At 47.1% G+C, this 67937-nt stretch overlaps 1 protein-coding gene across 2 annotated transcripts; it reads right to left on the minus strand.

Moving 5' to 3' along the window:
- Positions 1-5689: 5689 nt before the first annotated feature.
- EIF4B (eukaryotic translation initiation factor 4B) lies at positions 5690-58323 on the minus strand. 2 transcript variants are annotated; one of them, XM_069758795.1, is made up of 15 exons: positions 58258-58323; positions 45140-45322; positions 41748-41956; positions 40793-40909; positions 26605-26659; positions 23056-23196; positions 22846-22977; positions 14565-14759; positions 14191-14431; positions 14013-14104; positions 11766-11967; positions 11621-11673; positions 11451-11532; positions 10574-10610; positions 5690-6995 (listed from the first exon to the last, which is right to left on the minus strand). In XM_069758795.1, exons 1-15 carry the CDS (start codon positions 58268-58270, stop codon positions 6921-6923), a joined length of 1827 nt encoding a protein of 608 aa, XP_069614896.1. In that variant the 5' UTR covers positions 58271-58323; the 3' UTR covers positions 5690-6920. The 2 variants fall into 2 exon arrangements, with proteins under 2 accessions (XP_069614896.1, XP_069614895.1); XM_069758794.1 differs by having other exon boundaries at positions 23053-23196.
- Between the last annotated feature and the right edge of the window lie 9614 nt (positions 58324-67937).

The following is a 67937-nucleotide window of genomic DNA, read 5'->3' on the forward strand; positions in this document are numbered from 1 at the left end:
TTCCTGTGACCGTCAGGAAGCCTACTTACCATCGAGAAGCCCAAGTAAAGTGTCCAACCTTCGGAAGGACACCGTCCTCGATATGTACCCACTCGGAGCACTCACTTCTTCCAGATTATGGAGCACCCATTCCGTTTTGTGGACTGGAGCCAAAAGAGATGAGAGGACGATGCCCCTGCAACAGTGGGAATACAATACCCCCTTGGCAACGAGGGAAGAGGATGGCTTGAGGGCAACCTTGCCTTGATGGTAATAAGGAAAAAAGTCTGAAAGAACAGAGCGGTGAGCTCTGAAGACTCATTAGGATGACAAGAACGCAGAGAAAAGGGGAGTGACCTTCCCTGATAGTAAAGTCTGTCCGGATCAAAAAAGGAGTCTACTGTAAGATCCCCAGGACCATTAAGGTCCCACAGATCTAATGGTACGCGGTAGGGAAGAACTGCAGGTGAAGGGTCCCTGCGAGAAAGTCCATATTTCCAGTTTTGTCGCAATAAGACGGAAAAATACTAGTACCGCAAGCGAGAAAAACCTGACTTCCGAGTGAAGTTCCCACTCACTTGGGGAGAAACCCTGACGGCTGAATATGTCAGCCGCCCAGTGTTCTACTCCAGGGATATGTACTGTTGAGATCACCGAATGATAGATCTCGGCCCATCAGAGAGTGCGAGGTACCTCGGCCATGGCGCTGTGGGTACTTGCTAGATGGTTGACGTATGGCACAGCCGTGGCATTATCCAATTGAAGACGGATGGTTGACCCGCGCAAAGGCAGTGGACCTGCTGTAGGATTAGCCGTACCGTTCAGATCCCCAGATAGGGAGAAGACTGGCATTGGTATTCCCTAATAACCATTGGACCAGGAGAAGGCTCTGGAAGAGGAAGGAGCTCAGAGACTTCCGTGTGCCTCCTCGGCACACTAAGCAAGAACTGGTTAGCTGGGAGCCAGCAGGAGGGTGTATACTGCAGGGGAGGCGCTAACTTTCTATCACTTAGTGTCAGCCTCCTGGTGACAGCAGCATACACCCATGGTCTGTGTCCCCCAAGGAGAAATACATACTACACATGATGTACATTATGCATAAACATTTAGAAAGCTAGTAACTGAACTAGGAGTACAACTGACTAAGCTAGGCTAATATAGAGCAGAAATTATCTACAGAAAGCATAAGGCTATGTGCACACGTAGGGGGGTCCACTGCGGGTTCTCCCGCAGCGGATTTGATAAATCTGCAGGGCAAAACCGCTGCGGTTATCACTGCAGATTTATCTCGGTTTGTCTTGCGGCTTCCGCTGCGGGTTTACTCCTACTATTGATGCTGCACATGCAGCATCAATAGTAATGTTAAAAAAAATTAGATAAAGGTTTTATACTCACCCTCTGACGTCCCGATCTCCTCGGCGCTGCACGCGGCGGTCTGGTTCCAAAGATGCTGTGCGAGGACCTTCGTGACGTCACGGTCATGTGACCGCGACGTCATTGTACGCCCTGCTCGCACAGCAACCCTGCGACCGCTGAGAGTTGAGTTTATCTTTTTTTATTTTAATTCCTTTTTTTTTTACATAAATATGGTTCCCAGGGCCTGGAGGAGAGTCTCCTCTCCTCCACCCCGGGTACCATCCGCACATGATCCGCTTACTTCCCGCATTGTGGGCATAGCCACATGCGGGAAGTAAGCGGATCTATGCATTCCTATGTGTGCAGAATCGCCACGATTCTGCACAAAGAAGTGACATGCTGCGGAATGTAAACCGCTGCGTTTCTGCACGTTTTTTCCACAGCATGTGTGCAGCGAATTGCGGTTTCCATGTAAACCGTAAACGCAATGGAAACTGCTGCAGATCTGCAGCTGCAGAAATGCTGCAGTTCCGCGGTAAAAACCGCAACGTGTGCACATAGCCTAAAGACATACCGGCAATGCAATCGCAAGGGGGATGAAGTGCAAGCGTCTTTCCTTGAAAGCAGACTGAAGGAAGCGAAGAGAAAATGGAGGGCGATGTAGGCTGAGCTACCATAATGCTTTGCAAAGGGGGAGAATCAGACATGGAAAAAATAGAAAAAACAGAAATAGAAGTGTGAGGATGACTTAGAATTCCCCCATTCATTTTTCCCATAGGCCGACGTTCTGCTCGGGTCACTCGAGACCGAATTCGGTCTTCGCGGACCGATTTCGGGCCGGCGGCTTCCGCGCTAACATGGGAGCCTATGGAGCGCGCTTTCGCGAAGTGATTCCCTAGGTTGACTACGGGTACCCGGGGTTGCTATCACTCAGGCATGGAGAGGCACCATCAGAGGAGCAAGCAGCACTTTTCTGAAGAGCTTGAGGGCAGTCACCAGTCCAAAGAGTGAAAAATAGGAAGTAAGCAGATCCTACAGCAAAGCAAATAATGATGGTACTTTGAGGCACATATGCGTCACATGTCAACTGAAGAAAGGAATTCTCGTAGTGCCAGTGACGCGACCGCGGATTGCAGGGATTCCATGCAAAACCTTCGTACTCACAAACATAAGAAAAAATACACACCGAACAAAGCAATAGTATATGCTGGTGCTGGGACATAATGTAATACCAAAAGGTAAATTTAGTATTAAATATACATATATACTTGCTTATAGGAATAAATGGCAGACCATTCAGATGAGAGATACCGTAATTAAATGAGTAAAAACCGAACAAGGTCACAAAAGGTAAAAAAAGGTTGTGAAGGATAATTCTTTTTATTGAGACAAATTAAGAAAGGGTAAAAGTTGGCACTAACAACAGAGTGCCTGCAAACACAAGTGTGACCACTTTTACTGATGCTATAATTTGGATGAGAGGAGCATACAAGGCAATAGACCTGTGTACAGCCACATCTTACACGATTACCTTCTTTTAACCCTTACTTAGGCATTTACCACTTACATCTGTTTGTGTACCTTTTTTCTGTTTATGTATCTTTCAACTTCCTTTGACAACTCTTCCCCTTGATACACCTGATTGGTGGCGTTTACCCTTTACATATTTGAGTACTTTACATGTTTGGTACCCCACTACTTGGGTCTATTGCCTTGTATATGCTCATCTCATCCAAACTATCAGTAAACATTGTCACACTTGTGTTTGCGGGCACGGTTTGTCATTAGCACCACCCTTTATTATTTTTGTCTCAAAAATATTTTATCTTTCATAACCATTGTCTTATCCTTTGGGACCTTCTTGTTCGGTTTTTCCCTACTTATTTAATCACAAACAAAGCTGTTGGGTCCCTCCCCAAGTCCAGGATGGACCAAGCTACCCTTTTTGGGAACTTTGAGCAGGTTGGACAACTGTCCCTTAAAATGTTCTGTCTGAAACAGGGTCAATGACTACTTGAAGTTGAAGGTCATGGCTGAGAAGACAGCAAGGTCATGAATTTAGAGGAGGGAGAAGGAAAGAACTTATCTGGAGGCAGGGAAGCGATTTCGATGTGGCAGCTCAGAGATCACCTACCTGGCCCAGCATCGTCCACACGAGATCTCCTTGAAGACAAATGTTCCCCCACCTGAGAAAGTAAGGTTTGGGGGTTGGGTGTTTGACATCCATAAGGTGGAGGATCTGGTTATGAAGGGCTGGAACAGGTGTGCTAGGAAGGTTTAGGCTTGAATGAGTGCTGCCTTTAGTTGAAGGAGAGCATCCACCGAAAAAGGAGTTGTGCAAGGAGTGTAACCTGCTGTGGAAGCAGAGTACTTTTGCCTCCAGTAGCATTATCTCCTATAGACGTTTTCCAAAAAGCACATCTGTGAAAGGGAGCAGAGAAAGGACATTTTTGCACACTGGATCAAAGGGCTAACATCTAAGCCAACTGGATCACAGAGTAGCCATAAAATAGGCAACAGCGCAAACTTCAAGCCATGACTAGAGCGGCCTCATAAGGAAATTTTGAGGCATGTAAGAAATCAAGAAGATCCTCCTGAGCCTCAGAAGAGGTGGAAACCATGGTGCTTCGCCCAGGCCATACATGCTTTGCTGACACAGAATGCCCCAAAAGGCAGGATGTAAGGCAGAGACTGCTGCCGAAAAGTCAGCTTTTGGAAGGGAGTAGTTTTAGCATCTAGCGGGTCTCTAAGGAACACTGCATCAGAAAGGGGCAAGTTAGTGGCTCAAGAGAGACAAGCAACTTGGAGGCTAACAAGAGAGATATAGACTGGCAATTACCGTAATAGAAAAGGGAAGAGGGCCATAGTTTAAGCAACCAGTTGCTGGCAGACTCCTCTTTAGATAAACTATCACCTGCAGTGGCTCAGTCACTAAGAGAAATCACAGAAGAGGGTCTGTGCAAAGAAGTCCCAACTTGTTTGTGAGTACACCTGTGGAGAGCAGGGGATGGTCCTCAAGCTGTGAGACACAGTTTCGGATACTATGTTAAAATGGAGCTGGATAGCATCAGAGTATAGCCAACATTTGTTTGGAATGCCAGTCCATATAAAGCCCACAGCTTACTTATCCTTTCAATGGACTAAAGTAACTAAAGTAGGGGCAGAGTTGGCATATACAGTAACAAGGTATCAGACAGCAGTGCCCCAAAAATGATTAAACCAAGGATTATAAAACTGGAAGGCGAGAAACATCTTATTGTGATCTAATCACCGTGTGTAGAAAGACATTACAGAGATCTATGTATTTATTAGGGATGAGCAAATAGCTTCGGATAACTCCTTGTCCGATTAGGTATAGAGGTTACTGAATAGCTGCCTCGGGTACCCGGATACCTGGAGCGCTCCCAATAATCAGGTGTCCGGCGCTGCAGCTGCATATGTGTCACGGCTGTGTGACAGACAACATATGTATGGAGAGTCCCAACACACAGGCTCTCTATGCACGTGTTGTGACCGTCACACAGCCACGATACATGCAGCTGCAGCGCCAGACACCTGATTATCGGGAGCGCTCCAGGTATCCGGGTACCCGAGGCAGCTATTCGGATAAGGAGTTATCCGTGCTCATCCCTAGTAATTATATTAAGAAAAGGATTCATAGACAAGGAATCTTTACTGTAAGAACACTTTACTACACAATTTATAAAAAAGGCTTAGTCTGCAGAAGAAATAACATACTACAATGCTGAGGTTGTCGATGTGCTGCTACCCTAAAATTGTGCTGATGATGATGCCCAAAAATATTCTTATCCTTGATCCCAGTGATCAGGTCTGTGATGTCTGTAAACCTCAGTGGAAATTAATGGCGCTATACAAGTAAAATAAACATGTGATCCCAGCAGCAGTGATCGTATGAATGGAAGACACAGGCCCCTGTTACGGCAGATGATGGGGGTCTCAAAGGCTGGACTCTACCAATCTAGCAGATATCTACCTTGTAGGTTGATGACAAATGGTTATTCTGGTTACAAGTTAACGCCAAATTCATAAGCTTTTTTAATGCACACTGCTCAGATGGCATCTGTGTGCTGTCTGTTAGATCAAGGAGCCACTGGACCAAACGCAGACATGTCTCATTTTGCGGACTGTTCACGTGAAAAGCTCCAGACTATAATGGATGTGTGTTCTAACCAGATTGAACAAATACGCATGCAAAAAAAAAAAAAAATCAGGTGTAAATGGGACTCAAGTGCACATACATTATTAAAACCTTCCATTCAGTATTAAACAAAACGTTTTAAAACCATATAAAGGGAAGACTAAACAGCAGACAAAATGTTAAAAGCAGGCAATGTACTTTAAAGATTAGTTTATTTGAGGAGAGGGGGACAGAGCTGATAAACAGAAAACAAAAATAAGGAGGGCTGGTAAGGTACTTTACATGATAATAAAACATCTCCCAGAAAGCAGATTACAAATCATTACAAGTTTTTATTATATATTTCCTTCGGATAACACTCCTTTGTGAAGTGTAAAATGTTAAACGAAGTTATCTCGGGCTGGCTCGTGAGTCGGGAACGCAGCTTCTTGATGCACATTAGTTATAAATTAGGGAAGGCCGGATGAAAAGGGAATGAGAGGTATAGAGGATTGCCAAAATTCAGGGCTTGCCAAATGTGTGAAAGGCAATATGCGGATGCAACACTGCCGGCTCCAGGTACAATATATAAAAAAAAATCCTTCTGACGGACAAAACGTTCGCTGCTACAGCAGCATCCTCGAAATCCACAGCATCACACAAAGCCTGGGCGGGGGGAGAGACTCCTATGTATAGGGGGAGTACAGGTTTGCGCTTGTATATATAATCCCGATTCCTATATCACTGGTGCTCCCGAGGCGGAGCGGCTTCGGGCAACTGCTCTTATGAGTGCAAACCATGCGTCTGAAGACATCCCTGTCAGTAGCAGGGCTTCATATAATCAAATTTATATGACCATTCTGTGCTTAAAAAAAAAAAAAAAAAAAAAAGGCATCAAGTCGTCTTTTCACCTCCAGCAAATCTGTGCGGTTGTCTTTTTGGAGGCTGGTAAATGACTTTAAAATAGGAGCTCTAGTAGCCACCTAAATATGACACGGACATAGCAATGCTCCCCGGAAATAAATGGCTTCACTGGCATAAAATGACAACCTTGGTACGACTTGGCAGAGGTGGCTCGGGAAGCAGTCTGCATCATCAGCACGCCTTATTACTACGGTACTCTTGATTACGGCCCCTCCCTGATTAAAGCATTATTGGCGGTCACGCTCCCCTGCACCACACACTGCGAATATGCCCCCTCCTACCTCACGCACACACGGTATAAAGCTGTAGCAGCATGCAAGAGAACAAACAGCTCATTGTGTTTCTAACTGAAGATCATCGTCTGAGGAGTCAAGGTTGGATATCGATTTCTGAGGGGACAGAGCCGAAAGGGGTGTTGCTTGTCTTGCGCTGGCTTATGCCAATGACTGTCATGGAAAAGGACATATGGGAGATTAAAGGAGAAGGGAGTAAGGAATCCATGGACACAGAGCTCTTCCCCATGTTAGTCAGCGTATTCTTCTGGTTCCTCTTCCCCATCCATTTGCAAAGCTGCGTACTTGCCTGCATGGCTGAATTTCTGCAAAAAGAAAGACAATCATTATTAATCACTAGTAGCCAACTTCCAGGGAATTTATAGCCTCAACACAAAGACAAGACACCGGCCAACACAACAATAAGCCACGTGAGAACGATGGCCACTAGAAATCCACGTTATATTAACTGCAGAATTTCCAAAAATCTTTATCTTCTTGCAAGGTTCTCTGCATACCTTAGCTTACGTGAAACTTACTGCAACCTACACACAGGTAACAATTACACTAGTAGGCATTATTTCGCATTACTGCAGTTTTTGGGGACACTAATATAACAGCCCACTAATTTCAGAGAAGTGGGGGTGGGACTACCAGTCTCCCCAAAATTAGGTAAATGAAAAGGTTCAAGTGTTTTGCAAGTGCTGCCCTCCCTTCATTGTTTACCAGGCACAACACCACATACTTTGAAGTGTACCCGTCATGTGAAAAAACGCTATTAACCCGTAGATATGGGGTTAATCCGCAGGTTAATAGGGTTCTGAACCTGCCTGGTGCTGGCACTTAGAGCCCCGCTGCTGGGAGGAAATCAACTTTATTTTACCTGGCAGCTGTCCGGTTTCAGTCATGGAGGCGGTGCCGGTTCAGTCACCACTCTGTATAGAGAGCAGCAGCCGACACCGTGCCTCCAGCCCTGACTGACAGCAGCTCAGCATTAGTTAAGTAAATAAGGCAGCACACTGCAGCGCTAAAACATGCAAACTTGAAAACACGAAATTTGAACTGCATTACTGCACTAGAAATATGAAAAATGAGAGCTTTTAGCGCATAAAAATGGCCAATTTTATGTGTACCTGGTAGCCCCTTTACGGCATCTGTCTTATACCAGGTCCTACACTTGCCTTACCTCGCTGAGAATAAACGTCTCCATCTGAATGGGTACATGTGAAACCTCTTCTTAGACTAAAATTCTCTCTCTCTATGGAGGGGTATTGGACCTGCTGTAATTAAAACACCTGTGGCTAGGAGGCGGGGAGTGCACGATCACAAGGCTAGAGAATACATTTCAAAAACCTGACCGGCACATCCAAACAGACTCAGTGTGAACAGGCGCTGAACCTAGAGTCGCCAACTCGTATATAGTTAAGTAAATAAGGCAGCACACTGCAGCGCTAAAACATGCAAACTTGAAAACACGAAATTTGAACTGCATTACTGCACTAGAACCAATACCCCTCCACAGAGAGAGAGAATTTTAGTCTAAGAAGCGGTTTCACATGTACCCATTCAGATGGAGACGTTTATTCTCAGCGAGGTAAGGCAAGCGTAGGACCTGGTATAAGAGAGATGCCGTAAAGGGGCTACCAGGTACACATAAAATTAGCCATTTTTATGCGCTAAACGCTCTCATTTTTCATATTTCTAGTGCAGTAATGCAGTTCAAATTTCGTGTTTTCAAGTTTGTATGTTTTAGCGCTGCAGTGTGCTGCCTTATTTACTTAACTATATACGAGTTGGCGACTCTGGGTTCAGCACCTGTTCACACTTAGTCTATGTTTGGATGTGCCGGTCAGGTTTTTGAAAAGCAGCTCAGCATTAGACCTGGCTGTCAGTTGGTGCTGGAAGCACAGTTACAGCGGCTGCTCTCTAGCAGCAGGGCTCAAAGTTCTGGTGTCGGGCAGGTTCAGAACGCTATTAACTTGCAAATTAACCCCATAGCTGCAGGTTAATAATTTTTTTTACGTTACAGGTGCCCTTTAAAAGTACCATGGCCTAGTTTACATGTACTCAAATAGGACTGAAAAGTAATGCTAATACAGAACATATGGTCCTGATGAACCATGAAAGGGGTGAAGTGCTCAACAGAACTTTGCGCCCTCCAATAGGCTAATAGGTGGCGGTGATGGGAACCAGACCTCACCCGATTTTAGTATTAAGTGCTTCCTAATAGCCATGAAGCACTGACTGTCTGCGCTGCCACTTACTGTAGAGGAGTTATACAGCTCCCTATGAAAAGGGAAAGGGGTGCAGAATTTTCTGCACAAAATCCGCAGTTGTGGATTTGCCGCGGTTTTTATGCGGATCTAGTGCGGTTTTTGTGCGTAATTGATGCGGATTTTCTGCAGTTTTTCACACTGCGGATTTCTATTATGGAAGGGTGCAGAAACGCTGCAGATCCGCACAAAAGAAGCGACATGCACTTCTTTTAAATCCGCAGCAATTCCGCACTGATTTTTCTGCACCATGTGCACAGCTTTTTTTTTTACATTGATTTACATTGTACTGTAAATCACAGGGCAGATCTGCAACGTTTCTGCCCGTAGAAAACCGCTGTGGATCCGCACTAAATGCGCATCGTGTGCACACAGCCCAATAGTGTTGCTGCAGACATCCAAAATGCTAGCACTCACAAATAACATGTGGTGGGAAATAAGCCACATAGCAGCCAACTTTAGTTGCTCAATGAGTGGAAAAATCCACCTGTCTGCAGTCCTGTGATGCCTTGGGGTTCTCTTCAGCTCAGGCAATGAGGTTATAGGATGCAACACTTACTAGCAGCAGCACATAAAGGCCCCTTCACATTAAGCGACGCTGCAGCGATACCGACAACGATCCGGATCGCTGCAGCGTCGCTGTTTGGTCGCTGGAGAGCTGTCACACAGACAGCTCTCCAGCGACCAACGATGCCGGTAACCAGGGTAAACATCGGGTAACTAAGCGCAGGGCCGCGCTTAGTAACCCGATGTTTACCCTGGTTACCATGCTAAAAGTAAAAAAAAACAAACACTACATACTTACCTACCGCTGTCTGTCCTCCAGCGCTGCGCTCTGCTTCTCTGCTCTCCTCCTGTACTGGCTGTGAGCCGGAAAGCAGAGCGGTGACGTCACCGCTCTGCTTTCCGGCTCACAGCCAGTACAGGAGGAGTGCAGAGCACAGCGCTGGAGGACAGACAGCGGTAGGTAAGTATCTAGTGTTTTTTTTTTTTAACTTTTAGCATGGTAACCAGGGTAAACATCGTGTTACTAAGCGCGGCCCTGCGCTTAGTTACCCGATGTTTACCCTGGTTACCAGTGAAGACATCGCTGGATCGGTGTCACACACGCCGATCCAGCGATGTCAGCAGGAGTCCAGCGACGAAATAAAGTTCTCGACTTTATTCAGCGACCAACGATCTCCCAGCAGGGGCCTGATCGTTGGTCGCTGTCACACATAACGATTTCATTAACGATATCGTTGCTACGTCACAAATAGCAACGATATCGTTAACAATATCGTTATGTGTGAAGGCACCTTAACTGCTCGCAGACATATCTATCAACAGATTCACAGACCAATGTGTGTCTTACCAATATCTCTTGGGGGGTTATGAAATACCTTTAAAAGACATTTTCGACCTTTATTGTGCATGGATGAAAGCAGCGCTATTGCCCCTTTATGGCCATTATCAGTGATGGGGCAGCAACTGGATAACCACTGATCAGTATGAGCGGCATATATCCAAGGGACATGGGTTCATTATTGGGTTTCTATTAGCTACAGATATGGCATTAATTATGATTTGTGCTTTCAGATATCCACATGAACAAGCACCGTGAAGAATAGTATGGATCATCTTAGAGCTACCTGTTCTTTTTCCTTTGAATCCGGATCATTTTCATACCTGGAATATAAAATAAAAGCCAAAAATAAGTCATCCATGAGATAACAGCAGTAAACACTTGGGAGGACCGGGCAGCTCCCGTACGGATCTGCTTTTGTATGTGCTTCCAATGAAATAATTGGGGCGCCTCTTTTCCTACATCTGTGTTGGGCTGTTCTATATACTCTGGAAGTTGGGTCTGCCCCTATTCTGGCTTTGTCCAAATCTGTGCGGACAATAGGAGAATGATAACACCCAGTTGTCAATTTATTCATAACCGTCCAGGAGGAATAACCGGAGGTACAACACAATGTGGAAATAACGGAATCACACAATTATTTTAAAGGGGAATGTCATTATTAACTAAAATATCAGGAGAGCCAACAGATCCTCCCCGATCTGTATAAATCACTATTGGGAGTGATGCTACAGACTCAGCCATTTAGTAAAATCTCACTCACTTTGCTGTTATTGTGATATACTCCAGGTTTTCCCATCTCAATGGAAAAAATTCAAGCCTGTGCTAGGAAAGGGACCCCCAATGTCAGCAAAACGAGGGGAAGTGCTGCTCACAGGACTATACCCTTGTAATGAGGTGAAAGCGATATTCGTAAGTTGTTCAGTTGTGTATAGTGATGCAACTCATGCAAGTGATCGTGGCTGAACGCCCCCCCACCCAGCCGCGGCAGCCCCCCACCCAGCCGCGGCCATAAGATCAGCAGTGTTATCACTCATCTGGCAGTCTTGTGTGTTCAATGATATGGTGAAATATCCAGTCTCTCTGCTTTGGTCCCTAATTTTCAGTCTTTCATCCTTTCTACATGATTTTACAAATAAAAAACAAGACCCCCCTATACTCACATATTTGATGTTTTACTAGGTTCTCCTACGGTACGTCTGCTAGTCTTTGATGCTTCCTCCAAACCATCCTCTTTGTTCTCATCTGCAGTGATATAACAAGTGTGAGTTTACTTTTTCCCACATTTACACTGAACACAAATTGTGAATATGGCATAGAAAGTCCTGAATACCTCGTCTTTCCCCAGTCCTAGGCTGCCACCTATCCGAATCAGGTCTTTCTCCACTTAAAAAAAAATAAAAAAAAATTTAACACCAGAAAAAAACAGCTCTCGCAAACCATATATGTTACACACAAGAATAGTTACTTATTCTTACCTTTGGGAGGACTCTGAACTAAGTGATCGATTGGAAGAAGGTGCTGTATTGCGCTTCACCCATGCGTTTTCCTTGGGGGGAGGAGCAGGCATTACTTTTAATGGGAGATGTGAGTCAGGTTTATTGGATTTTGGATGAGGTTCCTCCTCTTTTCCAAACACTTCATTTTCTACAGATTTTTCGCTTTCCCTTCTCCGTGAGACTGTGGAGAAGAGCATTGATCCAGGTAAAGGTGGGTTTCTAAACAAGATGCTGACTACTATTGCAGTTAAAAACACAGAAAATGCGGGAACCTTAAGGTACCGTCACACTAAGACGCTGCAGCGATACCGACAACGATCCGGATCGCTGCAGCGTCGCTGTTTGGTCGCTGGAGAGCTGTCACACAGACCGCTCTCCAGCGACCAACGATGCCGGTAACCAGGGTAAAGATCGGGTTACTAAGCGCAGGGCCGCGCTTAGTAACCCGATGTTTACCCTGGTTACCATCGTTAAAGTAAAAAAAACAACCACTACATAGTTACCTACCGCTGTCTGTCCCCGGCGCTGTGCTTCTCTGCTCTGTGTAAGCACAGCGGCCGGAAAGCAGAGCAGAGAAGCATCGGGTTACTAAGCACGGCCCTGCGCTTAGTAACCCGATGTTTACCCTGGTTACCAGCGAAGACATCACTGAATCGGCGTCACACACGCCGATTCAGCGATGTCAGCGGTAGAGCCAGCGACGAAATAAAGTCCTGGCCTTTCTGCCCTGACCAGCGATATCACAGCAGGGGCCTGATCGCTGCTGCCTGTCACACTGGACGATATCGCTAGCCAGGACGCTGCAACGTCACGGATCGCTAGCGATATCGTCCAGTGTGATGGTACCTCTAGAGAGGGCTTAGTTTTTGTCAAAATATTTGCACACAAATATCTTAAGCCTTTTTTCTTTACAGCTGTGACAAAAATCGAATATTTTTTACTTTATGCAGCCCTTGCAACTTCTCTTGATTTACAATTTATGCTAAAAATTAAAGTAGAGATTTTCATCAACTGGAACAGCCCAAGATCCAAACTAAGAGACAAGCACCTCTTACGCTGGGCACATCAGACCCCAGTAAGCTTCTGTCTAGGCTACTTTCACATTTCCGTCTTTCCTCTGCTGTCGCAATACATCGATTTTTAAAAATGCAGGATCCTGCATTTTCCCATAGACTTGTATTAGCGACGTATGTACTCACGTTTTGTCCGCCGTGCACTGGATCCTGCGAAATGTGACGGCCCGTCTTTTGCAAAAAAACGTTCAAGGGAACGTTTTTCTGTATGTTGTATCCAGTGTTTCTGACTGCGCATGCCCAGCAGGAAATCTCGCACTCACTCTCTTTCCTCCCCGGGACTACAGACGGAAATGTGAAAGGACAAACTTCTGTCGGTACGTCGTGCAGACGCTTTGTGACGGGCGAGTACCGATGCAAATGTGAAAGTAGCCTTAGGTGTAGGAAATGCAAGTCTTGATAAACCTTTCCCCTTAGTGTAGCTTCATCTAGCAGTCATACCCCCACTTGTTCTCCACTTCTTGCCAATGGCCATTTGGCCAGTTAGGCTACTTTCACACTAGCGGTTTTTTTTAATCCGTCACAATGCGTCGTTTTGCAGAAAAAACGCATCCTGCAAAAGTGCTTGCAGGATGCGTTTTTTCCCCATAGACTTGCATTGACGACGCATTTGCGACGGAATGCCACACATCGCATCCGTCGAGCGACGGATGCGTCGTGCTTTTGCGGACCGTCGGGAGAAAAAAACGCTACATGTAACGTTTTTTTCTCCTGACGGACCGCTTTTTCCGACCGCGCATGCGCGGCCGGAACTCCGCCCCCACCTCCCCGCACCTTACAATGGGGCAGCGGATGCGCCGGAAAAATGCATCCGCTGCACCCATTGTGCAATGCAGCAAACGCTAGCGTCAGAATCTCTCCCCGACGCATTGCGACGGGGAGATTCCGACACTAGTGTGAAAGGAGCCTTAGTGGGGACAGATGAAATGGCTGCAGGAGAAGTCTATACAGGATTTCTAGTCTGGGACCAAGGAGACACACTGGCCAGCACTGGAGCTGTACACACTAAGTACCCGGATATTTTTAATCAAGGTCATTTACAGATGTCTTATTGTAGATGTAGAGGAGCTTAATATGTCAGAACATTTCAGCCCCAACAACATATAGGAAGAGATCAAACGGGTGGCCAGAAATCTTAATCCGTTTTACTCACTCCTTGAAGAAGAACCACTGTTGCCCGTCTGAGAAGACTCGCTTCCAGTCCTAGACCTTTCTTGATTCTCTTCACTGCGCCAACTTGGATGTCTAATGAAAAGAGTTAGTAATTGAAGAATCGCAGAACTTAAGAGACAAAAATAAAACGCTTTCTTGATAATAAACAGCTTGCTAACCTTTCTCTTGGCTTTCTTTCTATCTGTCGAGGCCGGTCATCATCCAAATGACGTTGCTGCATTTTCTCCTGCTCTTTCTGCAGACGTTCCTCCACCTCGCGTTCTCTAGCAGCGGTGTCCACGGGTTTGGCAGCACCAAAAATTGAAGATGCTCGACTGGTTGCTGCAGGAGCTCCACTGGTTTCTTCCTCTTTGGGAGCAGAACGCGGTTTAAGATTCAGCTTTGGCCTCTGGGGTGGACCTAATTAAAAAGAAAATATAGTTAATTTATACTACAATTTACTCACTAGCCCTTTGGGCATATGTGTCGAGCATTTACTGTCAGAATACGAGGTTTTTTCCGCACACTAAAAAACACAGCAAATATAGTCTACCTCTCTCTTCCCTCCTTTCTTCATTTCTGGAATAACCATTCCACCTGTCCGACTTGTCTTCTCGTCTCTCATCATATCTATCCCCATATCGATCTCCTCCTCCACCGCCACCACCACCACCACCACCTCTGTAATCATCATCTCTACGGTACCCGCTGCCGAATGCTCTCCTGCTACCTCCTCGGGAATCATAACCTATGAAATAAAAAAAAAAAAATAATGTTGAATTACGTCAATTAATGAAATAAGGTTTGTAACCCTGATCAACAAGTGCCCCTGAAGCACCAATCAAATGCAGAACCAAGAAAGAAGAAATCGAAAGGACTGAAGTAAACGGATACAAAATATAAATCAAATCTTTATTGGAGAGTAAATGTCCAACATGACCAGAACAAAAGGGGTGGGTGAGTCAATGCGGATAAACTACCCCAAAAAGAACAAAGCAACGCAATACGACACCTGAGCAAAAAAAAAAAATATATATGCTTACACCATGGTGATTGTTACAGAATAAATAGGTAGCAAGTAATGGATTGGTCCCAAAGTAAAGTGACAAATACAATAAAGGTGCAATCAACTAAAGACATGGTTATTGCAAATATGTGAAGAATATAAAAGGTATAAACTAGTGGTCCAAACAATGGACAGTCATTGCACTTTTATCTTGGTTCTACTAGAAATTACCAGTTTCACACTAGACAATTTCCACTTATTAAAGCATTTAGGTCTTTGCGTGTGTTCAGGTCATGTATATTTTTTTTCATGTTTTAGCATGATAACCTAATGCATTCCTGCTATAAAGTGGTCCTAAATCATAGTGGGATTGCACTATAAAGTCTAAGTAATGGTTGTATTATAATTATTTTATCAACTGTGCACGGATCTCTTGAATTTACCTAATCTTGTATAGCTCCCCAAAAGAAAAAGTCCATCTGGGTAAGGTCTGGTACAGGTGCTTCTCACAAAATTAGATAATCAAAAAGTTAAATTTCAGTTCTTCAATACAAAAAGTGAAACTCATTATATAGAGTCATTATAGAGTGATGTATTTCAAAGGGTTCATTTCTGTTAATGTTGATGATTATGGCTTACAGCCAATGAAAACCCAAAAGTCATTATCTCAGTAAATTAGAAAACTTTATAACACCAGCTTGAAAAATTATTTTAAAATCCGAAATGTTGGCCTACTGAAATGTATGTTCAGTAAATGCACCCTTAGTCATGATATCATGACTAAGGGTGCTTTGTCACCCGAAACGCGTAGATAGTGTTTTTTTTATCTATATTGTGCTGATGTTTTATCCTCTGCTTCCCATATGAAGTGAATAAAGTACCAAGTTTTTACTTTTCACTGCCTCGTCGAGCTGGAATTCTTTTTCTTTTCCTGGTCTCATCTTCTTAACAATACCCCATAGATTCTCTATGTGGTTAAGCTCAGACAAGTTTGCTCGCCAATCAGGCACAGATATACTGTTTTTAAACCAGGTATGGGTACTTTTGGCAGTGTGTACAGGTGCCAAGTCCTGCTGGAGAATAAAATTTCCATCTCCAATAAGCTTGTCGGCAGAGGGAAGCATGAAGTGCCCTAAAATTTCCTGGTAGACGGCTGCGCTGACTTTGGTACTGATAAAACACAGTGGACCTACAGCAGCAGATGACATGGCTCCCCAAACCATCACCGATTGTGGAAACTTCACACTAGAGCTTGGAAATCAAGGTCTCAGAGTCTGGAGGAAGAGTGGAGAGGCACACAATCCAAGCTGCTTGGTGTCTAGTGTCACGTTTCCACAATCAGTGGTGGTGTGGGGAGCCATGTCACCTGCTGGTGTAGGTCCACTGTGTTTTATCAAAACCAATGTCAGCACAGCCATCTACCAGGAAATTTTAGAGCACTTCATGCTTCCCTCTGCCGACAAGCTTTATGGAGTTGGAGATTTCATTCTCCAGCAGGACTTGGCGCCTGTCCACACTGCCAAAAGTACCAATACCTGGTTTACAAACAGTATCAAAGCAACCTGGGCTTCCATAACACCTCAGCAGTGACACAGGCTGATCGCCTCCATGCCACGCCACATTGATGAAGTAATTGTGCAAAAGGAGCCCCGACAAAGTACTGAGTGCATTAACTGAGCATACATTTCAGTAGGCCAATATTTCGGATTATAAAATAATTTTTCAAGCTGGTGTTATAAAGTTTTCTAATTTACTGAGATAATGACTTTTGGGTTTTCATTGGCTGTAAGCCATAATCATCAACATTAACAGAAATAAACACTTGAATACATCACTGTGTTTGTAATGACCATCTAAAGGTACCGTCACACATAATGATATCGTTAACGATATCGTTGCTTTTTGTGACATAGCAACGATATCGTTAACGAAATCGTTATGTGTGACAACGACCAACGATCAGGCCCCTGCTGGGAGATCGTTGGTCGCTGGGGAAAGTCCAGCACTTTATTTTGTCGCTGGATCTCCCGCTGACATCGCTGAATCGGCGTGTGTGACGCCGATTCAGCGATGTCTTCACTGGTAACCAGGGTAAACATCGGGTTACTAAGCGCAGGGCCGCGCTTAGTAACCCAATGTTTATCCTGGTTACCGTTGTAAATGGAAAAAAATGAACACTACATACTTACATTCCCGGTGTCTGGTCAGGTCCCTCGCCTTCAGCTTCCCGCACTGACTGGTGAGCGCCGGCCACCGCTGTACTTTACGGCCGGCGCGGCCCTGCGCTTAGTAACCCGATGTTTACCCTGGTTACCCGGGGACTTCGGGATCGTTGGTTGCTGGAGAGCTGTCTGTGTGACAGCTCTCCAGCGACCAAACAGCGACGCTGCAGCGATCGACATCGTTGTCGGTATCGCTGCAGCTTAGTATGACGGTACCTTTAGGCTTCTTTCACACTTCCATCGGTACTTGTCCGTCACCAGGCGTCGGCGCAACGTACCGACAGAAGCTAATGAAATTTTGAGTGACATGAGAAGCGGACGCAGTGTTTCAACGCGTCCGCTGCTCATTGTAAAGTCCCAGGGTGGAGTTCCGGCCGGGCATGCGCAATAAAAAAATGCAGGAGAGGACGTACGAAAAAACGTTCCCTTGAATGTTTTTTTCGCAATGACGGTCCGCCAAATACCGACGCATCCAGTGCACGACGTATGGAACGTGTGTCCATACGTCGCGATGCATCGGTAATACAAGTTTATGTGAAAAAACAGCATCCTGCGGGCAACTTTGCAGGATGCGTTTTTTCCACAGAACGACGAATTGTTACATAGTTATTAAGGTTGAAGGAAGACTAAGTCCATCTAGTTCAACCCATAGCCTAACCTAACATGCCCTAACTTGTTGATCCAGAGGAAGGCAAAAAAAAACCATGTGGCAAAGAGTAAGCTCCACCTTGGGGAAAAAAATTCCTTCCTGACTCCACATACGGCAATCAGACTAGTTCCCTGGATCAACGCCCTATCAAGGGATCTAGTGTATATACCCTGTAACATTATACTTTTCCAGAAAGGTATCCAGTCCCCTCTTAAATTTAAGTAATGAATCACTCATTACAACATCATACAGCAGAGATTTCCATAGTCTCACTGCTCTTACAGTAAAGAATACGCGTCTGTTATTATGCTTAAACCTTTTTTCCTCCAAACGCAGAGGATGCCCCCTTGTCCCTGTTTCATGTCTATGATTAAAAAGATCATCAGAAAGGTCTTTGTACTGTCCCCTCATATTTATACATTAAAATGAGATCACCCCATAGTCTTCGTTTTTCCAAACTAAATAGCCCCAAGTGTAATAACCTATCTTGGTATTGCAGACCCCCCAGTCCTCTAATAACCTTGGTCGCTCTTCTCTGCACCCGCTCCAGTTCAGCTTTGTCTTTCTTATACACCGGAGACCAGAACTGTGCACAGTATTCTAAGTGTGGTCGAACAAGTGACTTGTATAGAGGTAAAATTATGTTCTCCTCATGAGCATCTATGCCTCTTTTAATGCATCCCATTATTTTATTTGCCTTTGTAGCAGCTGCCTGATACTGGCCACTGAATATGAGTTTGTCATCCACCCAGGTCTTTTTCATTGACGGTTTTGTCCAGAGTTTTAGAATTAAGCACATAATTATACATCTTATTACTTCTACCCAAGTGCATGACCTTACATTTATCCCCATTAAAGCTCATTTGCCATTTATCAGCCCAAGCTTCTAGTTTACATAAATCATCCTGTAATATAAAATTGTCCTCCTCTGTATTGATTACCCTGCAGAGTTTAGTGTTATCTGCAAATATTGAAATTCTACTCTGAATGCTCCCTACAAGGTCATTAATGTTAAAAAGAAGAGGGCCCAATACTGACCCCTGTGGTACCCCACTGCTAACCGCTACCCAGTCCGAGTGTGCTCCTTTAATAACCACCCTTTGTTTCCTATCCCTGAGCCAGCTCTTAACTCACTTACACATATTTTCCCCTATCCCCATTATTCTCATTTTATGCATCAACCTTTTGTGTGGCACCGTATCAAAAGCTTTTGAAAAGTCCATATACACTACATGTACTGGGTTCCTTTGGTCCAGTCCGGAACTTACCTCTTCATAGAAACTGATCAGATTAGTCTGACATGAACGGTCCCTAGTAAACCCGTGCTGATACTGGGTCATGAGGTTATTCCTCTTCAGATACTCCAGTATAGCATCCCTTAGAATGCCCTCCAGGATTTTACCCACAGTAGAGGTTAAGCTTACTGGCCTATAATTTCCGAGTTCGGTTTTTGTCCCCTTTTTGAATATTGGCACCACATTTGCAATACGCCAGTCCTGTGGTGCAGACCCTGTTATTATGGAGTCTTTAAAGATTAAAAATAATGGTCTATCAATGACTGTACTTAATTCCTGCAGTACTCGAGGGTGGATCCCATCCGGGCCCGGAGATTTGTCAATTTTAGTGATTTTTAGACGCCGCCGCACTTCCTGCTGGGTTAAGCAGGTGACATTTAATTGGGAATTTTTATCACTAGTCATTTTGTCTGCCATGGGATTTTCTTTTCAGGATATCGTCCCAGTTAATTGCACCAAGATCTTGTGATGGTCTTCAAAAGACGGAAGTGTGAAAGAAGTCTGATATATGAATTTCACTTTTTGTATTGAGAACTGAAATAAATTAACCTTTTGATGATATTCTTATATTGTGAGATGCACCTGAATCTCCTGACCATTGTGGCTATTCAACCAGGCCTCGTCTATCCATCCAATTATAATAAAAAAAATATGTGTAGTCACTGAATGCCTACATATCCGCCAGACTGTTATACTCCCCTGTATAAGTCTGTGTCACCCATTAGCACTCAAAGTTCCAGACCAGCAATGAAAAAATTTAAATTAGACTGATGAGAGTTGCTGGAGTGCAGCTGTCCGGTCACAGCCGTGCACCTAGGGGTAAGGCAGCGCCAGCCGGAGCTTTGGGATATGTAGACAGGTTAGTATACCAGTGTAAGCATTACAGGATATAAGTCTCTTAGAAGCGCAGTAGACCGCACCACCTCCTTCTATTACAGCTCAGCCTTCAGGCCTGCAATGGTGGAGATATAACCGCCGGACCTCGGGTGCTCCTGCTTCATTACAGGATATAAAGCAATGCACAAGTGTTTACTTTCCTAGGGCACATTCACGTCTGTACAAATCGGTCTGAGATCAGACTGCAATGCACAGACTGGCAGTATTTCCATGAGCGGGTCACTCTCTGGTCAGAATACCCGCAGCATTGGCACTGTCTGGTTTACAAAACAGATGAGATTAATACAGACAGATTTTTTTTTCCTTTTTAAATCGCTCGTGTGAACTGGCACATATGCACAGACAAAAATTGGTAATTTGAAAGGGTACTTTTAACCCCTTCATGACTGATGAAGTATAGGTACATCGTAGGTCACCTCCCCCTCTTTGATGCAGGCTCTGGCGCTGAGACAGCTAACTTGAGCAGCCGTCATGTGCATTTATCAGCCGCAGGTGGAATCACAATCCACCCATGGCTGTTAACATGTTAAATGCCACCGTCAATCTCTGGCAGAAGCATTTAACTTGCGCTAAAAGTAAGCACATCAGAAGACGCACCCATTAGCGCCCCTGTCACATGATCGCAGGGTGCCAATGGGTGGTTATGACAGACAAGTGGTCCGCAGAAGACCCCCGTGCCTATCATTATGAACCTCCTCTAAACACAAGTCCGTGGCCAGCGTTCATAGGAGAAGATGATTTCTGCTACACAGTGCTGAAGCTCTGCTAAGTGTAGCATAGGTGATCAGAAGGTAGCAGCTTCAGCTCTCCTAAGGAAACTATTCAAGCCAGAGTAAAAAATAAGTTGTAACAATATTAACCCCTTTACCCCCAAGGTGATTTGCACGTAAATGAGACCAGGCCAGTCTGTACAATTCTGACCACTGTCACTTTGTGAGGTAATGACTCTGGAACGCTTCAACGGATCCCACTGATTCGAAGGTTGTTTCTGCAGGACATATTGTACTTCACGATAGTGGTAACATTTATTCAATATAACTTGCGTTTATTTGTGGAAAAAAAATGAATATTTGGCAAAAAGTTTGCAATTTTCAAACTTTGAATTCCTCTTTGAATTGCCCTTAAACCAGAGTGGTGTCACACAAAACACTAAATAAACAACTAAGAATCAGCAATGTTTTTTTTTTTTCCAACAATCATTTTTTTTTTTTTAAAGGGGTCACATCACAATTGAAGTCACTTTGAGGGGTCTATATGACAAAATGCCCAAAAGTGACACCATTCTAAAAACTGCACCCCTCAAGGTGCTCAAAACCACATTCAATAAGTTTATTAACCCTTCAGGTTCTTCACAGGAATTTTTGGAAATGTGTAAAAGAAAAAAAACATTTAACTTTTTTTCTACTTAAGATTTCAATTTTTTCATTTTCGCAAGTGTAATAGGAAAAAGTGGACCCCAAAATTTGTTGTGCAATTTCTCCCGAGCATGCTGATACCCCTTATGAGGGAGAAAACCACTGTTTGGCGCACGGCAGAGCTCGGAAGGCGTGCCAATTGACTGTTTTGGATGCAAAGTTTGCTGGAACAATTAGAGGACGCCATGTCGCGCTTGGAGAGCCCCTGAGGTGCCTAAACAGTAAAATTCCCCCACAAGTGACCCCATTTTGGAAACTAGACCCCTCAGGAAACTGATCTAGCTAGATGTGTCGTGAGCACATTGAACCCTCAGGTGTTTCACAGAAGTTTATAACATTGAGTCGTTAAAAAAAAAAAAAAAAATTCCCCCCACAAAATGTTTTGTTTTTAGCCCCAAATTTTGCATGGGACCATCATTTTTTTTTGCAGGCTGATGCAGGAGCAACCTTATGCTATGCAAACTGTCAGTACTGTATGACATCAGGTGACCATGGCAACGATTGGAACCCCGAAAAGACGTCGCACGGTCTTCCCTCTGCTTGCTCCTGAAATGCTGCGAGACGTCTCCAGGCACTTCGTGATGGGCGTCAGCTGATTTTGCGCTCACACGCACACAGCCATTATGCGCTCAAAATCATCGGGACGTATCCATACATCCCAAGTCAATAAGGCCCAGGTCAGAGAGATGTATGGATACGTCTCAGGAGGGAAAGGGGTTAAATAAAAAACAATAAAAGTTCAAATCCACTCCCCTTATGCCCTATTCAAAATAAAATAAAAAAACAAAACAAAACACATTTAGTATCGCTACAATCAGAAAAGTCAGCTAAAAATATAAAGTAAATTAATCCAATCGGTAAACGATGGAGAGAAAAAAAAAAAAAATATCAAAATGCCAGAATTAGTTTTTTTATGCAATAACAGGCAATCAAAATATCATATCTACCCCAAAATAGCATAAACAATGTCAGCTTGGAATGCAAAATATATAAGCCCTCACCCAGCCCTAGATTCCAAAATATGGGGATGCTACGAGTCTCTGAAAATGGCAATATTTCTTTAGCCCTTACAAATTTTGGATTTTTTTTTCACCACTTAAATGAAAAAAAAAAAAACCCTAGACATGTTTGGTATCGATGATCTCGTAATGACCTAGAGAATCATAATGGCAGGTCAGTTTTAGCATTTAGTGAACATGGTAAAAAAACAAAAAGCAATTCTGTAATTGCACTTTTTTTTTTTAAATCTCACTATACTTGGAATTTTTTAGGATATTAAGGAATTAGAGTCTTCATTTATGTACTAGTGCAGACTTTCATAAAATCATGAATAAAATTATTAAAACTCACCTCTGTCATAATCTCTGCGATCACGGTCATCATAACGATCTCTTCCTCGGTCGCGATCGTAGCGGTCATCCCTTCGTGGGCCGTCACGGTACCGATCAGACTCATAGCGATCATTACGATCGCTACGATACCCTGTAAAGGAAATTTGTTAGTGCTTAGGCAAAGCCGGCGATTATTAATAATGGTAAAATAATGTTCCCAGCTTACTACCTCCATAGCTGTCATCTCCACGGCGAGGAGGATAATCATCAAAATTGTCTGTGCTGGGACGTGCCCTCCAATCAGAAGAGTCTGTCTTGTCAGAATCTCTATTGCGATCTCGATCCCTGCCAAAGGAACGATCATCCCGCTCTGCACAAATAAATGAGGACGGATTAGTGAAATGCCACACCGAGGGCAGGGTGAACGTTTATCCACTTCAGTTGCCCGACACAGGTAAACCATCCAGATCCATATCCCCAAATTCAACTTGCATCAAGCGCAGGGGAAATGGTGACTAAGGCCGATCACAGTTCACTGCTGAGCCTTTTCCATTGAAAGGTGGGAACATTTTTTCAGTAGAAGTGGATCAAGAATCACGCCCTATAGCGACTCGGAAACCTGCACTCAGAGAGAGAGGGGTACATCTCCTTAAGCCTCAGTCACATCTCTGTGTTTAAATAAATGAAAAATCGGTACTGGCGTCATCCGTGTGTCCGTTGTTACCATCAGTGTGTCATCCGTGGGTCCGTTACCATCAGTGTGTCATCCGTGGGTCCGTTACCATCAGTGTGTCATCCGTGGGTTCGTTACCATCAGTGTGTCATCCGTGGGTCCGTTACCATCAGTGTGTCATCCGTGGGTCCGTTACCATCAGTGTGTCATCCGTGGGTCCGTTACCATCAGTGTGTCATCCGTGGGTCCGTTACCATCAGTGTGTCATCTGTGGGTCTGTTACCATCAGTGTGTCATCTGTGGGTCCGTTACCATCAGTGTGTCATCCGTGGGTCCGTTACCATCAGTGTGTCATCCGTGGGTCTGTTACCATCAGTGTGTCATCCGTGGGTCCGTTACCATCAGTGTGTCATCCGTGGGTCCGTTACCATCAGTGTGTCATCCGTGGGTCCGTTACCATCAGTGTGTCATCCGTGGGTCCGTTACCATCAGTGTGTCATCTGTGGGTCCGTTACCATCAGTGTGTCATCTGTGGGTCCGTTACCATCAGTGTGTCATCTGTGGGTCTGTTACCATCAGTGTGTCATCTGTGGGTCTGTTACCATCAGTGTGTCATCTGTGGGTCCGTTACCATCAGTGTGTCATCTGTGGGTCCGTTACCATCAGTGTGTCATCTGTGGGTCTGTTACCATCAGTGTGTCATCTGTGGGTCTGTTACCATCAGTGTGTCATCCGTGGGTCTGTTACCATCAGTGTGTCATCCGTGTGTCCATTTTTACCATCACTGTTTATTCAGTATGGATAAAGAAGAGTTACAAAGCTTCTCTTTACATTGCAATGTTACGCTTGGACAGCACACTGACGCCTTTTTCCGTGGAACCATAGACTTGTATTAGTACTGGTGATCCGGGCTGCATTACATGTGCAATGCAAAGCACCGTAGATTATACTTGGATCGGACACGTGAAGGAGACCATATTTTTGGTTTGAGTGCGATTCCGCAAAACATCAGATCGCACTCGGACTAATGGTAGTACATGCTGCCGTACACGGCTGATATTTTACTCGGACAAAGACCGCCATGCCAGAGAAGGATCTGATATTTTCCCTGTACTCGGCCATGCAAGTCAATGAGTGCATGGAAAACATTGAACGACATCACGCAGTCATATTTCCACGCCCTGACACAATGGAGAAGATGAAGACATTTTTCCCTCCATCGGATCACTGTGCCGACACTGACCAGAGTGAATTTGCACAATCACTGCGATTCTCTGAGTATCTACAGCCGTCCGCTCCTGTCCTGTCTCAACAGAGGTGTGAATGCGGCCGTTACAGTAAGTAGCTGAATTGCAGAGTTAACATTCTAATGGCGGATATGTTATAACACAGAGCCGTATTTTCAAACTTATGTTTATTTAAGGCCAGGTTCACATTGCGTCAACAGCAGCCCGTTCAACACATACGCTATCGGGCTGCTGTCAACGCAAGTGCCGGTATGGCAGAGTGCTAGCGCAGATAGAGCATCTGCTAGCTCTATCTGCGCTAGCGGTGACGGACCCGGAAACGCTGCAGCCCGCGTCTCGGGGTTCGTCACTCAATGACGGCCCTTCGCTAGCACATGCCCATTGTGGGCGTGCGCTAGCGATGCGTCCGACATAAGACAGAATGGTGGCGTTAGCGGACTGCGATACCCCGCATTGTAACGTAGTCCGCCTAACGGACGCCAAACGCAATGTGAACCTGGCCTAATAGAAAATGACCTGAAGAATAATTCTTCAACTCTCAAAAATTTTTGGGGGAGGATTTATGCCCTAAACACCCTAAAGTTATGGTGCCGCCCTTTGGTTCACTGTCCTTTTAGCAAAGTCCATGTCAACGTCTCCGTTACTATAGACCGACTGCAGGAGGTGGGGGTGCCGCATTAGCTGAAGAACACTCCGTCTATAGCAGTGATGCAGCTACAGCAGTATGTGACCCGCACAGCCAGGGGGCACTCCATGCCACCAGCCAGGGGAGCACAACAGAGCTGTACGAGAGCTTGGTTTTTTGGGTGCAGAGCAGGGCTGTGGAGTCTGTGTCCATTTTGGTGGAGTCGATATAAAATGGACAGACTGACTGCAGGGGAGGAGCTAACTTTCTTTGTATCACTTCGTGTCAGCCTCCTAGTGGCAGCAGCATACACCCACGGTCTGTGTCCCCCAATGAGGCGAAGGAGAAATGTCCTATAAATGTCTGTTCTGTTCCTGATCCAAGGATCTCGGCTTTTAGTCTAGATGAATCTGTGCTGCACTTTATGCACATGCTCAGTAGTGACCAGTGCTGTGGAGTCCGAGTCGTGGAATTGAAAGTCAGGGAAATTGAGTTGGAGTCAAAGTGGGAGGTTTGGCTCATTGACTCCACAGCCCTGGTGCAAAGCTTGCATTTTTATTGATAACCTATTGCAGTGGCCAAAATTCAACGTTTATTTTTTGCTAAAAATTTAATGTCTATTTTTAATGGGGGAAGAAATTGGGTGGCATGAATCTTTTGGTCATTTTTTAAACTTGTTTCCCTTTTTAATCCATTAGGGTCTAAATAAGGATTATTGTGCTGGATACATTGCAGGCTGTGACAGTACGTAAATAGGGAAAGGGGCCCTGTACTGTCCCTAGGGATGGGACTCAAACTATTCCTGCTCCCAAAGGTACCGTGAAAAAGAGAAGGTTTGGGCCACCGGCCGTACTGTTCTCCTGTTATACCCCAACGGTCTCCTCCCCAGAAGGCCTGAGACAGAAATGTTAGTGTATCTCCAGCAGCAACAACGATCTTCAACTCAGCACAGCGACTCCAAGGAGCTAGGAAGTAAAACTCACTGGCGAGGAAGAGAAAGTCTGGCCAGATTTTACAGGGAGAAGAAATGACCAGGTCAGGAAGAGATGCGAGATGGAGATGCAAGTTTCTAACCAGCATAGGATTAACCTCTTCAGCAAGCGAAACACTCAGCTCCAAACATTACCACTTGCTGTGCAAAGTACATGTATGTCTCAAGTTGGAACGGTGTTAAAACCTTACGGGTGATTTATAAACTTAAATGCCTAATTTTGCACAAATGAAGGAACTTACCTTTATCCTGCGCCTGATCAGCTATGTCCACCCTAATCCTTCTGTTCCCAAGAGACTGCAATAACAAAAACAATGCTCAGCGTTAGGTCTTGTTTAACCCCTTAGTGACAGAGCCAATTTGGTACTTAATGACCGAGCCAATTTTTGCAATTCTGACCACTGTCACTTTATGAGGTTATAACTCTGGAACGCTTCAACGGATCCCGCTGATTCTGAGATTGTTTTTTCGTGACATATTGTACTTCATGTTAGTGGTAACATTTCTTCGATATTACTTGCGATTATTTATGAAAAAAACGGAAATATGGCGAAAATTTTTAAAATTTTGCAATTTTCAAACTTTGTATTTTTATGCCCTTAAATCAGAGAGATATGTCACGAAAAATAGTTAATAAATAACATTTCCCACATGTCTACTTTACATCAGCACAATTTTGGAAACAAAATTTTTTTTTGTTAGGGAGTTATAAGGGTTAAAAGTTGACCAGCAATTTCTCATTTTTACAACACCATTTTTTATTAGGGACCACATCACATTTGAAGTCATTTTGAGGGGTCTATATGATAGAAAATAATGAAGTGTGACACCATTCTAAAAACTACACCCCTCAAGGTTCTCAAAACCACATTCAAGAAGTTTATTAACCCTTTACGTGCTTCACAGGAACTGAAACAATGTGGAAGGAAAAAATGAACATTTAACTTTTTTTTGCAAACATCTTAATTCAGAACCATTTTTTTTATTTTCACAAGTGTAAAAACAGAAATGTAACCATAAATTTTGTTATGCAATTTCTCCTGAATACTCCAATACCCCATATGTGGGGGTAAACCACTGTTAGGGCGCACCGCAGAACTTAGAAGTGAAGGAGCGCCGTTTTACTTTTTCAATGTTGAATTGGCTGGAATTGAGATTGGATGCCATGTCGCGTTTGGAGAGCCCCTGATGTGCCTAAACAGTGGAAACCCCCCACAAGTGACACCATTTTGGAAACTAGACCCCTTAAGGAACTTATCTAGATGTGTGGTGAGCACTTTGAACCCCCAAGTGCTTCACAGAAGTTTATAACGTAGAGCCGTGAAAATAAAAAAATCGCTTTTGTTTACACAAAAATGATCTTTTTGCCCACAAATTTTTATTTTCACAAGGGTAACAGGAGAAATTAGACCACAAAAGTTGTTGTGCAATTTCTCCTGAGTACGCTGATACCCAATATGTGGGGGTAAACCACTGTTAGGGCGCACCGCAGAGCTTGGAAGAGAAGGAGTGCCGTTTTACTTTTTCAATGTAGAATTGGCTGGAATTGAGATCGGACGCCATGTCGCGTTTGGAGAGCCCCTGATGTGCCTAAACAGTAGAAATCCCCCACAAGTGACCCCATTTTGGAAACTAGACCCCCCATGGAACTTATCTAGATGTGTGGTGAGAACCTTGAATGCCCAAGTGCTTCACAGAAGTTTATAATGCAGAGCCGTGAAAATAAAAAATATTTTTTTTTTCCACAAAAAAGATATTGTAGCCCCCAAGTTTTTATTTTTACAAGGGTAACAAGAGAAATTGGAACCCAAAAGTTGTTGTCCAATTTGTCTTGAGTATGCTGGTACCCCATATGTGGGGGTAAACCACTGTTTGGGCGCACGGCAGAGCTCGGAAGGAAGGAGCGCCGTTTTGGAATGCAGACTTTGATAGAATGGTCTGCGGGTATTATGTTGCATTTGCAGAGCCCCTGATGTACCTAACCAGTAGAAACCCTCCACAAGTGACCCCATTTTGGAAACTAGACCCCCCAAGGAACTTATCTAGATGTGTGGTGAGAACTTTGAATGCCCAAGTGCTTCACAGAAGTTTAGAATGCAGAGTCGTGAAAATAAAAAATATTTTTTTTTTCACAAAAAAGATTTTGTAGCCCCCAAGTTTTTATTTTCACAAGGGTAACAGGAGAAATTGGACTGCAATAGTTGTTGTCCAATTTATCCCGAGTACGCTGATGTGCCATATGTGGGGGTAACCCACTGTTTGGGCGCACGGCAGAGCTCAGAAGGGAGGGAGCACCATTTGACTTTTTGAGCGCAAAATTGGCTGTCGTGTTTGGAGACCCCCTGATGTACCTAAACAGTGGAAACCCCCCAATTCTAGCTCCAACCCCTAACCCTAATCCCAACCTGATCCATAATCCTAATCACTAACCCTAACCATAATCACAACCCTTACCCCAAAACAACCCTAATGTCAACCCTAACCATAACCCTAATCAAAACCCTAAATCCAACACACCCCTAATCCTAATCTCAACCCTAACCTCAAACCTAACCCTAATCCCAATACACCCCTAATCACAACCCTAACCTTAACCCTAATCCCAAACCTAACCCTAATCCCAAGCGTAACCCTAATCCCAACCCTAACCCTAATACCAACCCTAATCCAAACCCTAAACCTAATCCCAACTCGAACCCTAACTTTAGCCCCAACCCTAGCCCTAACTTTAGCCCAAACCCTAACCCTAGCCCTAAGGCTACTTTCACACTTGCGTTGTTTGGCATTCCGTCGCAATCCGTCGTTTTGGACAAGAAACGGATCCTGCAAATGTGCCCGCAAGATGCGTTTTTTGCCCATAGTATTGCCGACGGATCGTGACGGATGGCCACACGTCGCGTCCGTCGTGCACTGGATCAGTTGTGTTTTGGCGGAGCGTCGGCACAAAAAAACGTTCAATGAAACTTTTTTTGTACGTCGCATCCGCCATTTCTGACCGCGCATGCGTGGCCGTAACTCCGCCCCCTCCTCCCCAGGACATAGATTGGGCAGCGGATGCGTTGAAAAACTACAGCTGCTGCCCACGTTGTGCACAATTTTCACAACGTGCGTCGGTATGTCGGGCCGACGCATTGCGACGGCCCCGTACCGACGTAAGTGTGAAAGAAGCCTAACCCTAAATTTAGCCCCAACCCTAACCCTAAATTTAGCCCCAACCCTAACCCTAAATTTAGCCCCAACCCTAGCCCTAACCCTAGCCCTAACCCTACCCCTACCCCTAACCTAACCCTACCCCTAACCTAACCCTACCCCTAACCGTAACCCTACCCCTAACCTAACCCTACCCCTAACCTAACCCTAGCCGTAACCCTACCCCTAACCTAACCCTAGCCCTAACCCTACCCCTACCCTAACCCTAACCCTACCCCTAACCCTAATTTTAGCCCTAACCGCTGTTCTCCTGCCGGCCGGCAGATGGAGACAGATGGCGGGCGCACTGGGCATGCGTCCGCCATGTTCTTCTGCCGGCGGCCAGGAGGAGCAGCAAGAGGATCCAGGGACCTAGGTGAGTATGCTAGGGTCCCCGAATCCCCCTATTTCTCTGTCCTCTGATGTGCGATCACATCAGAGGACAGAGAATTACACTTTACTTTTTTTTTTTTTTTGCGGTCGCCGGTAAACAGTTAATTACCGGCGATCGCAAAACAGGGGTCGCTAAAACCGACCCCCGATCATGCTCTTTGGGGTCTCGGCTACCCCAGGCAGCCGAGACCCCAAAGATTCTCCCGGTGCCGGCCGGCGGGCGCACTGCGCATGCGCCCGCCATTTTGAAGATGGCGGCGCCCACCGGGAGACACGAGGAGCATCGGGGGAGCTAGGTGAGTATTGGGGGGCCACCTGGGACCCCTTTTCTCTGTCCTCCGATGTGCGATCACATCGGAGGACAGAGAAATTAAAAAGAGATCGCTTTTTTTTTTTTTTTTTTTTTTTGCGATCGCCGGTAAACGGTTAATTACCGGCGATCGCAAATGCGGGGAGGGTTAAAAACCCCCCGAATCATGTTCTCTGGGGTCTCGGCTACCCTCGGCAGCCGAGACCCCGGAGAAAATCGGCCTGTGGGGGGCGCTATACACTTTTTCCACAGCGCCGTTAATTAACGGCGCTGTGGTTTAAGTACCCTTAGCGGCCGCCGTTAAAAGGCGTATCGGCGGTCGCTAAGGGGTTAAAGCAGTATCGTATTATATCACCAAAGTGAGGGGAAAAAAAATACCGTATTTTTCGGACTATAAGACGCACCAAGGTTTTAGTGGTGGATAATAGGGAAAAAAATAATTGAAGCAAAAAAAAAAAAAAAAATGTGGTAAAATATTTAATAACATAAACATACTATTATATGTGGTGTTATTATATATAATAGTATGTTATGTTGGAAGCTGCGGGACCAGTGTGGTGTCTGTGAAGTACTATATGAAGATGCTGGAGGGCGAGTATAAGAATGGGGGAGCAGGGCTTATATTGAAAGCACCACTCCAGCACTGCAAAATAACACTGGAGTGCCGCTTTAAAATCCCATGGGAGAACAATAACTCCCAGCATGTCCTGCAGATCCTATGGCATGCTGGGAGTTATAGTTCACCACAGGAGTGGCAGAGTGCTTTATTGTGTATTGTAAAGACTAACTGCTTAATTGTGGCAGCCAGCCAGCCACACTGTGGTGAGGTAAAAAGCTGGAGCATCACCATGACACCACAGAGACCTCCCTCTTGTTGCCTCTCCACAGCACAGGTCAAAAGAGGAAGCCAGCAGATTCTAGTGGGGAGTCTGAAGGACCTGTGATGACATCAGAAGAGGGAGGGCTCTGTGCCATCATGTGATGCTCCAGCCCGCCCACTTCATAACATCACACAGGTCCTTATGCCCAGCACTCAGCGTCCAGCCTAGGCAGGTTTGCGGCGCTCTTGTCTCCTCCGGCCCCTGATGCTGCCCCCTCCTCCACTGGACACAGATCTCCCCAGCTGCTGCAGGAATCCAGCCCTGGGGAAACCATGTGTGTCCGCTGCTTAAGTGGAGTATTCATGTGCTGCTCCCCACTCACTGCTCAGCTGACAGGTGGGCAAGGAAGCGGCTAATGAATATTCACTGCACTTAATCATCGGGACCATGTGGTTTCCCCAGCCCTGATTCCAGGCAGCAGTGACATTTTTCTGCCTCCTGAAAGTGGGATCCCAGTGTGATCCCACTAGCCGCTGCCCCCTCCACACGTTACATTCCGACCATAAAATGCACCCACACTTTCCTCCCAAATTTGGAGGGAAAAAAGTGCGTCTTATGGTCGGAAAAATACGGTACATCTATATCCGCCTTAGTGTTCCCTATGGTAGTTTGAAATTGAAATACTGCCACCATGTGGCTGGATGACCACATGAGGCATTTATCTGTGTGGGTGACTTGACATCTAATTGCTTATAGTGTAGAGCAGTGGTCCCCAACCTTTCTGACCTTGAGAGCCACATTCTGCTTTGCAAGAGGGTCGTGAGTCACATCCAGCTACTGCCCCCCTCACAGTAGTGGCAACCAAAGCCCCCATTAAGGCCGGGTTCCTATTGCGTTAATGCAGTCCGTTAGACGGACTGCGTTACACCACGGCATAACGCTGTGTAACGCAGTCCATTAACGCGGCCATTAACCCCTATTGTCGGGCGCATCGCCAACGCATGCCATACTTGGCATGCGCTAGCGATGTGCCGTCATTCTGAGACAGACCCTCGGACGCTGCATGCAGCGTTTCCGGGTCTGTCACCGCTAGCGCAGATGAATCATCTGCGCTAGCGGTATAGCACAACGCGATGGCGTGTATGCTATAGCGTTAAAGCAGCCCGTCAACGCTATGCGTTGAACGGACTGCATTAACGCAATGGGAAGCCGGCCTAAGGGTATAATGATAAGCATAGCTTTTCCACACAAATCACCCCGAAGCAGTATACCAAGATCCAGGGGTTCCCACCACATTCAGCATTCTCCCATCATGCACTCCCAACAAAGTCACATCCATCTTCAAGCACCTCCTCTGACCGGTAGTATCATCCTGTCTCCAGCACACCATACTTACCGTAAATTATCTCTAAACCCCCAAGACCAGTAGATGTGTACCCAGGTCTGCTCTTCTCTGTAGGACTACTCACAAAGTTCACCATTTTGAGATGTGCTCTTCATACCAGTTTACTAAATCTGTAGCTAATGCACCAAGTTGGCAGACAGCCGTGAGCCACAATTCATGGGACTACGAGCCACATGTGGCTCCCGAGCTACAGGTTGGGGACCCCTGGTGTAGAGGATGCTGAGGCCTGCACTCACCAGCCAGGGAAGTGGGAGTTGAGCACGAATGATGCATCACCACCCAATCGCCAGTGTAACGGCGAGCGGCTCCTGCCACAGACATGTAGTGCGTGCATTGAGGCATTGTACAGTGCGGTGGATAGGGAACGATCGCCTCTCGGATCAATGGTTCCTGAACTCAGCGGATCCTGCTGCATACAGCTCATACACTGCAGGTGGCTGAGTGATGATGATGTGGTGCACCCACTCACCAGAGTAGCGGCTCCTGCCACACACATGTAGTGCGTGCCTTGAGGTGCTGTACAGTGCGGTGGGTAGGGAATGATCGCCTCTCGGATCAATGGTTCCTGAACTCAGCGGATCCTGCTGCATACAGCTCATACACTGCAGGTGGCTCAGTGAGGATGATGTGGTGCACCCACTCACCAGAGTAGCGGCTCCTGCCACACACATGTAGTGCGTGCATTGAGGTGCTGTACAGTGCGGTGGGTAGGGAATAATCGCCTCTCGGATCAATGGTTCCTGAACTCAGCGGATCCTGCTGCATACAGCTCATACACTGCAGGTGGCTCAGTGAGGATGATGTGGTGCACCCACTCACCAGAGTAGCGGCTCCTGCCACACACATGTAGTGCGTGCATTGAGGTGCTGTACAGTGCGGTGGGTAGGGAATGATCGCCTCTCGGATCAATGGTTCCTGAACTCAGCGGATCCTGCTGCATACAGCTCATACACTGCAGGTGGCTCAGTGAGGATGATGTGGTGCACCCACTCACCAGAGTAGCGGCTCCTGCTATACTGAACAGAGCTGTGAGCAGGCCCGTGAACCAACATGCAATGGGCCCTCCAGGTTGGTTTGTTCTGGATATTTAGCTTTTTCAGAATAGCTGATACCTTTGCATTACAACTATTCCTAATTCTACCAAGAAATTTTCATGTTTAATAGATTCAGTGAATTAATTTTCTGCTATTGTTACTAATGAGGCCCTTTTCCCCCAATTATTAGGAACCTCGTCTCCCCTAGGTCTTCTTCACTGATTATTTGTACCAATTAACTAATGTCATCAGGGAAGACCGCCGATCAGCTCATTGGCGGATTAAGTGACAGAATCAAAGAAATCCATGTAGACAGCAGGGGAAGTAGCTGCAAAGAGACAGACCCACATGAGATACACTACAAATGTGTCACTATCATACTAGAGCTGGAGTCACAGCCACACCATCCAGTACTAACGTGTAATATCCTCTGTGTTGTTTCTGCTTTGGAGAGAGTGAGAGTTGAATTTGAGTCTTTCCTCATTTGTGTCCCTCCTCTCCAAGCGTCAGGAGTTTCTCGGATTGGGTTTCCATGCCTGAGCAGTTTTGCACAAGGTTGAGATCACCATTCACAAGGTCAGATGTCAGTTGCAGTGCTGTAAGGAACACCACTGAGGATACTTTACCATCTGGAACTCAGCGCTGCCTTTACAAATTGGTGGTGAGGGGGATAATGTGCTCTATCAAGCCATTACAGGGAAAGGGGTGATTTAGCTTGGAGAAGGTGCTACTCTGTGTTAGAACAAGAATGCTCGGAGCAAAAGATGGAGCGAACAAACATCGAGGAAGGAGAAGCAGCCTCAACCTACCACCATCAGGACTCCACTATGCTCATGTGAACAGAAGCAATGCCCCATAACTAACCCCTTCATGACCGGATGGGCACCTTTCCAAAATTCTGGGTAAACAACTTTGTTTCAAGCATGTGATCCTCATGCAAACTAACAGGTATGGGCAATATGGAAATCACACCTAAAATCAGATAAACAGGGAAAAAGTTAACTAAATCTTTGCATTGTGTGTGTCTGTGCCACACTAAGTATGAAGAAAAAAAAGGAGGAAAACTGAGGACTTGAGAACCAAAATTGTTGAAAAATATCAACAATTTTAAGATTACAAGTGCATCTCAAGATCTTGATGTTCCTTTGTCCACGGTGAGCAACATAGTCAAGAAGGTTACAACCCATGGCACTGAAGCTAATCTCCCTGGATGTGGAAAGCAGAGAAAAATTGATAAAAGGTTGCAAAGCAGGCTAGTCAGCCATCAGGTGACATTTGAATGAAACGAAACGATATGACAGGAGATCCAGGAGAACCCCATTGCCGGCAGACATAAAAAAAGCTAGACGTGGAGGGGACCTTAGGAGGGCAACAACCCAGCAGCAGGACCGCTACCTCAGCGTTTGTGCAAGAAGGAACAGGAGGAGCACTGCCAGAGCCCTGCAAAATGACCTCCAGCAGGTCACAAATGTGTATGTGTCTGCACAAACTGTTAGAAACAGACTCCATGAGGATGGTCTGAGTGCCCGATGTCCATAGATGGGGGTTGTGCTCACAGCCCAATACCGTGCAGGACGCTTGGCACGTGCCACAGAACACCAGGATTGGCAAATACGCAACTGGATTGGCAGGTTCACACTGAGCACATGTGACAGACCTGGCAGAGTCTGGAGACATCTTGGAGAGCGATCTGCCTGCAACATCCTTCAGCATGACCAGTTTGGCAGTGAGTCAGTAATGGTGTGGGGGTGGCATTTCTTTGGAGGGCCACACAGCCCTCCATGTGCTCGCCAGAGGTAGCCTGACTGCCATTGGGTACCGAGATGAGATCCTCAGACCCCTTTTGAGACCATATGCTGGTGCGGTTGGCCCTGGGTTCCTCCAATGCAGGACAGTGCCAGACCTCATGTGGCTGGAGTGTGTCAGCAGTTCCTGCAAGATGAAGGCACTGAAGCTATGGACTGGCCCGCCCGTTCCCCAGACCTGAATCCGATTGAACACATCTGGGACATCATGTCTCGCACCATCCACCAACGTCACGTTGCACCACAGACTGTCCAGGAGTTGGCGAATGCTTTAGTCCAGGTCTGGGTGGAGATACCTCAGGAGACCATCCGCCACCTCATCAGGAACATGCCCAGGCATTGTAGGCAGGTCATACAGGCACGTGGAGGCCACACACACACTACTGAGCATCATTTCCTTGTTTTGAGGCATTTCCATTGAAGTTGGACCAGCCTGTAATTTGATTTTCCACTTTGATTTTAAGTATGGTTCCAAATCCAGGCCTCCATTGGTTAATAAATTTGATTTCCATTGATGATTTGTGTGTGATTTTGTGGTCAGCACATTCAACTTTGTACAGAACAAAGTATTCAATGAGAATATTTCATTCATTCAGATCTAGGATGTGTTATTTGAGTGTTCCCTTTATTTTTTTGAGCAGTGTATATTCTGACTGGCACTGGTTTCAGGACGTAATCTTCCATTGCATGCCCTTCAGTGTTCAGTAGTGAACACTGCGTGTGTGTGCTAACAGAGCAAGAAGAAATTAATGAGATGGTTGTAATCAAAATACCCTTCCCTGCAGAAGAATGTGGTACCTGAAATCTGCTCGGGGGCCTGATAAAAGGTCATCAAGGGCCGTAAATGTCCCTGGGGCCTGAGGTTCCCCACCCCTGCCTAGGTCATGGGTGTTCCAGCAGTCCAATGACCACAAAAAAACAAAACAAAAAAAAAACAAAAAAAAAAAAAACACCCAGAAATGGGAGGGAAAGAAAGTGCTGGAGAGTTCTTAAGTGGGCAGCAATGAGTCCGGATCTAAATCCCATTGAACACTTGTGGAGAGATCTTAAAATTGTTATTGGGAGAAGGTGCCTCCCAATGGGAGAATTGAAGCAGTTTGCAAAAGAGTGGCCTAAATGCCAGTTGAGAGGCGTATAAAGCTTGTTCATGGTTATAGAAGCGATTGATTGCAGTTATTTATTCCAAAGGCTGAACACATACCATTTCACTTTTTGGCTGTTTATGTCACTTTTGCATTTTGTCATTGCTCTCACCCCTAGACGTACTGTACAGTAGCATGAGGCCGTGTCTACAACCCACAGAAGTTGCCCAGGTAGGGCAGCTCAAGGATGGCACATCAATGTGAGCTTTGGCAAGAGTAGCTGTGTCTTTTAGCACAGTGTCCAGAGCATGGAGCAGATACCATGAGACAGGCGAGTACACCAGGAGACTTGGAGGGGGCCGCAGGAGGGCAACAATCCAGCAGCAGGACTGCTACCTCCTCCTTTTTGCAAGGAAGAACAAGAGGAGCACTGCCAGAGCCCTGCAAAATTACATCCAGCAGACCACTAACATCCATGTTTGCTCAGACTGTCAGAAACCTGACTTGAAGATTGTTCGACGTCCACAAGTGGGTGTTGAGCTTACAGCCCAACAGTGCAGGACGATTGGTATTTGCCTAAGACCAAAATTGGCAGATTTGATATTGGCACCCTGTGCTCTTCACGGATGAGCGCAACACTGAGCACATGTGACAGAGCTGTGGAGAACGTTAGAACCGACATCATCAGGTAACCATGGCATCGATCGGGATCACGAGATGACGTCGCGGGGTCTCCGATCGAAGGGCAGAGGGACTTTCTTCCCTCTTCTGAATTGCTGCGATCATGAGTTCAATCGCAGCATTCAGGGTGTTAAAGTGCTGGAAACGGTGTGGGACGACTCCTGGCACCCAGTGCTAGTTGTCAAAAGCACATGATACCCGGAGGCGATTGGGAGTGCCTGTGCGCATAGAATCGCTTGGCTATATCTCGAAAAATTAAACCGCTATGGGACTTGGAAAATGGTGATAAAAAATTAAATTAAAAAATAGTTTCAGAATTTCACCATTTAAAAAAAAAAAAAAACACAAACATTTGAGATCTGCGTACTCGTATGGACCTGGAGAATCATATTGCCGTGTCCGTTTTACTGTATAGCGAACATGGTAAATAAAATTTAAAAAAAGCTATGGAATTGCACTTTTTTTTGCAATTTAAAAGCCTGTGAAAATGTTCTTCCCGTTTTCCAGTACACTGTGGTAGAATGAAAGATGTAATTCAAAAGTACAACTCATCCTGCAAAAAACAAGTCCTCATATGGCTACATTGATGGAAAAATAATAAAGTCGGTTCTTGGAAGAAAGGGAGGAATAATAATAAAAAAAAAAATAATGGAAAATCACCTTTCATGCATCTATATCAGAGGGGACAATAGTGGTCCACCATACACAAGTAACGTGACAGGTAGGTATCACACGTGCATGACCGGAGTGGAATGAAATGTTCTTTATTCCGGCTCCTATGAAAATGGCACCAACCTATATTACCGAACCTGGCTATTTCTACACTAGACCTGTCAGGGAGACAACTAATATTAGGCCTTGGTTGTAGCAATGTCTGGGATCCAACCTCACTATGTATAAAAGCTTCCAAATATATGAGCCAAGCAAGTGGGTGCGATGCTGACAGGATGGCCACTTTGCCCAGCAGATGTCACGCCCAGACTTGAATTCACCAGAGCAGTGTTGTTGTGCAGGAGACAAGTCAGCAGATGCTTTGACCTGAAGCGTTTAGAGTCAGCACTATCCCTCTGCAAGCAGTCACAAAAGAAAATGAAAAACACGTGGGATAATGCGCTCCACTCAGCAGTTCTATCTTTAGACAGTAATAAAAGGACAGTCAGGGGAAGGGGACTTGATGGTAACTTTTTAAAGGGAAACCCTGTCAAAATGGATCGGACCTTGAAACAAGGAAGAAGTGTAGTCCAATAACTCAGATCAGTGATTTCCGGGCCACCGCACGCAATACCAGGCCGCGCGGGGCCACCGCACGCAATACCAGGCCGCGCGGTGCCACCGCATGCAATACCAGGCCGAAGCACGCAATACAGAGCCTAAAGTAATTGCCCAGTCAGGACATCCCAGTCCCTTTGTCCTGCCCAACCACTTGGCCAGGTCTAGGTTTTTCAGACCTGATTATTAATTATTGGGCTACTGCCACTGTCCAAGGAATACGAAGCAACTCACCAAGTGAAACAAGATATAGATATATATATATATATATATATATATAGATATATATATAGATAGATAGATAGATAGATATATATATATATATATATTAAAAAAAAAAGACAGCCATATTTCCCAACACCAAAGCACAATATTAATGCACTGCATGATGCAGCAGACCCCCATGGTAAAGGCTGAGTGCTGTTTTTTTTGCGTGTTTTCATCAGTGTTTTTATGCCAAAACCAGAAGTGGAACTGACAGTGATATGTAACTGAAATATTGACATCCGTTCTGTTTTTTGGAGACACTCCTGGTTTTAGCATACAAATACCGACGTGTCAATAAAGCCTAAGGAATACACTGATCCTTAGGAGTGCAGCTGCTACTAGAATGTTAAAATCAATTAGAGCTACAAAGAGCATCACACTTGAAATTCATGGTCCGAGGCTGCAGATCACCAGTCTTGAACACAACCTTACAGGCGTAGATGGGGAGTTAAGTTCAGATCAGAAGATTCAGGATCGCTCCAGACATCCCTGTCCATTCTCAAACTGTGAAGGTCTCATAGCCTATGTATGTGAGCACCAATGGATGCCTCGTAATACTAAAAAAGGCTATGGGGTCCAATTTTAAAAGCAGGTTCAAGGTTGACAGATAAGCCCTAAATAAACTATTCAGATCTTGCTTATTGATAAGTGCATTATTGTCCAATACTATATGACTTTTACTAACAGGAACGGCGCAGGAGACTACAGAAGTGACCCCAGATCACAGCTAATTCCAGATCGGAAAGGTTAGCCTCCTAAGCAGAAAGTGATCAGCTCCCTATCTGCAGACCTGTGTGCATTACACTCACATTAATATGTTCTTGTCTGCCGCTACTGGGGTCCACACCAGTTTTTGACAATATATTTATAATATCCACCTCACCCTTAAGTCTATTTAAATGCATTAGGCCATAAGAGTCTAAAGGTACCTTCACACTGAGCGACGCTGCAGCGATCTAGACAACGATGTCAATCGCTGCAGCGTCGCTGTTTGGTCGCTGGAGAGCTGTCACATAGACAGCTCTCCAGCGACCAACGATGCCGAGGTCCCCAGTAACCAGGGTAAACATCGGGTTACTAAGCGCAGGGCCGCGCTTAGTAACCCGATGTTTACCCTGGTTACCAGCGTAAACGTTAAAAAAACAAACACTACATACTTACCTTCAGCTGTCTGTCCCCGGCGCTCTGCTTTCCTGCACTGACTGAGCACAGCGGCTGGAAAGCACAGCGGTGACGTCACCGCTGTGCTTTCCGGCTGGCCGACGCTGACACAGGATGCAGGAGGAGTGCAGAGAAGCAGAGCGCCGGGGACAGACAGCGGAAGGTAAGTATGTAGTGTTTGTTTTTTTTACTTTTACGATGGTAACCAGGGTAAACATCGGGTTACTAAGCGCGGCCCTGCGCTTAGTAACCCGATGTTTACCCTGGTTAACAGTGAAGACATCGCTGAATCGGCGTCACACACACCGATTCAGCGATGTCTGCAGGGAGTCCAGCGACGAAATAAAGTTCTGGACTTTCTGCAGCGACCAACGACATCACAGCAGGATCCTGATCGCTGCTGCCTGTCAAACTGAACGATATCGCTAGCCAGGACGCTGCAACAACACGGATCGCTAGCAATATCGTTGTGAAGTTGTTTAGTGTGAAGGTACCTTAAGTGCAGTAATACATTAAAAACAGTATAGTTATTGGGAAACCTTTGTTTCGGGGACAAATCACACAGCGCCGCCAAAGTACAGTAAGAATAACCACTGCAGAAAAAGTGGGAAATAAAATCTTATTACGCGACAGTTTTTGTAAAGCAGACCTGTGGCATAATAAGATTTTGCTGATGTAGATGTCACTATATTTAGAGCTCAGCTCACAGGAGCTGCACATCGACACTAGTGATCAGGGAACATGCTCATTCATAGGTTTTACCTGATCATGCTCGAAAAATATGTTCGAGTCCCAGCAGCACATGCATGGATTGCCTAACAAAGAGGCGATCCCTACATGTGCTGCGGCGACGCAAACATATTTTTCGAGCACGCCAAAGTCACTCGGCTAGCACACGAGCATGATCGGATAACACCTTACTTATCCTGAGAATGTTCGCTCTAATTTCTTCTAGGTGGCATGTAAAGAATTCAGAAAAAAAACCAAAAAAAACAATCACATTGCCTTCTTACTTCTTCATTAAGACTCAGAGCTCGCAGAAGAGAATCCAGGTCATCAAATTCAGCGTAGCCAAAACCTTTTAATCTTTCTGGATTGCTGGGCTCCCGGGGTAAACGGACAGCGCTAATCTGCATGTGAAGAACAAAAACAGACAAGTCGTTCAGGAACCGAATCACAAACAAGGGTTAAATCCTTTAAGCGCTACAATCTGTAAAGATAAAGGGCCAAGTGACGTTATCTCATCGGTACAAAACTGCAGGAAAAGATGAAAACTATTGTGCAATAGGGATCGTTTAAAGAGAAAAATGACAACTAGATCTCTGTAAGAAACATAAAACGGAAATAAGAAAACAGATTTCCTTCTTCTTTCTTGTAAGTGTAATACAGGCGGCGTTTCTCTGTACTTTCTTTATGTGAAATGTACCCAAAGGTGCCAATGAAAAGTTTTATTAGAGCTTCTTGCAAGTGTTCCATATTAAAATGAATGGCAACAGAAAATGATACTCTGTTTGATGAATTTCTTAAAACAGATTATCATGTTCACATGCATCTGCAGACAATTTATTGCACTTTTGACAGTGTCAAAAAAAAAAAAAGACCAATTTTTAATGCTTTGGATCAGATTCTCATTAGTATTTAGTCTGTGTGGCAGTTTTTATCATCTCTTTTTTGGATATGAGAAGTACTCATCACACATGAAGATCAGACGGCACATTGATGAGTGCTGCCCAATAGGTTTCATAGACCCGAAGACTTACATTTTTGAGTATGATCCATGACTCGGATCAAAAATCTGACAGCTGTGTATTTTGGTGTGGACCACAGGTACGAGAACAACCCCATAACTGGTAATAACATCTCCGTAAAAAACGCAGACAGAACTCGCATGTGACAAACTGGCGTCTTTAGGAACATCGGAGCATATATTTTTAGAAAAAAAACTAAAAGTAGCAAGACGCCACTTACATTAAGCCCTCGGAAAAACTTTTGGATGGATTCCTCCGTAACATCATAGGGAAGATTTCCAAGGAAAGCAGTGAAGGGAGGACTTTTTGGGAGTCGGCTTCGGTCCACGTTAGGTTCACGTGCAGCTCGAGGGGCAGTAGGAAGGATGGAGCGATCAATCGGGTGACCTCTGTACGCATCATCTTCGTTGCTGTGCCACGTGGTGGAAACTGAAAAGTAAAAATTTGCCAAAATTATGGAAAACACTTTCAAAAATGACATCAGCCATTTACAGGTTAAAGCTCTTTCTGCACTACTCTACTTGGCCTAAATGGCCATGTAATGTTATTTGTTCTGTATGCAAGATATACACATGGCCGTCACCAGCGATGAACCAAGCACCCAGCTGATCACCGGCCATGTTTATTTGCTTAAAGGGAATCAGCAGGTTTTTACCATTTCTCCTTAAGGTACCTTCACACATAACGATATCGTTAACGATATCGTTGCTTTTTGTGACGTAGCAACGATATCGTTAAGGAAATCGTTCTGTGTGACAGCGACCAACGATCAGGCCCCTGCTGGGAGATCGTTGGTCGCTGAACAAAGTCCAGAACTTTATTTCGTCGCTGGACTCCTGCTGACATCGCTGGATCGGCGTGTGACACCGATCCAGCGATGTCTTCACTGGTAACCAGGGTAAACATCGGGTAACTAAGCGCAGGGCCGCGCTTAGTAACCCGATGTTTACCCTGGTTACCAGCGTAAAAGTAAAAAAAAAAAAAACACTACATACTTACCTACAGCAGTCTGTCCTCCAGCGTTGTGCTCTGCACTCCTCCTGTACTGGCTGTGAGCGTCAGTCAGCCGGAAAGCAGAGCGGTGACGTCACCGCTCTGCTTTCCGGCCGCTGTGCTCACAGCCAGTACAGGAGGAGTGCAGAGAAGCAGAGCGCCGGGGACAGACAGCGGTAGGTAACTATGTAGTGTTTGTTTTTTTTTACTTTTAGGATGGTAACCAGGGTAAACATCGGGTTACTAAGCGCGGTCCTGCGCTTAGTTACCCGATGTTTACCCTGGTAACCCGGGGACCTCGGCATCGTTGGTCGCTGGAGAGCTGTCTGTGTGACAGCTCTCCAGCGACCAAACAGCGACGCTGCAGCGATCCGGATCGTTGTCGGTATCGCTGCAGCGTCGCTTAATGTGAAGGGGCCTTTAGGGAAGGGACAGAGAACCCGATTCCAGTGATGTGTCACGTTATCTAATGCTGTAGATAAGCCCCCCATGTATCCTGAAAGAGAAGAAAAACAAGTTAGATTATACTCACCCAGGGGAGGTCCAGTACCGTCCAGGTCCGATGGGCGTCACATGTCCGGATTCGGCGCCTCCTATCTTCATGCAATGACTACCTCTTCCTTGCTTCTGTCGTGGCTCCGGCACAGGCGTACTGATTTGCCCTGTTGAGGGCAGAGCAAAGTACTGCAGTGCGCCAGGAAAGCTCAGAGAGGCCCGGCGCCTGCGCACTGCAGTACTTTGCGCAGCCCTCAACATGGCAAATCAGTACGCCTGTGCCGGAGCCACGACAGAAGCAAGGAAGAGGACGTCATTGCATGAAGATAGGAGGCGCCGAACCCGAACATGCGACGCCCATCGGACCTGGACGGCACTGGACCTCCCCTGGGTGAGTATAATCTAACCTCTTTTTCTTATCTTTCAGGATACATCGGGGGCTTATCTACAGCATTACAGAATGCTGTAGAAAAGCTCCTAATGGCGGTGGCCGCAGCTTACATGCGAAAATTGAGGAGACCGATTCCCTTTAACCCCTTACCGGCATCGGACGTACTATACCGTCCGATGCCGGCTCCCCTGCTTTGATGCAGGGCTCCGCGGTGAGCCCGCATCAAAGCCGGGACATGTCAGCTGTTTTGAACAGCTGACATGTGCCCGTAATAGGCGCGGGCAGAATCGCGATCTGCCCGCACCTATTAACTAGTTAAATGCCGCTGTAAAACGCAGACAGCGGCATTTAACTACCGCTTCCGGCCGGGCGGCCGGAAATGACGTTATCGCCGACCCCCGTCACATGATCGGGGGTCGGCGATGCTTGTATATTGTAACCATAGAGGTCCTTGAGACCTCTATGGTTACTTATGACCGGTGGCTGTGAGCGCCACCCTGTGGTCGGCGCTCACAGCACACCTCCATTTCTGCTACATAGCAGCGATCAGCAGATCGCTGCTATGTAGCAGAGGCGATCGTGCTGTGCCTGCTTCTAGCCTCCCATGGAGGCTATTGAAGCATGGCAAAAGTAAAAAAAAAAAAAAAAGTTTAAAAAAATGTGAAAAAAAATAAAAAAAAAACATAAAAGTTTAAATCACCCCCCTTTGGTCCCAATCAAAATAAATCAATAAAAAAAATATCAAATCTACGCATATTTGGTATCGCCGCGCTCAGAATCGCCCGATCTATCAATTAAAAAAAAGTATTAACCTGATCGCTAAACAGCGTAGCGGGGAAAAAATTCGAAACGCCAGAATTACGTTTTTTTTTGTCGCCGCGACATTGCATTAAAATGCAATAACGGGCGATCAAAAGAACGTATCTGCACCGAAATGCTATCATTAAAAATGTCATCTCGGCACGCAAAAAATAAGCCCTCAACCGACCCCAGATCATGAAAAATGGAGACGCTACGAGTATCGGAAAATGGCGCAATTTTTTTTTTTTTTAGCAAAGTTTGGAATTTTTTTTCACCACTTAGATAAAAAATAACCTAGTCGTGTTAGGTGTCTATGAACCCGTACTGACCTGGAGAATCATAATGGCAGGTCATTTTTAGCATTTAGTGAACCTAGCAAAAAAAGCCAAACAAAAAACCAATGTGGGATTGCACTTTTTTTGCAATTTCACCGCACTTGGAATTTTTTTCCCGTTTTCTAGTACACGATATGCTAAAACCAATGATGTCGTTCAAAAGTACAACTCGTCCCGCAAAAAATAAGCCCTCACATGGCCAAATTGACGGAAAAATAAAAAAGTTATGGCTCTGGGAAGGAGGGGAGCGAAAAACGAACACGGAAAACCGAAAAATCCCCCGGTCATGAAGGGGTTAAATGTTGATAACTTCTGCACAGGTCACTATAGCCGGCTGATGGGTGCTGATAGGGATAAAGAGGGAGCCCCCACTCTGTTAACCATTTATATGATGTAGTAATTACTGACAGCATCATCTAAAGGGTTAAACAGACAGTGCAAACACTGATCGTGGCTGATGAATCAAGCTGTCACCTGTAGAGTACAGCCGACAGCAGCTGGATTGTCACCTGTGTGGGGATGCTAGTCTTATATCGCAAGTCAGTAAAAAGATGTGTTGGAGGTCATTAAGGGGTTAACAGATGCAGAAACACTTACCATCTCCTTCCAGATCATCGGTCTCATCAGCCCAACTGACTGGTTTTGGGGCATAGGTGCTGCCGCCGCCGCCACCACCGCCACCACCACTACTGCCACCACCACCTCCACCTCCACTGTTCCCATCATCTGCTAAGAAGTCAGTGAGGGTTAAAGTCTTCCCCTTCTTATTCTTCTTCTTAGCTGTAATAAAGGAGAATTACATAAGAAAAAAGTCAGTTATACTCTAGAATATAATGTGAGAAAGAAAATAATCACGTTGCATATACAAGTAACTGCAATCTCCTGTCCATAACACTGCTGCACCACATGTGAAGGGTCAGGTACTTCCAGAATACTAACAGAGTAATGTTACTGGAGTCAGAGGACCCACGTGGAAGCGTGACTACTAAATCAGGTTCTCATCACATTCCTGTTATGGGTCCCAGCCAGAGCCAATGGGGTTAATCTAGTTTCATTGGGTTCCGGATAAGATAAAGCTTGTAACTCTAATAAGAGGTGACGTCCGGTCATAGCATATTGAGGAGCAAGGTCAACAATACGATATTGGTGGGGGTCCGAAGCCCAACACCGTCACCGATCAGCCGCCAGATGGAAACAATGAACAAGCCGCGCTCCGTTTATTGTGTAGCAGGCACGGCCTGGTTTTCGGATGCCGCTTCTGAATAGCAGCTGCTCTATAGACGGCTCATCAATATGTTGCGATCAGACCACTGCTTTACATGTCCTTCATTCTGGTGGCAAACTATGGGCACATTTACACTGGCTGATCATCAGGAATCGGTGTCACTAGGAAGGCTCCTTTTCAGATTCTCCACCTGTAAACCGGATGCCAATCACAAGGCTAATAAGTAATTTGCTTGATCATGTGAAATGATGTGTAAGCTTCCTTAAAAGGGAGCCTGTCGCCTCAGAAACTACCATTTAACTGAAGATATAGGGCTAATCCTGTAGGTAAATGGTGTTACAGTGCTGCTCGGGCCGCTTTGCTCTGCACTTTGACAGCCAGCTCTGCAGTGCATCTGTCAGAGCGCCCTCTGAAGGTGCTAGGGCGTGATTACAGGTCCAGAATAGTGAGCGATGACAATAGCCACGCCGTGCACACCACTATGGCTGAGAGCCGGCGGCTCCTGGGAGATAATACGTTCATTTTCTCCCAGTAGCCGCACTTTCTATAAGGCAGTTGGGCAGCATTGTACGTCATTTACCTGCAGGCTAGCCCTATATCTACAGGATAATCATGTTCTCAGAGGTTACAGCTTCCTTTTAACTACTACCAGAACGCCCATAGTCTATAAACATCCGGGCAGTCCACATTTTACTGTGCAGTGACATTATAAAGTGTCATTACAAAACAGGAATGGGGGAAACTGCTGTCAGACACAGCCAGACTTCCCATACAGAAGCAGATAGGGTTTATTACCATCTTTACGCAGCAATCATGTGGTCACTGTATGAGAGGAGCAGGAGCTGCTGGGACCTGGCAGACGCAGATCAGCTCTGCAGCCAACAGGCGACACTTTCTAACTGGGGCCGATATACTAGACGCAGGTAAAAGGAGAAATCAGGAACATAACATTTTAAATGTTGAAATGCCCACGAAAAGGATGATTATGAACTTACTAGATGGTGGCCTGATTCTAACGCATCGGGTATTCTAGAATATGTATGTAGTTTATTTAGGAAGTTTTCAGAATAATGCAATTTATACTCAGGATTCGGCTGGCCGCGACCAATTAGTGAAGCGTGGTTCAAATTTCGCGCCAATTCGCGGGCGGACTGCGCCTGTCGCTGATTGGGCATGCCCGGCTGGCCACAAACAATCAGTGAAACCAGGGCCGGCTCCAGGTTTTTGAGGGCCCCGAGCGAAAGAAGTCTCAGTGGGCCCCCCTCTTTAACACATACCACGATTCATGATGCACAGATACAGCCCAAGTAGTATATTGCCCAGCCCACGTAGTATATTGCCCAGCCCACGTAGTATATTGCCCAGCCACGGAGTATATAATACAGCCCACGCAGTATCTAAGACAGCTCACGTAGTATATAGCAATGTGGGCACCATATCTGTTAAAAAAAGAATTAAAATAAAAAAATAGTTATATACTCACCTTCCATCGGCCCCCCCCCGGATCCAGCTGAGGAGTTTACCGATGCTCCTTGCGACGCTTCGGTCCCAAGAGTGCATTGCGGTCTCGCGAGATGATGACGTAGCGGTCTCGCGAGACCGCAATGCATGGACTGGTCACCGGAGCGTCGCGAGGAGCGGGAAAGGCCTGGGCTGGTTCCAGAAGGTGAGTATATAATGATTTTTTATTTTTTAATTATTTTTAACATTAGATCTTAAAAGAGGTAACCGATGTGCGCATTTCCGGCTGGATGCGCTTGTTAAATGCCTCTGTCAGTGGCATTTAACTAGCTAACAGTTGCAGGTGGATCGCGATTCTGCCCGCGCCTATTGCAGGCACATGTCAGCTGTTCAAAACAGCTGACATGTCGTGGCTTTGATGCGGTCTCACCACCGAAGCCCGCATCAAAGCGGGGATTCTGCCTTGGGACGCACTATTCTGTCCGACGGCAGAAAGGGGTTAAAAAAAGAAAAGATACTCTTTTTTTTTGGGGGGGGGGAGAGGGGAGGGATGGGGGAAATAAAGTGGATACATTTTATTTCCTATTATCTCCTTAGATTACCACTCTCCTGATATCAGAAGAGGAAAAAAGGCTTCATGTGTCAAAAAGATAAATAAAGAAAATGGAATATGTGGATGAGAACTTTTTATTGTAATGGTTATAACATGTGTGAAAAAATAAACAAAAATGTGGCTGGTCGGGAAGTTTCTATGACCTACGTGCCCATATGGACGGCTTGGGGGGAGGGCAGATCCTAATGACAGATTCCATTTAAGAGCTACAAGGTGATACACAGGCGCCTTGCACATTGAAGCCTGACACCGTCATTTACAGCGTGCAGACGACACACGAAATTGCTGGGCGGCTTCATTCCGACAAGGTGATGATAGATTTACCAAGTTTACTGTAGACCCTCTTCTCCGTGGAAATCCATTTTATACAGACACTGTGGTCTCCGGCCGGAGGAGACAGCGCTGTGACAACAGTTTGGGTGCAGACAAAATACTAAGTAGAAACCACATTGTAATGACTACTAAGCTAAACATTATCTCTGCCGAAGCAGAGTCCTAGCGCAGAGATAACGCCCTGCCCACGGACAATCGTCACGAGCACTTCTCTGCAGCATCATTCAGCCCACCCTCACCAGGTCCGAATCACAAATTAGGCTCCGCTCACATGTCCAGTTGTCATCCAGCTGTAATGGATCCAGTAATTAAAAAAAAAAAAAAAAAAAATGAATCTGTTAAATTATGTGTGCCTGTGTGATACAGACCCTAAATAGCCCATAGGTCGTAGGCTTAAAGCCACTTTTATAGGGCTGAATCCCAGACAGTGTTTTCCATCAGTATGAACCAAGTGGTACCTACAACGAGAACTAAAACCAGAACGGGCAGCTGTGCAGGCATCTTTGGCCCCGCTACCGGCTTACAAACTCCGACAAACATAGGAATGAGGAGAGCGGTGGGGTAACACGTCCCACCCTTGTACCTCTGGACAAAGCTGGCTTAGGCTACTTTCACACATCACTTTTTTGCAGTCAGGCTCAATCCGGCGGATTCTGGAAAATTAACGGATCCGTTGCAAATTGTGAAAAACTGATGCGACGGCTCCGTTTTTTTCCTTTTCTTTCCGGATCCGACTAGCTGATCCGTGTAATTGGAGAGGGAGAGAATGGAAAATGCTAAAATCGGAGCATGCTCAGACGCTCAGTTTAAAAAAACAGAATCCGTCGCCGGGTTCCATCATATGACAGATCCTCAGGTACTACAGAGATGGGGCTCAAAGGAATAATACTTTCAAACAATGTTATGGGGCATCTTAATTCTGACCAGAGGGTCCACCCCACATTTCTCCTGTAATGCAGCATCTCCCACCAGTGTATGGGACAGCGCCAAGTGAATGGATCCATGTTGATATATAAGAGAATCCACACATCATACACGTACAACTTGTTTTTTTTTATGACATCAGTTGACTAATGTCTATTGGCAATTTGTCACTGACAGATTTCAGAGGGAAGATGGATTGGGCATGCTGAAATCCAACATGTTCCCCCTGGAGCTTGACCGCGCTCACAGCAGCTTAGTCACCTCTTCCCAATGAAACCCATGCATGCCCAGCTAGTTCATGGCGGGGTTGATAGGAAGATTTCTGCTTGGCTGATGGCGAAGTACATGTTGACCTTTATAACAACTCTCACTACATGATGCCAAACTGCACGTTATTAAATAGGTACGGTATGTTAGATATGATGAGACCGGAGCACGGACTCTGAAAAGCCATAACAGAGGGACGATTTGCCTGATATTGAGTCCAGCTATAAAACAAAATGACTCAGGAGTCTGTGTATTCAGTCTCCACTCATCTACACTCGATTGACAACCGCAGTTTGTCCAGAGCAGTGCGAGATTTCAGCAGCACCAGTGAGGAGGGACACTGAGGACAGTGATCAGACTAGGAGGGAGAATAATTTATACTTTCATAAAGGATGTCATTCGGACATGAGTTTTCGACTTAAAAGTTGGCGTCCTATCAAAATTTTTATTTCACAAGCGATAATAATTACGTATGTAATAAATTGTAAGTTCATTAAAATACTCGAAGATCGCCATCTTCGCAGGTTTCCAGTGCCGCTCCGATCCTTTTCTCACTCGTGACAAATTCCAACTCACAGGATCACACTGGGGTTTACGTGTGAATATGGCACAGTAAGGGGCTCGCTCACACTGGCGTATAATGCGGAGGGGTGCAATGCGAGAAAATCTTGTGGATCGGCTAACTTTCTAATGCTGACTCGGTACAGTCTGATATACGCCAAGACAGACGACGGAGAAACTAATCTCTTCTCACCATTGGATCAATGCGAGAGGATCTGATAGCAATAAAATGACTCTCGGCTCCCGCTCCCCACAGAGTGTCATTAGCCATCGCATCAAATGCTGTACACTAATGTGACCCCGGGCCTTATATAGCTTTATTAATAATCTTTATTTTTATATAGCGCTAACATATTCCGCAGCGCTTTACAGTTTTTGCACACATTATCATCACTGTCCCCGATGAGGCTCACAATCTATATTCCCTATCAGTATGTCTTTGGAATGTGGGAGGAATCCGGAGTACCCGGAGGAAACCCACGCAAACACGGGGAGAACATACAAACTCTTTGCAGATGATGTCCTGGGTGGGATTAGAACCCAGGACCCCAGCGCTGCAAGGTTGCTCTGCTAATCACCGCGCCACCGTGCTTTAGGAAATAAAAATTTGTATGGAGTACTTCTATAAGTGCACCAGTCTCATCTGGTCCAAGATCGATTTAGCAATGTATTCAGTTTGTATTGTGAAATCTAGCGACATGTGTTTTTAAGGATGAAGTTACTATTGTAGGTGTTTGAGTGATTAATAAATTCACTTTTTGCACACGCAGCACTAAGTAATGCAAAACAAATATACATTTAGTGATTCTGTGCCCTTCTCCTCCCCTGAACCCTCCTGTTTATCAGCTAGAAGCGATGTCCATGTGATGTCCCAGGAACATAGCAACTAATACAGGCTCACTGCTGGTCTGCTTACATCAGGGAACCCAGAGATCACACAGCCGATAACCAGGGAGGACCAGGGGTCGGTGACACAGGATTACTAACTATATTGTGACTTGCTTTGGAGTTTTAGGCATATTAAAATGTATCTGTAAATCCCAGAAAACCTAATATTCCATGGCCCCTAAACACAGGGCTTGCTTCTTTTCCCATGTTCAGACCCCATGTTAAAAGGATCTCCCAATGTTCACCTCTGATGGAGAGCTGCGATGTGTCCCTCTGTACAGGAGAAAACTTCACCAATAGCATAAAATAAAGTATAGTGAAGGGCATGTTTTATTCTGCACACCATTGTACCATGATACTCTATACAACAAGTGCAGTAATGTACAGCAGCCCAACAGCGGCCAGCACTTTGTGGTCTTCAGTAAGGCTAGGTTCACATTGCATTAGTGCAATCCGTTTAGCGGATACGCTAACGCAATGTCCAAAAAGGGATCGCGTTCGGCGATCCCGCTAGCGCAGATGCCCGATCTGCGCTAGCGAGGAACGGACCCTGAACGCTGCAGTGTTCGAGGTCTGTCCGAAACTAACGACACATCGCAGACGCATGCCAAAAATAGCATACGTTTGCAATGCGTTAGGGATCCGTTAGCACATTGCAGTCAATGGGTGCGCTAACGGATCCGTTACATAGCGTTAATTACGACAATTGCGCCATGTAACGGAGTCCGTTAGCGGACACCCACTAACGCAATGTGAACCTAGCCTAAGTGCATTCACCTGCTAATTGCACACAAGGCGCTTGTCCTATAATATGAGGACAAAGCCTGAGGCCCATGATCAGGAAGTAGCAGCGGTTTGGATGCAGCGTATTTTGGCTGGGTCCAAAACGCTGTCTTCTATTGAACGCAGGTAAATCCACGTGTGTTCTATGAACCGTGCGGATTTAATGCGTTTAATACATTCTATTGTTTAAATTTCTGTTCCGGAGGTTTGCGTCTCCGAAAGAGAAATTGACATGCTGCAGTCCTGAAAGACGCGCCGCATGCCAGTGTCCGTAGGTGAGCCACAGGTGCACATACACGCACAGTGGACATGGGATTTCTAGGAGTCCCATCCACTACGCTGTAACATCTGGCTGCTGCGGTTTTCACACTGCATAAATAAGTAGTGTCAAACCTGCAGCAATAACGGATCGTGGGCACGTACCCTGACTGCACAGGCACATTATAGCTAGTGTTATTACTCAAATCATCCCTGGGTGTCCGGCAGCAGATCACTCAGATCAGCAGGAGTGGCAATCAAGTGAATGGTCAGATTATTGGCAAGGGTTTCAGGATGTCATCTTAGTCCATAAATAGACAGTTCTTATAAATAATATGTATAGAAGTAGGAGTCTATTCTCAGATACACTGCTCCATTCTGCTGACACACAGGCTGCGTCTACACAGCGACAACAAAAGCATCTGAGCGACTCGCTGTCACGCGACTATGTTACAGCTCCAACTTTGCTTTAAATAAAACAGTCACGTTGCAGATAAGTCGTATATTGCAAGCAATTTGCACAAGTCCACTGCAAGCGTTGCCACCAGCAACAGAAAAGCTAACATTCAGAAACATTGGCGCCTAAGGAGCAAAACTTTTTTGGGCTTAGGACCCTGTACTTGTACAACTGGTGGCAGGCGATCACTATAAAGACGCCAGGTTCTGGTGGTTACATCCACAATGTCTCCTATTCTGTACCTGGATACATTTTTCTGGAGTGCGTTCTCAGTAGAAGCCAATGTCACAGGTGTGCGGTATTCAGCGATTTCCCCACTGGGTGTAACACCGGTCTGGCGATACGCAGTGACTGCCACCCTACTTGTTGGGGTATGTGCCCACATTTCTGCGGTGTAAGGTCTCAGCAGTAAATACCTCTGTGGACTTTATGCAGCCTTCATCCTACGCAATGCAAAGAGTGAAATTCTACAGCGGATGTCGGTGTGTATTTCAAGTTTCAGTACGCAACACTGATCGATGTCCTTAGTGATAAACACCACTCCAGCAGGTTTTTTTTTCCCCCAGAGTTGGAATGGACCTTTAAATATGACCTCGTTGCTCCGCTCATATACTCAACCTCCAGCATCTTCACCGTTTTTCGGCACCGCTCCAGTCCCATCTTGTGAGTGTAGATTCTGAATGGACAGAAGTCAGAATCTATGTCACAAGCTCCCAATACAAGTGTGAGACCTAGAACGAGGCTCTCACTTATATTGAAAAGTGTGCGGTTCCATGAGACCCTGGAGCTGCCGGCAAGTCACTTCGCCAGAGATAAATGGGAGCAGCGGCGAAAAGATGAAAATGCAGGAAGGCGAGTATGAGACAGGGGACTTACATGTAAAGCACCACTATAGTGGTGAAAAAACAACGCTGGAGTGGTGCTTCAAATTAATCTCATCCACAGCAGATAGTGGAAATGCATGTGCACAATGTGGGAACATGCCTTTATGGTGCAGTTTACTGATGACATGGATGAAGTGTATTTAGTCTGTAAATATCAGTACGGCAAAAACTGCAGCACAAAACACTGACAATTTGTGGTACAACCTCATGTTCTGCCACAGAGAAAACTGACTCAAACAAACCCGCAGAAAGGTCTAGTGCCAACAAGCTGATCATGGGAGGTCACTGAGCTAAGGCCTCCAGCCATCAGCTGCTAGCAGAGGGGACACCCCTACAGCGCCATCACAAGGGGATACTAAGCATCACAGTGTCTAGTGTAATGAATGCAGGTGCACAGAAAGCAGCTCTCCAGTCTGGTCAAAGGAGGCGATTTCTCATTTAGAATTCACTATAAAGGCTTTCTGAGATTTTAAACAAAATTGAGAATAAGATGTAAAAAAACAAACATCTGGTCTCAGATCGCATGCTGTATGTGCAAATATCAACGCTGAGGCCAGTAATCGGCAGCAGAAGAAAGGCAACCCTGCTGCTACTGTGGTGGCGAGGCCCACCAGACACCTGACCGCTGCATGTATAGTATATGAACCACTTAGGACAGTGATGGACAGGTAAACGGCTGCCAGGACGTCGTAACTGGAGGCAGAGGGCATTCAAGGAATTATTCTACAAATCCCTCCTGACCCCGTCTACTAACAACGCTCCACTGCTGATTAGATTTATTTTCGCAGGTAAACAACCTTCACTGTTTGCATTACGTTCTGAGAAACACTCAAATGTGGCAGCTGTGCACAGAAATGTCAGCTGATGCTGTGACCGCCCGTGCAGACCCTCCCACTGCACCTCCCGGCAGTGATCCCCCTGTACAGACCCTCCCGGCAGTGATCCCCCTGTACAGACCCTCCCGCTGCACCTCCCGGCAGTGATCCCCCTGTACAGACCCTCCCGCTGCACCTCCCGGCAGGGATCCCAATGTACAGACCCTCCCGCTGCACCTCCCGGCAGTGATCCCCCTGTACAGACCCTCCCGCTGCACCTCCCGGCAGTGATCCCCCTGTACAGACCCTCCCGCTGCACCTCCCGGCAGTGATCCCCCTGTACAGACCCTCCCGCTGCACCTCCCGGAAGGGATCCCCCTGTACAGACCCTCCCGCTGCACCTCCCGGCAGTGAATCCCCTGTACAGACCCTCCCGCTGCACCTCCCGGCAGTGATCCCCCTGTACAGACCCGCCCGCTGCACCTCCCGGCAGTGATCCCCCTGTACAGACCCTCCCGCTGCACCTCCCGGCAGTGATCCCCCTGTACAGACCCTCCCGCTGCACCTCCCGGCAGGGATCCCAATGTACAGACCCTCCCGCTGCACCTCCCGGCAGTGATCCCCCTGTACAGACCCTCCCGCTGCACCTCCCGGCAGTGATCCCCCTGTACAGACCCTCCCGCTGCACCTCCCGGCAGTGATCCCCCTGTACAGACCCTCCCGCTGCACCTCCCGGAAGGGATCCCCCTGTACAGACCCTCCCGCTGCACCTCCCGGCAGTGAATCCCCTGTACAGACCCTCCCGCTGCACCTCCCGGCAGTGATCCCCCTGTACAGACCCTCCCGCTGCACCTCCCGGCAGTGATCCCCCTGTACAGACCCTCCCGCTGCACCTCCCGGCAGTGATCCCCCTGTACAGACCCTCCCGCTGCACCTCCCGGCAGGGATCCCAATGTACAGACCCTCCCGCTGCACCTCCCGGCAGTGATCCCCCTGTACAGACCCTCCCGCTGCACCTCCCGGCAGTGATCCCCCTGTACAGACCCTCCCGCTGCACCTCCCGGCAGTGATCCCCCTGTACAGACCCTCCCGCTGCACCTCCCGGAAGGGATCCCCCTGTACAGACCCTCCCGCTGCACCTCCCGGCAGTGAATCCCCTGTACAGACCCTCCCGCTGCACCTCCCGGCAGTGATCCCCCTGTACAGACCCTCCCGCTGCACCTCCCGGCAGTGATCCCCCTGTACAGACCCTCCCGCTGCACCTCCCGGCAGTGATCCCCCTGTACAGACCCTCCCGCTGCACCTCCCGGCAGTGATCCCCCTGTACAGACCCTCCCGCTGCACCTCCCGGCAGTGATCCCCCTGTACAGACCCTCCCGCTGCACCTCCCGGCAGTGATCCCCCTGTACAGACCCTCCCGCTGCACCTCCCGGCAGGGATCCCCCTGTACAGACCCTCCTGCTGCACCTCCCGGCAGTGATCCCCCTGTACCTCCCGGCAGTGATCCCCTGTACAGACCCTCCCGCTGCACCTCCCGGAAGTGATCCCCCTGTACAGACCCTCCCGCTGCACCTCCCGGCAGTGATCCCCCTGTACAGACCCTCCCGCTGCACCTCCCGGCAGTGATCCCCCTGTACAGACCCTCCCGCTGCACCTCCCGGCAGTGATCCCCCTGTACAGACCCTCCCGCTGCACCTCCCGGCAGTGATCCCCCTGTACAGACCCTCCCGCTGCACCTCCCGGCAGGGATCCCCCTGTACAGACCCTCCCGCTGCACCTCCCGGCAGTGATCCCCCTGTACAGACCCTCCCGCTGCACCTCCCGGCAGTGATCCCCCTGTACAGATCCTCCCGGCAGTGATCCCCCTGTACAGACCCTCCCGCTGCACCTCCCGGCAGTGATCCCCCTGTACAGACCCTCCCGCTGCACCTCCCGGCAGTGATCCCCCTGTACAGACCCTCCCGCTGCACCTCCCGGCAGGGATCCCCCTGTACAGACCCTCCTGCTGCACCTCCCGGCAGTGATCCCCCTGTACCTCCCGGCAGTGATCCCCTGTACAGACCCTCCCGCTGCACCTCCCGGAAGTGATCCCCCTGTACAGACCCTCCCGCTGCACCTCCCGGCAGTGATCCCCCTGTACAGACCCTCCCGCTGCACCTCCCGGCAGTGATCCCCCTGTACAGACCCTCCCGCTGCACCTCCCGGCAGTGATCCCCCTGTACAGACCCTCCCGCTGCACCTCCCGGCAGTGATCCCCCTGTACAGACCCTCCCGCTGCACCTCCCGGCAGGGATCCCCCTGTACAGACCCTCCCGCTGCACCTCCCGGCAGGGATCCCCCTGTACAGACCCTCCCGCTGCACCTCCCGGCAGTGATCCCCCTGTACAGACCCTCCCGCTGCACCTTCCGGCAGTGATCCCCCTGTACAGACCCTCCCGCTGCACCTCCCGCTGCACCTCCCGGCAGGGATCCCCATGTACAGACCCTCCCGCTGCACCTCCCGGCAGGGATCCCCCTGTACAGACCCTCCCGCTGCACCTCCCGGCAGTGATCCCCCTGTACAGACCCTCCCGCTGCACCTCCCGGCAGGGATCCCCATGTACAGACCCTCCCACTGCACCTCCCGACAGGGATCCCCCTGTACAGACCCTCCCGCTGCACCTCCCGGCAGGGATCCCCCTGTACAGACCCTCCCGCTGCACCTCCCGGCAGGGATCCCCCTGTACAGACCCTCCCGCTGCACCTCCTGGCAGGGATCCCCATGTACAGACCCTCCCGCTGCACCTCCCGGCAGGGATCCCCATGTACAGACCCTCCCGCTGCACCTCCCGGCAGTGATCCCCCTGTACAGACCCTCCCGCTGCACCTCCCGGCAGGGATCCCCATGTACAGACCCTCCCGCTGCACCTCCCGGCAGGGATCCCCATGTACAGACCCTCCGGCTGCACCTCCCGGCAGTGATCCCCCTGCACCTCCCGGCAGTGATCCCCCTGTACAGACCCTCCCGCTGCACCTCCCGGCAGGGATCCCCATGTACAGACCCTCCCGCTGCACCTCCCGGCAGGGATCCCCATGTACAGACCCTCCCGCTGCACCTCCCGGCAGGGATCCCCATGTACAGACCCTCCCGCTGCACCTCCCGGCAGGGATCCCCATGTACAGACCCTCCGGCTGCACCTCCCGGCAGTGATCCCCCTGCACCTCCCGGCAGTGATCCCCCTGTACAGACCCTCCCGCTGCACCTCCCGGCAGGGATCCCCATGTACAGACCCTCCCGCTGCACCTCCCGGCAGGGATCCCCATGTACAGACCCTCCCGCTGCACCTCCCGGCAGGGATCCCCATGTACAGACCCTCCCGCTGCACCTCCCGGCAGGGATCCCCATGTACAGACCCTCCGGCTGCACCTCCCGGCAGGGATCCCAGTGAGGCACATTACGCTGGCTTCAGGATGGTAACTTCATTGTGTGACACTACAAGTCCCAGCATACAGTGCTGCCCGTTATCACACGCTGACATCTGTAGTCCCCCCCAGCCATTAGGGCATATTGAGTCATCATCATGCCTCTTGTAACAGAGCCGAGCACACACGGGCCGCCAGTGTTGACGTGTCCTCCTCACGGCCGGCCACTCGTGTGCTCGGGGAGGCGGGGGATGAGGCCTAGGAGCACTGACCTTTACCGCCATTACATCCCACGGCCTGCTCGCCACAACAAGATGAGCGAGGATTACCCCCCCCAGGGCCACGTGGTTGTTCCCAGCTATAGGTACCATATACAGCGCGCGGCCTGAGGCCAGACCGTACCATTATAGAGGGGGGTGCGTGTCGTAAACTTTATACACCCGCCGCTACAGAGGCCAGCACCCCGCGCTGCTCCCGGCTCCGCTCCCGTACAGCGGGGCTATATATGGAGCTGCGCAGGACACGGCTGGGCGGCGGCAGCCACAACGCAGCATATGTGTCGGCAGCACAACCAGCACCCGCCGTCTGCAGGACGCGCAGGCAGGAGAGCGCTGCTTCCACGACTATCGCTGCACTCACGGACAGGGTGCGGCCTGGGCCATCCCGGGATTATACAGCAGCGTGTCTGCAGCCGCGCACTCCGCCTTCAGCGCGCCGACAAGGGCGGAAAGCACCTCGCCAGCACGGGCGTACACTAAGCGACCCGCACGGAGACTGTCACGGGCAGCGGGGGCGCACCACAGCCGGTACCGGCCGCGACCCTCTATCCCTCTCGCACACTCACCTGAAGCTGCCATGTTGGGCCGAATGTGAAAGAACGCGAAGACCCGGATGAGGCGGTCACGTGTGCACAGCGCCAGGTCTTTCCAGCAAAGGAAAGCGAGACGTTACGTGACGTAATTACGCAGGGCTTGCCGCGCCGCCATCTTTGTTGAGGGAATGTAGGTTTTGAAGCGTCAGCCGTGAGCGGGCATGTTCCAGTCCCACACCGCCAGGAGGGCACGTCTCTAAGATGGCCCCACCGTAGCCCAAGGCTGTGCTGCCCCTCTCCGGGTACATCACTTAATCTAGTAGCTACAGTTAGCATGGGGATGACGCAGGGCTAGGGGCCACTCTGTGGGCACGTCAGGATTTGGGGGCTAAATGGCATGAAGTTTATATTTAGTTTCATTGGCCACAGAATAGTGGTTCTGAAGTTCATAGAAAAACCCACTGTGCTTCAGAGACTGCAGCTGACCCCAAAAATGTGATAAAAAACTGCGAAGACCCCATGGAGCACGGTCTGTATCAGCTGGCAGATCTAGAAGCGGATTTAGCATCCCTGCAAGCAGATCGAGAAGCGGATTTAGCATGCCTGCAAGCAGATCGAAAAGCGGATTTAGCATGCCTGCAAGCAGATTGAGAAGCGGATTTAGCATCCCTGCAAGCAGATCGAGAAGCGGATTTAGCATCCCTGCAAGCAGATCGAGAAGCGGATCTAGCATGCCTACAAGCAGATCGAGAAGCGGATCTAGCATGCCTACAAGCAGATCGAGAAGCGGATCTAGCATGCCTACAAGCAGATCGAGAAGCGGATCTAGCATGCCTGCAAGCAGATCTAGCATGCCTACAAGCAGATCGAGAAGTGGATTTAGCATGCCTACAAGCAGATTGAGAAGCGGATCTAGCATCCCTGCAAGCAGATCGAGAAGCGGATCTAGCATGCCTGCAAGCAGATCGAGAAGCGGATCTAGCATGCCTACAAGCAGATCGAGAAGTGGATTTAGCATGCCTGCAAGCAGATCGAGAAGTGGATTTAGCATGCCTACAAGCAGATTGAGAAGCGGATCTAGCATCCCTGCAAGCAGATCGAGAAGCGGATTTAGCATGCCTGCAAGCAGATCGAGAAGCGGATTTAGCATGCCTGCAAGCAGATCGAGAAGCGGATCTAGCATGCCTGCAAGCAGATCGAGAAGCGGATTTAGCATGCCTGCAAGCAGATCTAGAAGCAGATCTAGCATGTCTGCAAGCAGATCGAGAAGCGGATTTAGCATGCCTGCAAGCAGATCGAGAAGCGGATCTAGCATGCCTGCAAGCAGATCGAGAAGCCGATTTAGCATGCCTGCAAGCAGATCGAGAAGCGGATCTAGCATGCTTGCAAGCAGATCGAGAAGCTGATCTAGCATGCCTGCAAGCAACTTTGGAAAGACTTACCGCAGAAAAAGAGGCAGCAGGCGCGATAGCCAAGGCTGAGTTCTTAGAAGCCGTGGAGTTTCCTGAATCTGAGAGAGGCAGCGACGTACTTGGACCAGACCTAGATCAACAGGATCCAGCGCAACGCGTCTCAGAATATGTCCACCAACATCCCAGAATAGATGACAACCTTGATTCATTACACCAACCAGCCTATATTTTTAGAAATAGGAGAAGAACTGGAGTAACCAATAAATGAGTAAAAAAGTGCAAAATTTATTTCAAGATAATCAAAAGACACATGCTATAAAATTGTCAATCAGGACAAACACGCAGGAATACATATAATAGTAAAGTGCACATAGAAATCCTGAGGTAATACATCCATCTAAAGTTTTCTTTGGATGCTTATCCAAGTGCTAGGTAAGTGGAGCCGAATAAGGCAGGGTAAATCAGACCCAGATGCGGTACAATAATGTGGACCTCCACGTTATTATACCATATTTGGGCCTGATTTACCTTGCCTTACTCGGCTTTAATTTGCTATGTAGCCTGCTCCTTTTCTGTGGATTTCCACATTATTGTACCGCATCTGGGCCTGATTTACCGTATATACTCGAGTATAAGCCAAGATTTTCAGCCCAAATTTTGGGGCTGAAAGTGCCCCTCTCGGCTTATACTCGAGTCACGGTAGCGGTGGGGTCGGCGGGTGAGGGCGCTGAGGTATACTTACCTAGTCCCAGCGATCCTGGCGCTGTCCCTGCCGTCCCACGGTCTTCTGTGCTGCAGCTTCTTCCCCTCTTCAGCGGTCACCGGCACCGCTCATTACAGAAATTAATAGGCGGCTCCACCTCCCATAGGGGTGGAGCCGCCTATTCATTTCTCTAATCAGCGGTGCTGGTGACCGCTGACAGGAAGAGGCTGCAGCACAGAAGGCGGGGAGGAAGGCGGGGAGCGCCAGGATCGCTTGGACTAGGTGAGTATGGCATATTTACCTGTCCACGTTCCAGCCGCCGGGCGTCGCTCCATCTTCCCAGCGCCTCCATCTTCCCGGCGTCTGCACTCTGACTGTTCAGGCAGAGGGCGCGATGACGCATATAGTGTGCGCGGCGCCCTCTGCCTGATCAGTCAGCAGAGACGCCGGGAAGATGGAGGCGCCAGGACCGGACGCTGGGAGCTGCAATCAAGAGAGGTGAGTATGTGTTTTTTTTTTTTTATTGCATCAGCAGCACAGATTTATGTGGAGCATCTATGGCGCAGTATGAACGGTGCAGAGCACTGTATGGGGCATCTGTGCAGCATCTATGGGGCAATATGAACGGTGCACAGCACTATATGGGGCATCTGTGCAGCATCTATGGGGCAATATGAACGGTGCAGAGCACTGTATGGGGCATCTGTGCAGCATCTATGGGGCAATATGAACGGTGCAGAGCACTGTATGGGGCATCTGTGCAGCATCTATGGGGCAATATGAACGGTGCAGAGCACTGTATGGGGCACAGATATTGGGCAAAAATGAACGGTGCAGAGCATATATGGGGCACAGATATGGGGCAATATGAACGGTGCAGAGCACTATATGGCACAGCTATGGGGAAATAATGATCTATTTTTATTTTTGAAATTCACCGGTAAATGCTGCATTTCCACCCTAGGCTTATACTCCAGTCAATAAGTTTTCCCAGTTTTTTGTGGCAAAATTAGGGGGGTCGGCTTATACTCGGGTCGGCTTTTACTCGATTATATACGGTACCTCAACTACCGCCCTACAGAACAGAAGATACAGCCTCCACCCAGACTGAAAGGGACACCCTTCACATCAGAATGGTATTATACAGACTATCCTAAGCTAGAAGCTCCACCAGGTATCAGGATGCACCACACACACCGCATGACAACAGCACATCAGCTCATGTTGGTGCTGACCCAGCCACTATATACTTATCAAACTTTGCGATCTTTGCTCGCTGGGAGCAGGTGACCAAAGGACTTGTAAAAGTCACCGATCGAGCTGAGAGCTATAGGGCATGGCGAGCCTCCATCTGGAACGCCACCAGAAACTTGGATCTTTCCAGTAGTGAAGACTTAGGGTACCGTCACACTGAAACGATGCTGCAGCGATACGACAACGATGTCGATCGCTGCAGCGTCGCTGTTTGGTCGCTGGACAGCTGTCACACAGACAGCTGTCCAGCGACCAACGATGCCGAAGTCCCCGAGTAACCAGGGTAAACATCGGGTTACTAAGTGCAGGGCCGCGCTTAGTAACCCGATGTTTACCCTGGTTACCAGCGTAAACGTAAAAAAAACAAACACTACATACTTACATTCTGTGTCTGTCCTCCGGCGCTGTGCTTTCTTATGCACTGTCAGCGCCGGTCAGCCGTAAAGCAGAGCTGTGACGTCACCGCTGTGCTTTCTGGCTTGCCGGCGCTGACACAGGATGCAGGAGGAGTGCAGAGAAGCACAGCGCCGGGGACAGACAGCTGAAGGTAAGTATGTAGTGTTTGTTTTTTTTACTTTTACGCTGGTAACCAGGGTAAACATCGGGTTACTAAGCGCGGCCCTGCGCTTAGTAACCCGATGTTTACCCTGGTTACCAGTGAAGACATGGCTGAATCGGCGTCACACACGCCGATTCAGCGATGTCAGCGGGAGATCCAGCGACGAAATAAAGTTTCAGACAATCTGCTACGACGTACGATTCTCAGCGGGGTCCCTGATCACAGTAGCGTGTCAGACACAGCGAGATCGTAACGATATCGCTGGAACGTCACGGATCGTGCCGTCCTAGCGATCAAAGTACCACTGTGTCACGGTACCCTTAGATCTAATGGTAAAGTGGCTTGGGAACGAGTCTGCTGAACACGCCAAAAGAATCAGAAGCATTAATATAAACTATCCACACACAGGCCTTCATATAGTGTGGGAGAGACTTGATGAATGTTATGAGTCAGTAGAAGCTATAGAAAATGCTTTATATAAAAGAATTGATGATTTTCCCAAAATAGTGAATAAGGGTTATCAAAAGCTCAGGGAACCGAGTGACTTGTTAATGGAGGTACAGGTTGCTCAGGCAGAAGGAGACATGCCATGGTTAGCATTCCTGGACACTGCCACAGGTGTCAACCCAATTGTTCAAAAGCTTCCTTACAACCTAAAAGAGAAGTGGGTCAGTCACGGGTCCCGTTACAAACAGGCTCATAAGGTATCATTACCTCCTTTCAGGGTGTTCGTAGACTTTGTTGCTAAACAGGCAAGAGTTATAAATGACCCCAGTTTTGGTTTCACTATTATTATTATTTATTTATACAGTGGGGCAAAAAAGTATTTAGTCAGTCAGCAATAGTGCAAGTTCCACCACTTAAAAAGATGAGAGGCGTCTGTAATTTACATCATAGGTAGACCTCAACTATGGGAGACAAACTGAGAAAAAAAAATCCAGAAAATCATTGTCTGTTTTTTTTTAACAATTTATTTGCATATTATGGTGGAAAATAAGTATTTGGTCAGAAACAAAATTTCATCTCAATACTTTGTAATATATCCTTTGTTGGCAATGACAGAGGTCAAACGTTTTCTGTAAGTCTTCACAAGGTTGCCACACACTGTTGTTGGTATGTTGGCCCATTCCTCCATGCAGATCTCCTCTAGAGCTGTGATGTTTTTGGCTTTTCGCTTGGCAACACGGACTTTCAACTCCCTCCAAAGGTTTTCTATAGGGTTGAGATCTGGAGACTGGCTAGGCCACTCCAGGACCTTGAAATACTTCTTACGAAGCCACTCCTTCGTTGCCCTGGCGGTGTGCTTTGGATCATTGTCATGTTGAAAGACCCAGCCACGTTTCATCTTCAATGCCCTTGCTGATGGAAGGAGGTTTGCACTCAAAATCTTACGATACATGGCCCCATTCATTCTTTCATGTACCCGGATCAGTCGTCCTGGCCCCTTTGCAGAGAAACAGCCCCAAAGCATGATGTTTCCACCACCATGCTTTACAGTAGGTATGGTGTTTGATGGATGCAACTCAGTATTCTTTTTCCTCCAAACACGACAAGTTGTGTTTCTACCAAACAGTTCCAGTTTGGTTTCATCAGACCATAGGACATTCTCCCAAAACTCCTCTGGATCATCCAAATGCTCTCTAGCAAACTTCAGACGGGCCCGGACATGTACTGGCTTAAGCAGTGGGACATGTCTGGAACTGCAGGATCTGAGTCCATGGTGGCGTAGTGTGTTACTTATGGTAGGCCTTGTTACATTGGTCCCAGCTCTCTGCAGTTCATTCACTAGGTCCCCCCGCGTGGTTCTGGGATTTTTGCTCACCGTTCTTGTGATCATTCTGACCCCACGGGGTGGGATTTTGCATGGAGCCCCAGATCGAGGGAGATTATCAGTGATCTTGTATGTCTTCCATTTTCTAATTATTGCTCCCACTGTTGATTTCTTCACTCCAAGCTGGTTGGCTATTGCAGATTCAGTCTTCCCAGCCTGGTGCAGGGCTACAATTTTGTTTCTGGTGTCCTTTGACAGCTCTTTGGTCTTCACCATAGTGGAGTTTGGAGTCAGACTGTTTGAGGGTGTGCACAGGTGTCTTTTTATACTGATAACAAGTTTAAACAGGTGCCATTACTACAGGTAATGAGTGGAGGAAAGAGGAGACTCTTAAAGAAGAAGTTACAGGTCTGTGAGAGCCAGAAATCTTGATTGTTTGTTTCTGACCAAATACTTATTTTCCACCATAATATGCAAATAAATTGTTAAAAAAAACAGACAATGTGATTTTCTGGATTTTTTTTTCTCAGTTTGTCTCCCATAGTTGAGGTCTACCTATGATGTAAATTACAGACGCCTCTCATCTTTTTAAGTGGTGGAACTTGCACTATTGCTGACTGACTAAATACTTTTTTGCCCCACTGTATAGCACCAATAATTCCATGGTGCAATACAGGAGAAATGGGTTACATACAGAGTTATAGATATCGTTTACAGTAAATAAATTTACAATGACAGACTGGTACAGAGGGGAGAGGACCCTGTCCTTGCGGACTTACATTCTATTTCATGTATCAATGCCATTGGTGTCAAACCCTGTAAAACACCAGTGACAGTCCACAAAACTAATGTTACCTCCACAGTAGGGGTGTAACTGGTGCAGGGGTTGCAATCGCACCCGAGCCCTGGAGCCTAGGGGGCCCTAAGGCTGTGTTCACACGTTCCGTTTTTTTCGCGGTTTTTCCCGATAAAAACGCTATAAAACCGCATACAATAAGCATCCCATCATTTAGAATGAATTCCGCAAAAAAACCGCATACCGCACAAAATCCGGACATGCTCTATCTTTTTGCGGTTTTTCTGCGGATTTCCCACTCCAAAATGCATTGGGAAGTGTCCGGAAAAAAACGCGTCAAAACCGCGGCAAAAACGCATGCGGTTTTCTTGCGGATTTCATGCAGAAAATGTCCGGAATTCTCAGGAATTTTCTGCATGAATTCCTGAACGTGTGCACATAGCCTAAAAGTCCCTTTGACCTATAGAAAAAGACTATTGCTATTAAGGATTTTAAATATCTGGATGCCCCGTTGGAGCTTTTGCATCGGGGCCCATGAGTTTCAAGTTAAGCAGGGTTTCCTTATAGGGCAAGTAAGTCCTTTCCAGAGGCAGACAAACCTCGGGATCTCAGCAAACACTGCCCTCTACACAAGAAATCACATCCTCTGCTAAAATGTAGAGCCTTCAGGGAGAAGTCTCTAGAAGACCGCAAAAGTTTCCTTAAAACGATATGTTTCAGATGCTGCGCGACAACCTCGCACTTTGTCAAGAACTGTGAAACCAGCATGAAATGTGCAAAATGTTGTAGGGTGGAACACCACACAGCCTTACACTCTGGACCACCCTCAGGGGTATCGTCGCATTAGAGGAGTGTGGCGAAAAGCAGATGGACTCTGACATAGACACCCCAGTAGTCCCTTCTCTGTACCGAGATCTGTAAAGAAATTGTAGCAGGAAGATCCTGGTCGAAGATCTGCTTTGTCGGAGTCTACCCAGCGAGCCTCCGGGATAAGGCAATAGAAGTATATGCAATCTTGGACGATCAGAGTAACAGGTTGTTAGCCAAGTCCTTTCTCTTCGACACCTTCAACATTGCTGACCCCGGTTCTCCTTAAGGTACCGTCACACTAAGCGACGCTGCAGCGATACCGACAACGATCCGGATCGCAGCGTCGCTGTTTGGTCGCTGGAGAGCTGTCACACAGACAGCTCTCCAGCGACCAACGATCCCAAGGTCCCCGGTAACCAGGGTAAACATCGGGTTACTAAGCGCCGGGCAGCTGGAAAGCAGAGCGGTGACATCACCGCTCTGCTTTCCGGCCGCTGTGCTCACAGCCAGACCAGAGAAGCAGCGCGCCGAGGACAGACAGCGGTAGTTAAGTATGTAGCGGTTGTTTTTTTTACTTTAAGGATGGTAACCAGGGTAAACATCGGGTTACTAAGCGCGGCCCTGTGCTTAGTAACCCGATGTTTACTCTGGTTACCAGCGAAGACATCGCTGAATCGGTGTCACACACGCCGATTCAGCGATGTCTGCGGGGAGTCCAGCGACCAAATAAAGTTCTGGACTTTCTTCCCCGACCAGCGACAGCACAGCAGGGGCCTGATCGCTGCTGCCTGTCACACTGGACGATATCGCTAGCGAGGACGCTGCAACGTCACGGATCGCTAGCGATATCGTCTAGTGTGACGTTACCTTTACTCCTTAAAGACATGTGTGGGTAATGTCGAGTCAGTGGGGGGGAAAAGCAACCGGATTAAAGGTAGAGTCTATAGATGGTCAAACCTGCTTAGTCTTGCCATCAATACTGGAGTGCAAACAGATTGCTGACAATAGGTCTGAGATGCCTACACCAGAGGTAGCAGCTCACCATTCCCATTTGAAGCGTATAGCCCACCTGATACTGGAACTGGACCAAATAGCTCTGATTGTCTTTCTCCTTGGAAGAGACATACTATGAGTCCATAAAGTTACAGGACAGATTAACGGCCTACAGAACGCCCCAAGTGCACAGAGACTTGACCTGGGATGGGTCATTATAGGAGACGTCTGTTTAGGTGGAGCACACAAGCCGATCTCAGTCAACAGTATGCTCACCAATACTATTAAAAATGGACGTCTATCTCTCTTCCAGCCATATAAGAATAGCTTCCTGATAAAAGAATTGCCACCCAATGCTCCTCTCTACATCTGTAACAATCCAAGATAAAATGATGTTGAGAGACTTAACCCAAGAGACATCTGAATGGGATGATCCGCTTCCCATGGAGAAGAGAGATTTGTGGGCAAAATGGAAGAGATCTTTAGAAGCCTTGTAAAATCTTTACGTGTCACGACCATATGCTTCCGTGCCATCAACAGAAGTCAAGATACAAAGGCTTTGTGTCTTCTGCAATGCCTCAACCAAAGGGATTGCAGCAGTAGCATATCTGAAAACTACTGACATTAAAGAACAATGCCATGTAAGGCTTGTTATGAGCCGGACAAAACTGGTGCCACTCCGTGAGCACTCGATACCCAGACTGGAACTCTGTGCGGCTGTGCTAGCAGTAGAGTTGACTGAACTTATCTCGACATAAATTGACCTGGAAATCAAGGACGTTGATTTCTACTCAGACAGCAAGGTAGTGCTGGGGTACATTTGCAACGAATCTCAACGCTTTTATGTTTATGTCAGCAATTGGGTGCTAAGGATCAGGAGATCCACTTACCCTAAACAGTGGCACTATGTGTCCACACACCATAATCCTGCAGACCACGCAACTAGATCCATTGAATCAAGACACCTTAAGGACACAACCTGGTTTACGGGCCTTGCATTCTTATACCGTTCGATGCCTTACATTGACGATTCAGACACCTTTCAACTAGTAGATCCAGATGCAGATGAGGAAATCCGCCCTCAGGTGACTTCAGACAATTACCTCAAATCCCACTGTTTCAGCAGGTTGTCAACTTGGAGCTTGCTTGTTCATGCCATCGCTTTAGTTCATGTGGCTCAGTCTTACAAGTCAACATCACCCGCCAATCAGAAGCCTTGCAATGATTGGCACCACTGCAAGCATGCCTTTACCATTCCAAATCTGGAAAATGCCAAGCACGTGATAATTCGTACCATACAATGTGAGTGTTACACCAAAGAAATAGATATCCTTAACAAGGATCAACCCATTTCTAGAGAAAAAGTATTTTGAAGAAGCTGGATCCAATCATTGACCAAGATAAGCTGTTCAGAA

This window comes from Ranitomeya imitator, chromosome 3 (genome assembly GCF_032444005.1).
Source record: "Ranitomeya imitator isolate aRanImi1 chromosome 3, aRanImi1.pri, whole genome shotgun sequence".
Classification (NCBI taxonomy): Eukaryota; Metazoa; Chordata; class Amphibia; order Anura; family Dendrobatidae; genus Ranitomeya; species Ranitomeya imitator.

Coding starts and splice junctions, on each gene's coding strand:
- EIF4B (XM_069758794.1), bottom strand. Junction 14,432..14,564: donor AGAAAGGAGGGAAGAGAGAG/GTAGACTATATT, acceptor CTTTTTAATTAG/GTCCACCCCAGAGGCCAAAG. Junction 14,105..14,190: donor GAAAGAAAGCCAAGAGAAAG/GTTAGCAAGCTG, acceptor TCTTTTCATTAG/ACATCCAAGTTGGCGCAGTG.